Below are 72,089 nucleotides of genomic sequence, written 5' to 3'. Positions count from 1 at the left end.
AACACACGGAGGAGATTTAAATGCTGTAAAATGACGTGCCGGAATGTGTGTTGGTTTTGAAGCATATGTGCTGAAGCGTGTTTGTGAGTGTAGTGTACGCGATTCGTTTTAATGAAAACATGCCAATATGAATCATGGGGTGGGACTCTGCTGCGCCTATGAGGAACAGCACTCCTACCTAATTTGACGGAGACGAGAGTACTTCATCAGATCAGAAAAAAAAGGTTTGCTTTCGCTGAATTGTTGCGCTGAAAGCTTCCGGACACTTCGGAATCAAAAGTTTAACTTGGTTTCCACAAAACTGAAGCAAATTCAAGATATTATCTCTGCCTATCCTCCCACATAGCCAAGGCGCGGTTTTCACGTATATTCGACAGTAACATTCCATTCTCGGGTAGTATTATGTGGGAGGATTACTGGAGCAGCACCAGTGAAATGTATCTTCTCGCTACGCCGCCGCCCCAAAAGTTCAATGTACTCATTAGGTAAGTACTATAAATACCAATCTGGCTGTTTTTGCCAAATTACGGCTTGTTTTCTTTGGTTCTAAAATCGTTAGAACCAACCGCGCGATCGAGTGGGTGTGTTTATACGCGCAATCTGCATTTCAAGTTTGCTTTCATTTCATAAGAAAGTATACAAAATTTGAACAAAACGTAAACAAAATCATTCCATGTAGTTTCTCCTGAGAAATAATAATAATTTCATCGGCACTTCTTCAAATCATTTAAAAGCATCGAAATACTACTGGAACTTCTTCGGTGATCTTCTATTTGTTTCATTAATGTTTGGAAAATATCGGCCCTTCATTGTAGGGTAATTTGGAGTTATTTGGACACTCTAAGCAAAATAACTATTATTTCAGAACCAGTTCATTCTTACTCAGAAAAGTTACATCGTGCACTATAATTTGTTTTCTATCTGTTAACACTTTGACGGCCATGGTGTTTTGGCCAACAAATTCGTAATAATCTGGAGGGCCCAATAGTTGATTTGTACACTAGCTGGTGCCAGGAACCCATCTAGCTTAAAATTTCATCCCATCTGCCACATAAGGGTAAAAAAGGGGTAGGGTAAATGATCTTGGTTTGTCCGATTTGGGGTGTTTTTACGCAACTACATAGTAAATGCAAATCGATTTTTCTTCATGAAAATCGTATATAATCGATACGAGTTTGGATTTGTTGAAAAGCCCCAAGTCTCTAGTTGCTAATACTGCCATAAGGCGTTGAAATTATTCAAAATTTTATGTTTTTGAACGATTTTCCTTAAAGAGAAATTATGATCATGGTTTGACCACCTCTGATCATGGTTTGTCCCAAAAATGATGATGGTTTGTCCGGTTTTAGAAATGGTGATTTCTTTTTGAACGAAAACATTCGGATTCTCAAGTAGATGTTGCATTTACCATTGCTTGAGTTTACTGTCATCATATTTATCCATCCATAATTTAGGCTTTCTTCAGAATATTGCCTTTCCTTGGGCATTTTAAAAGTATTCACCTCAACACACTCAACACAGAGAAACTTTATTTCTGCTATGCGCGAAGGACACCATAAACAAACTTCAGCGCGCCAAGCGGTTGTCATAGAAATCATGTAGACAAAACACCATTATTGAATTGGACAACTCATGATCAGAATTGAGTTCATCAAAATGCGTGCAATTAAATGCTTTAGCTATGTAAATCTGATACAAATGGTGTGCAAGCATGTTTCCAATATTTGTAAGTGTTATAATCCAGAAAAGGTTTGAATACGTGCGAAATAATCATCTAGTGATCGATTAAAAGTTAGCTCGACTGAGGGGCGCATTGACACCAATAGAAGGTGTATTTTAGAATCGTTTAGAACATTCCGTGATTCCGTAAAAATATACTATAAAACTACTGTAAATCATGAAAAAGACAATTTCATTTATATGTTTTGAATCATTCGAATACCTGAATGTGCTGAATTGGAGCATTCAAAAAAGTGGACAAACCATGATCATATTTGCGACTGAACAAACCAAAATCATTTACCTTAATTCAGTATCCCATTTCAATTGAGGGACTCAGAATGCAAGGGGTGTAAGTGACTTGATCGATTTCTCTTCATCAACTTTTTATTTAGTAAATAACTCAACTGCAAAAACGTTCCAATTTATGTTTGCTATAGAATCTGATAGATGAGCTTCTGACCTAACTTCCACATTGTCAAATACAGCTGGGAATGTATTTGCAGCTAAGTTATGACCAAAAGAGAGAGTCGATGTAGAGAAATCAAACAAATCACTTATACCCCATTCATTCTAAGCCCCTCAATCATTAACATTATTCTAGGACCGATACCAGATGCCTCAACTGGAGGATCCAGCTCGAAAACTGAAAGCAATTGATTTTTTCAGCAACTAAATTAAGCAAGCTTCCGATACCTCGATGGATCGAAATCTCATTCAACGCCTAATCACATTCATTACAATTTCAGGAGGGTTCAGTTCCAGGTATCCTACGTTCGAATCATTCGGTGCTCACATTTTGTACAATTAGAGGTGCTTCGGAACTGTCACGAAGTTTAGCGGAGTTCTCGAGATGAAGCACCTGTACATTCACCCCATTGGTACGAATCATCCCAACCAGACTATCAAGATTGATTGTTTTGGGTATTTTGTTCATTTTGAATACATCATAATCGATCTGATTCCTGAAATCGCACTGGTTTCCTGTTTCTGTCATAAGCTCATGAGTTTTAATAATCTTTAGATGTCAGAAATACAACATCTGGACATCATGTAATTATGATAGCTAAGCGTGCTAAGGGGAATCCACTAGCCATTCAACCTCGAAAGACACTCTACTCATAACCTTTTGAAAAACGGAATCAAACTGCCGTATTGAATATTTCTGAACTAGTGGTCACTGTCTAACTTCATTCGATACTCTTACGCTCAGAATTCTAGAAATACATTAACTTTCCATCGCCAGTCAATCCGATGTAGAAATTCCTTCTCTACCAGCATTTTACGTGTGATTTCTTGGTTTACCTACTGTCTTTCGTTTAGCTTATGTGGAACCTCTTTTTCCAATCTTCTGAATCTTCCCATGGCATTCAACAAACGTATGGAAATATCTTCTAGAGTCACATTCAACGGATCCTCAAGTTGTTCTTTTGTTTTAGTGCCATCTTCATTCAAAAGTGTTCGAAGTCCACTGTCCTCGATCTTTTTCGGAGATTCTACACGATCTTCATTTCTCACATCAAAACAACAATTTTTAAATTTTTTGAACTCTTCAAAGCACTGCCATTTTCCAAGAGTATAGTCACCGTAAACTTCGACAAGCCAAACCATAGAAGATTTAATGGAAAACCTTTTTGTGTTTCTTTAGTTTCAACTCAATTGGAAGACGATATTGTTAAGATTCTTCACTAGTTTCCATGTCAAAGTTTACACCCATGTCTCATCAACAGCAATGTTTCAATGAACGTACAATACAGAGACACTGGTTTAGCATGTTTTCAACGATCTTTACGCAATTCTCCAGTAGATTTGATAGATTTTTCCTATTGTTTCCTGATAAAAAAAACAATTAGAAGGTCAATCAAGTTGTCAGCGTATTTTGCAGATTCAAAACACCATTTGGTGTGAGCTCTAACACGATTGAGACATTCTAGAACATCTAAACTATACGACAATTCATCGTACATTATGTTCTTAAACTCTATGAATCTATTGAGAAATATATTCCATATATCTTATTCTCCCACGTTTTTTTTCTGAATCATAAATCTCTGGGATTCTTGCTGAAGAAATATAATTTGCGACTCATTCGTCTCTAAGGAATTGAAAATATAATATACTTAAAATATTTGAGAAGTGTAGACGATGTGTTTTCTGCGATCAAAAAATCACGATTTCTACAACTATTGAGATGTATATTGGAAAATAGATGTGTTATGTAATTAAAAACTCGCAATTACATGTCGTTTCGGAGTGTAAACATTAGTAATTAAACGGATAGTACAGGATACCGGATATCCGGCAAACTTCGAGGCCGAATAGCCGGATATTCGACTCTATTTACGAATACTAAACTGGAAGAAACTGCATGTGTCCATGAACCAAATAAAGGATTCCATTTTAAGGTAAAATGAACACAGTTTTAAATAAAAATAATGAACGATGATAAAATTTTCTGTTTAAAATTCAATATTCTTCAAATAGAGAATAATGGTTTTCTGCAAAGAACCTTGAATATTTTTTTATGATAATGATTTTTTACTACAATGATGAGATTGTCGTGGATATATTGAAATATTATCAACACGCGTTCGGTCCCTAGGAGCCAACGTTGAGGTTTTTGGTAGGAAAGCGCTAACTTACTAGGTTACAGAATAAGAAAAAAAAATATATATAGCTGATTTTCGAATGTTTAACAAAAGGTGACTGTTTTCTAGTCGAATTCCTGAATATTTTCTATTTATTCAATAAGTATCTTTGGGAGCTGGTATCAACAATGATATTGTGCAAACGCTCTTGATGCGGGCTGAATAGAAAGTGCAGCAAGACAAATTCGGGGCTCAACCTCGTTAATATCGGAGGAGTAAGATTAAGGACTACGAATTTAAATATGCAAAGAACATCAATCAATTATTTGCATTCAAGACTAAAGAAACTAAGAACTGTGAGGGATGATAATCTTCATTGTAAATCAAAAATAAATAACAAAAATAACAAATTTCGGCCCCTTCTGTATATCCGAGGTAATTCCGTATAGTTAAAAATTATAATATGTGGCCAAGGTTACCACGACATCGAACACGTTGTTTCGTCGTGCGAGGTGTATCAGCCCAATGTGCCGGTGAGAGATGTGTTGGCTCGGTTCGACCTTGTTTACATGTCCCAAATATATGTCTTCCTAAAATTTATCGATCTTCGTGTGTGATTGTCCTTATATCCCCATATTCTCCTTTTCCTTTCCCTTCGCGAGAAATCAAATCCCTTCTTACTAACAATAGAATAAGGTGAAATGTAAATGCATATTAGATATAAGATAGGCTTAAGAATTGAGTGTGATGAATGTGAGTGTGAACATTGTCAACATATCCTTATATCCCTTCCTTTTCCTGAAGAAAATATGTCACCCTTCTAAACTCGAGCAAACCGCGAGTAATCGGTTCTCTACTTCATTAACATTAGAATTAATGAAAAATGTTTATATATACTTGTAACAATACAGATAGGAGTTAGGCTCCTTTAAACTTATGTAACTGAGCCTGTAAAAATAAACGATTTAATAAAAAAAAAATATAATAGAGGTATTTTCGATAAATTAGTGTTATAAATTAATATAAATGTAATTTTGAACAAAAAATTCAAACCTTTTTTCAATTATGTATTAATGATGTTATTAAGAAATTATTAATTTTTTTCTAATATCCGGTATCCGGCCGGATACAGGAGAAATCAGATATAACGTACATTTCTCTTTCAGGATTGTACGTTGTATCGAATTTTACGTCATATCGAAGCATAATAAAGAACCCAGGAACATAGCTTGTATTACTTTATAATTATATTATTGTTATTGTGTAAGATAAGTAAATAATGATGGAGAAGTTCAACTAGAAGATAAAACAACCTTCCCCATGACATTTCTCTTCATACTGTTGATTGAAGCTTGATTCATTAGGAATGCTAAATCATGTTTTGTTTTGTTGTTTTTACAAAATTACAAAAATGTTTTTTTATTTATCAAAATACAGATAATTTATTGGCCTTTTAGAAAAAATATTCCTCTACAGTTTTGATATATTTACGTACAAAAATCAAAGTTCCGACTCTCTGTTGGTCAACTCAGCGGCCATTTTATTCCATGATCTCTTCCTGTATGCAACATCCTGAGTCACTTTGGCACCCATTTTCAATTCCGCTTGACAATGGGCTAATATTTTTCGTTTGGCCGAAATTGGGGGCAATTCGGAGGATTGAGGTCTTTTTCAAGGTGGATCGATCGATGCCATTGTCACGGTACAACTAAAGCACCTCTGAACTATGGTGGCACCAAATCTGGCCAAAATTTCACCGGACGTTTCTGCAGGCACTCTTTTCTGTACTTTTTATGTACAGAACCTTGATTTTCTGTCCACAGCTGCCAGTCCCTTGGCAAATTAAGAACTTCCTGGCAAATTTATCAGCGGAAACGAACTTAAATTTGCTGGGAACGTTTCTTCTAGGAGTGGTCTTATAGAATTAAAGGCCTGGGAGCTGTCCAAAATCCATCTTCCCGAACGTTTTGTCGTCCATCAGCATACATCCTTAGTACTTCGTCAAAACCTTGTTGTGGCCACTGAATTTAAATTTTTGATTTCCCGCATGATTTTACGAAATTCCCAATTTAAAAAAATGAAAACAGTTTGGTTGTAGAATGTAGAATGTAGTTTGTTAAAAATTGATTTTTGAAACCCGAATTGCGAAATATTTTTACTTTATTGTTTTCAAGTTCCACATGTGACAAGAAAATTGGACAGTTCGTTACTCAGCAACATATTTCGGGTTGGATGTAGGGTTCAGGAGATACGGACGGAATTGAAAGTTACATTTATTAGAATAATTGACCAGCATGTACCCTCTATGATCAGTTCTTGAGTTGAACCCAAAATCCATAATGCGACTCTTCTATGCAATTGAAATTCTACACGCAAACTAGCATTGGCAAAAAACATACCATATTCGGCATAAACAAATAAAAGCACATTTTTCAAGAGTTTTAAAATGTTTGTATGTATTGGTGCGGACATCTCTTTCGCTCAGACTGATCGTCAGCTTGGAGCAGTACCATAGAAAAGTCCAAACGATGCCAAGCCGAACCAAGACCGACTGGAATGCAAGGCTGTTTCACACGACTACGCTATCCACATAACCACTGCTGTAGTTGCATAAATGCGTTATAATATTACAACACATTATAGAATTGAAGTTGGATCTTAAAAGTATACATGGAAAGAGTTTTCTAATAATAAGAAAGAGAGCATAAACGTGTACCTGTATCCTCTTCAGTCGGGTCCGTGCATGTGGCAAAGCACATTTTTTTATATTTTTTATATATTTTCTGACTGAATCTGACTCCTTTTTCTTAGAAATGCGTCATTTGATTTATTTTAGGAATTGTTCCGACCCGTATGCCGGATCTAAATTTCAACTATCAACTACTATTTTCCCATAGATACGACTGTTTCTATTGGATACCATAAAAAAACCATAACAGAAAAGAATGTGAGTTAATCGTATGATGTTTATCAAACGTTATTATAAATCCAATGCAACTTTCAACACTGTTTGAGGATTTCAATTTTCTCGTCCTTCAAGGCTGCATCTCTCTGGGCGTCATCCAGCATCGTCATTATTTTAGCCTCCAATTCCTTCACTTCAAATTTCGATGAAAACAAAACGAAAACAAAATTGTTGCATCTCGTACGACGTTTTAACGCGTAAAACACTTTCATTACGTTTTAGAACGCCGAACAAAAAAACTGGGCAAAAAAAACCAACTTCATGAAGCTATTCCCGACTTTTTCCCCCATTTCCCATTTCCCGAACGAATGGCCACCCTGAATTAGGCGTCTTTCGGCCACCAGATTTTGCTTCAGTGTCCGGTTTGGTTGCTTACAGACACAGAAATTACGATAACCTTTTCACATATGGATTCTCCGGATGGTACTTTGGTTGGAGTTGGGTTTGTGGCGATGTCGTAGTCTGAGAGTCCCGGGTTTGCGTTAGTTATTTCAATACCTTCAACCTAAGCTTCCGATTGTATGTTCCTCTAAGACTCTAAGTTCTCTGTTTTTCGAAACAACAGTTGCGCGTTTACGAAAATGTTTCAGCACATCGTACACGGACAATTTATCCACTTTTAGCGACTTCGCGACTTTAGTATCTGACCGCGCCGGATTTTTAATGGGGGTGTCAAGAATAAAATTTCTTTCCTCGGCATCGATCCTGCACAACTTTTTCAAAACAAAACGAATCAACTGTTTTTTCACCGTCGAAAGATACAATTCTTCCAAACAATTTACTATCAAAAGATATGAGGTACGCCTACAACGACCCTACTATAAAATGAACAGTGATTTCAGATTCTAACTGAATCGAACCTTGGGGGAAAATAAATAAAATGACAGCTTGCACCTTTATTCTTCAGCACAAGTGTTGAAGCCATATTTCAGAGCATGTAATGCAAAAATGCAATTTTCATGTAAAAGTTATGGTCTATGGTTTCAGACATCAGACTATAATCAGTAGTGATGAAACGGATAGTGGTTTAGCCGGATACCGGATATCCGGCAAGCTTCGAGGATAGCCGGATATATCTGGCGGCCGGATATTCTGCTCTTTATTTGCGAATACGAAACTGGAAGAAACTGCATGTGTACATGAATCTAATAAATGATTACATTTTAAAGGGTAATAAACACATCTTTACATTAAAATAATGAACTATTATTGAATTTTCCGTATATAATGAATATCTCTTAGTAGAGTATCAAGGAATATTCTGCAAGGAATATTGAACATATTTGTTTCTGTCAAGGATTTTCTATTGAATGATGAAATGTTTGGCAATGATAAAATATTTGTTGGAATGTTGAAAATTTTTTAATACTAGTCGAGTTAGAGTAAGTAGTACGAATGCAAACAAACAAAGAACATCAATAAATTATTTTCATTCAAGATTATAAAACTTGGAACTGTCTTCAGGGATAATAATCGGAGAGAGGGTACACTTACACTTCAAATGAAAGCAAATCAAATTAAACGGAGCAAAAGAGACGAAACTGAATTAAACCTGAGAGTCATCGTCGTGTTCAGGAAAAAATCTCATTGCTAACGTAATCGACTGTTATGCGAAAACAATTCGACTGGATCACGATCACGATCACGTTCCTTACATTTGATAGTAATTAAACTCTAAGCAATAACCCAATTGGCAAGATTTGCTGGAGTTTATCTTTCAGGTACTTACAGTAGTATGTACAAAGAAAGGCTGTTCTCTGAAGCTGGCCTGGTGTACGAAGCAAGGCGTAATCGGTCGGTTAAAAAATCTATATATATATATATATATATATATATATATATATATATATATATATATATATATGTATATATATATATATATATATATATATGTATATATATATATATATATATATATATATATATATATGTATATATATATATATATATATATATATATGTATATATATATATATGGAGGGTAAAATGAAAACCTAAACACAGAACATGCAGGAAAAAATGAAAGATTTCGAATGCTTATAGCTCGAACAATTCGTACTGGATAGGAGAGATGTTTGCATCACTTGATAGGGAATATTTCTACGCATCTATCGCAACTAACAAAATGTTGTTTTTCATTAGATATTAACAATTGAATAACTGTAAAATATTAGGCGTTATCTAAACGCCCTAACTGCATCGTTTTGATTGGCCCGATTTACGGTTTCACAGCCATCAAAACCAAGCAGCCTTGGGGAAATCGGCATTGCAAATACATGAAAAAGTCTAGAGGCGAGTGAACTGAAAAGTTTAAACCCTCTTAAAGCCAAAAAGAAGAAGAAGAACACACGAAAGTAGGGGGAGCTTCAAATTCATGCAAGTCGGGGGTATTTTTGTTCCGACTGGAATGTGTTTCCCTAACACAGACTTCAAATCCATGAAGCGTGGGGAAATCGGCATTGCGAATTCATACAAATCGGGGGTATTTTTGTTCCGATTGAAATGTGTTTCCCTAACACAGACTTCAAAACCGAGGTTTCTGGGGAAATCGGCTCTGCAAATAAATGCAAACTGCGAGTACTTTTGTCCTCGCTTGCCTTTGTGCAGAGTGGAATATGTCTGCCCTAACATGATCTTCTAAACTTAGGAACCTGGGAAAATCGTGCAGACACTAGAAGCGAATGAACTTCCCAGTTTCAAGCAAATTCGAGATTCGAGAAGTATGTACACTTTTGGGATGTAAGAGAAATGTAAAATAAAATAATAGTTTGATAATTTTTTTTTGTCTTTATTGGAAAGATTTTCAGCCTTAGGCTGGTTCATCAAACGTTTGATAATTCTTCCGTACATATATTTTGTTCTAGTCATCATACCAAACGTAAAAGGTCCGTCATTAAATTTACTTGTAACGAAGAACAATCAATCACAATAAATGAATTTACTTTACACGGCATTTGTTCATTTTTTTCACTCACAGAGCAAATATATTGAACTCAATTGAATTTGGAAACTGTTTCATTCAATCAAGAATTTAATCAATACAAACGAATGATTGCTAAGCTAAGGTAGTTCCACGTCAACCTTGCGGTTATATCATAGATATAACCCATTAATTTTATTTTGAATTTTCATTTGTTCATAAAATTAGTTACAATCATCTGTTTTAAGTCAAATATGCGCCGTTTTGTTCGATGACTTGTTCCCAACGAGATGCCAACTTCATAATACCCTTGTTATAGAAGCTCGCTTCCTTATTGGCAAAAAACTCGGATAGCCAATTTTCACAGGCCTCTTTTGTGGCTAACTTCTGACTACCTAGCTCGTTCGCCATGGACAAAAACAGGTGGTAGTCACTTAGTGCAAGGTCCGGACTATACGACGAATGCAAAAGAACCTCCCATCCGAGCTCCCGGAGCTTCTGGCGCGTCACCAAAGAAGTGTGTGGCCTGGCGTTGTCCTGATGAAAAACAATGCGGCCTCTGTTTATCAAAGATGGCCTCTTCTTCATGAGTGCTACCTTCAAGCGGTCCAGTTGTTGGCAGTACAGGTCCGAAATGAGCGTTTGGCCATAGGGAAGCAGCTCATATTAGATTATTCCTTGACAACCCCACCAAACACACAGCAGAATAAGTAAGGCTGTAAGGCTAATAAGTAATAGTGTTAATGAATTTATTTTATCAATTAATATCAATTTAATTTTGAAAATAAATATGGTTTATCTTGTGTTAATAAGAAGTTATTGATTTTTTGACGGATAGTTACCGGATATCCGTTTCATCTCTAAAAATCAGCTTATTCACAATGCACATTACACAGATAGGTTTTTTATGCAATGCTCTAATTGAAATTCGGAAAGCTATACCCAGGCCATTAAGTTACCTTTGTTGAACCTGTGAGATTGACATGAAACTCTCAGTACCTATTCCGAAAAAAAAAACCTATTGAAAATGTGTACGTTATATCGAGGGTACGTTATAACTGTAATCATAACAATAACAAGAAAGGATTACTGAACATCAAAAAGCAAAAAGAAGTGGAATTTGGGGATTGTGTAAACGGTAACTCGAAGTATGAAACAATCATTTCAACTGTAACGAAGCTGATACTGATATCGTATTCCTCAACACATTATCAATACTGGAATTTCGTGCAACACAGTTCCCCGGTTACCTATGTTGTAACGTCCACCCTCATGAAACTACTTATCAACGATTCCATCTCATTACCGGTTTTCGCAACGCAGTGAGGCGCGTTGATCCACACCGGTCCACACAGGTTTTGTAATCACATCCTCTGATCTTTTATTCGATCAAGTTTCACAGTGTCACATAACACATTTGGAGAAGATTGAAAACTATCAATAAATTAACTTCCGAACAATCCATATGAAGAAAACCGGAAATTCTTTCATGAGTTCCCCCTCCTGTTTCCCCTTGTTTTCTGTTTACCTTTTTGGCCTGAATAGCTGAGGTTTAGTTGATGCTCGTCATCGCGCGAAACCTGCGTTATGATGGATGTTGAGTCCATTTAAACATTAGTTTTTGGACGTTCCTCTCCGAAAGTATGTGTGTGGTCCTCCTATGCCAGTGATGGGTCACCGTGTTTTTGCTGATTCAAGCAGATCCTTTTACCGGAAAGTATCAGTCACCCTGTGTTTGTGTTTTGTTTGTTTGTATTTCTCCTCTGGATTCGGCTTTATCTTTTTCCCATAATCACATTATCAAACGCTTTCTCTTTTCGCTCACAATATACTAAACACAACTTAAGGGGAAAACAAACATCACTGTGGCTGGTAGCAACAGAAAAACTTTCAACGCACTGTTAAACCCTGAACACTAGAGCTACCGAATGCAGAAAAATAACGCCATTAGTAAAAATGAACACAAAACAAAATCGGGATCAAAGGTAGATAAAATTCCAATTACAAAAATGTGCCGATTGGAAAACCACGTAAAAGATCCACTTTTTCCTCGTTCGCACACACTCCGGTGTGTATATCATTCATTCTCTACGGAGCTTTGCTCATTCGCATTTTTTTTTCTTCTTCTTGTGGCACTTACACACGCTAATTTTCGCTTCCACACACAAATACCAATATCGGTCGGTTGAAAATATTTTTAAAAAAATACACACATTCGCCACAAAACTGGGAGCGATCACAGACGGTACGGTGAACGAATCCTTCCTTCAGAACATATCGCATTTTTTACCGGACCGCAAAAATTGACAGCTTAGCCTGAGAGCGAGTTTACACTTCCGCTTTTCTTAAGTCCGGGAGCACGCGAAAAACCACGCAATTTTTTCTCTAGGAAACACAAGGAAAACCCCGATTCGAGTGCTGATGATGGTCTCTGTCAATCAACACAGTCAGCGAGAGCAGCCCGAACCTGTCCGGCCAGTTGTCGTTCGTCGTTTGTAGTCGTCATCTATCGGCTTCAAAATTACGCTCTACTATCGGAAACTTGTTGGGAACTGTGAATGTGTGCGTGTGTTGTCGATTAGTTTCCAACTGGGATCCAGGGTTGCTAGCAGGCGGGTGTTATGTTGTGCAAAAAATATCCCACGAAAGCAGCTGATGCATTACACAAAAGGGCACAAAAAAGCATTTAAAAACCATTACGAGATAAATATCGTTTTGTCAAATAACATAACAGACAGATCGCATGGCAGCACTAGCGCTCCAGATTGTATTTATGCTGATTATCAAAGGCTAACGAAGTGGCAAAGCAGAAAAGAAATTAAACACAACCGTGTCACACACCGTTTACGGCGAAATAAACGGAGGAAGGTGATGCAAGTTTTGCGCACACACACACACACGCACGCAATCATTCAAGTGAGGACACTAGCGACGACGAGACACAACAAACGGAACGCTCGGCGCGGGTGCAGGTGTAGGCGCTATCTCGCCTTCCGGGCGAGCGGTGAGAGGTGAAGATATCGGCGAGTCGCGAAAATACACAAGAAAAAAAAACTTAATGTGTACACTAACACACACCGGACGTGTGGTGTGGACGAATCTCAATGGTTTTCCAATATGACCCCAGAACTACACACCACAGAATATTGTTATCCCACAGAGAAACCACATCCGGCCAGGGGAACGGCGGATGATGAATTTTGTATATCCACACACTATTTGAAGGAGAAACACAGCAGCAGCGCGCGCACACACACAGAACGCGAAACGCGAACGACGAAGAAGAAACGCTACAACCAAGTTCGAATTCCTGCTCTAAACTGATTGTTGAACCGACCAACGGCACATCGCGGAGCGGTACGTGGGTCAAAAAACATTGGGAGAGCTCTGTGAGAGTGGTCTCTCCCTTTCTCGCTCTCATCGTCGATTTCTATGATGTGAGCCGTCTTCAAAAACAATTGAGGGGCTTATAATATATATATATATATATATATATATATATATATATATAAAAAACGACCGGGACTTTCTTTTTAGAGTTTTTAAAAATGCGTCGATTCGATTCGGTCGTCTGATTGAAACTGATTTCTTTATTCAATTAAAAATGGAATGGTGCTCCTGATGTTCTGCTGCTTCCGCAAATTTGTTTGTTGTTGACCGGATGTGTTCTGCTTACTTCGGCGGTTGTGTGCACGCGTGGCTGAGTTGTTGACGCCGCGATAATATCCAGGTCGCCGCTGGAATTTGATGGTGCGTCGGACTGCGATGTTTCGCGGGCGATTTTGCTGACGGTGTTTATCGATTGGGTTGTCTCGATTTGTGTAGGGCCAGAATGGGCCGTAACTGCTCCCCCTTTAAGATCGAGCCGTCCCGGTTCGATGGATCTGGTTGAAGTGTTTGGTTTTGGTTTGCATGATGTGTAACGGGTTTTCATAAGTCCAACTGCTATTGCTAGGAATACTACGAAAGTCCATGTTCCAAAAGTGAGATGCAATTGTTGTTTATGCAAGACTTCGAGCTTCTTTCTTGTTAAAAAATGTGCTTCCTCCAGTTTTTCGAGGGTAATGGTTTCATTGGTTTCTAAATGGGATTCGACAATGTCTAATCCGTTTAGTGGAATCATTAGAAGTGGTTCCTTGCCGGATAATTCAATGTTATTGTATCTTGTGTTGTTGATAGTAATAGTACAGTTCTGGAAGAATATTAACGCAGTTCCAGTAATGTTCCTGCTTGTCATTCCACAATTTGTGCTCAATGGAATATTGATAGCTCTTTTGACGATGATATGATTATCATCAATTCTTTCGACTTGTGGTTCGTTAAGGGACTCGACGAAACTACATTGTCCTGAGAACCCTTTCAGTAGCTTTGAGAAGCAGTTGTCTGCAGAGACGTTTATCAGCTCGTTTGATCTGCAGATGGTTTCTTCTTCGACTTCGTAGCAATTTCCAGTTATGAAATAGGTATCTTGATCGGAGATGATGGCTCTCTTTGACGGCAGTTTCAGCATTTTACCATTCTTCGCAACAGGTTCCAGAAGCAGGCGGGTGTAACTTGAACTTTTAAAACTAGGAATCATAACAATGAATATAATTTTTGTATTTTGAATTATAGCTGCTAATTCCAAATATTCGTATGTTTTTTCAAAATTGTTGATTGTAATGTTATCTTTTCTCAAGATATGTGTTGCTTCCACAATTTCTTCTGTCGTCAGAATGTTTCTTGGTATAATTTTAACTCTAGCTAATTGAATGGCTTCCGCAATGTTCTCTATTTGGTCTTTGAGTAAGTCTAAACTGAGATTTAGGTTGAAAATTTCCTTCAGTACATTGATTTGGTATGTGTTATTTTTTTGTGTTAATTATTTCTTCTCTAGGCTTAATCAGGTTTTTTACAATTGCTTTATGCTGCTCATTTATTTGCTTAATTATAACATTTATTCGTTCTTGCACTTGTTTGTTAATGCGGACTTGTTCGTTATTCTCTGTTATGAGCTTATTACTTCCTTTGTATAGTGCATCAAGTTGTTCATTTATTTTAATTAAATCGTTGTTGTCCAAATTACCTGTAACTATTTTAATAGTGCTTCCTAACGCATCGAATAGTCCTCTTTTTTGTCTAGCTTTTGGTAATAAATTATCGTATGTTATTTGTATTCTAGAAAATTTCTGATTAAGCAATTCTGATAGATCTTTGTATTTGAAAATTTGTAAATCCTGAATTATTTTATTAACTTTTGAAAATGTTGGTTCGAATTCAAGCAGCTCTATTGAATGGAAGATTCTATGCGATCCGGTTCTAATTCGGGCTATACCTGATTGGATGGGGATGAGTCCTGGGTTATTTGTGAGGTCTTGAATTTGGAGAGATGAGCTATGGATGGATGGGGTACTATAAAGGAGGGTTACCAGCACTATCAGTTGAGTCCTCATTCTGTGAAAAGAGAAATTGGAGAGATTATTTTCTTTTCCTTTTTAGTTTGTTTTTGTGCAGTTTTCGTCCTTTGTGATCTATTATGGTTTTGATTCTGTTTTGTCGCACTACTGTTTTCTGAAATTTCGGTCTTGTCTTTGATTTAATACCTTGAGTAGTTTTGAAGATAGGTTCGTCTTCCTCGAAATGGGGTTCGTCTTCCTTATTTTTATTATTTGATTCCAAATTTTTCTTTGCTGTTTTATTGAGTGCTAAGGTAACTTCGTCTGCGATTTCCTGTCTGTTTTCAAATATTCTTTCAATTTCTACTGGTAGCCTTTCAAACTCTCTGTGCCCAAAGAGTATTTCGAATGGTTTCATATTGTGGCTTGTATGGACTGTTCGATTGTATAGATTCGTGGCTATCTTGTAAATTTCTTTTGTAGATAAGTCTTTATACTTTTCCCGAATGCATCGGAAGATTTCACTCAATGTTGAATGGAATCTTTCGACGATTCCATTGGTTTCGCTATGATCTGTGGGTGTGAAGTAGATGGTGGTTTCTAATCGTTCAAGGAGGGATCGGATTTCAATAGATTTGAAAGCAGGTTCATTATCACACACTATGTGTTTTGGTGTGCTGTATAGAGTCATTAATTTGACGAATCCTGCTCGCACATCTGGTATTGATCTGGATTTAATTGGAATTAAGGTAGCAAAACGGGAAAATTTATCTACGGCGGATAGGAATAGGTCGGGTTGTGAAATGAAAATATCTATGTGGACTATTTCAAACGGTTTGGTTGGGATGTCAGTTTTGGATAGTTTGATTTTGTATGGCCTTCTCTCGTACTTGTTTTCAAGACATGTTTCGCACATATTCACATAGCGTTGAATTTGTCGCTTCATGCCTGGAAAATAATACTGGCGTAAGATCTGGACTTGGTTTTCTTTAGCGCCGCGGTGGGCTCTATCGTGAGTTTTCCTGATGATCTCGTTCTGCTCTTCGGCGGTACGAAGATCTGTAAGGAGTTTTTGACTAATTTTTATCTTGAATGTTTTCGAGCGACTGAAATAATTTCTGTAGACTATTTGCAGAATATTTATCAGAGACTCGTCGCACATAATACAGTTAATCTTCTTTGGATTCATATATTCCTTGAATATATCTAAAACCCTGACTACTGTGAAATCCGTGCGAGTAATTGTTCGTCGATGTACTCTAGGGAATACTTCTTCGTATTCTGTAGAGTCATTCGTGCCTTTCTTCAGTATAATCTGATTACTAAAGAAATTGATCGGCGATTCGGTTGACGTAATAAATTCGCTATCATCGGTGTCTGCGGAATGACATGTTCCGGACTCTGATGATGTGTCGTTTACGTTTATTTCGTTGGTCTTGATTCTTGATAATCCGTCGGCAACAACATTTTGTTTGCCCGGACGATACTTCACTTCGTAGTCGAATTCCTCGAGACGGAGCCGCCATCTGACCATTTTGTCGTTCGGATCCTTCAAGCTAAACATATATGTTAACGGTTTGTGATCCGTGAATAAGGTAAATTTCTTTCCATACAGGTATGGGCGGAAATATTTGCATGCCCATGATATTGCTAGGAGCTCTTTTTCTATAACCGAGTAGTTTTCCTCGGTTTTAGTCAAAGTCCTCGAAGCAAATGCAACGGGTCTGTCTTGTCCGATTGGTCCTTGCGAAAGCACGGCCCCAATTGCAAACTTACTCGCATCCGTTGTGAGTACGAACGGCTTACTAAAATCGGGATATTGTAAAACGTGGCTACTAGTGAGCAATGTTTTACATTTGTTGAAGGCCTGAATAAAATCATCGGTGTGAGAAACGGTGATTTTTTTTGTATCTCCTTTGCGGAGTTGTTTAGTTAAGGGTTTTACTATTCTTGCAAAGTCCCTTATGAAGCGCCGATAATAACCAAGTATTCCCAGGAATCCTCGTAATTCTGTTTCGGTTTTTGGTATGGGCCAGTTTTTTATTGCCAGAATTTTATCCGGATTGGGTTTAACACCTTCCGGCGTAACGATATGACCAAGAAAACCTACTTCTTTACGTAAGAATTCTGACTTGTCCAGCTGAATCTTCAGATTGAACTTTTGCAAGGCATCAAACACCTTTGTCAAATTAGTTGTATGTTCTTGTAGTGACGTGGAAAACACTATTATGTCATCCATATACACCAGGCAAATTTTGCCTACTAGGTCACGTAGCACGTTGTCCATGACTCTTTGGAAAGTAGAAGGGGCATTCTTCAGTCCAAAGGGCATTTTTACGTATTCATATTTGCCATATTCTACGCTGAACGCAGTTTTAGGAACATCCTTTGGCTCTACCTCAATTTGGTGGAAACCGGATGCAAGGTCAAGTGTAGTGAAATAATTACATCGTCCAAGTCTATCAAGAACTTCGGTGATGTTCGGAATGGGATATTTGTCGTCTATTGTTTTGCTGTTAAGCTTCCTGTAATCGACGACTAATCTCCATTTCTTCTTCCCAGAGGCATCCATCTTCTTGGGCACAACCCAAATAGGAGACGACCAAGGGGAGTTTGAAGGTCGTATAATCCCTTGCTCCAATAGCTCTCTAATTTGCCTTTGGACCTCCTCCTTAAGATGGTAGGGGTACCTATAGCTTTTAGAGTGGATAGGGATATCGTCTTTTGTCTCGATGTTATGTTTTACCACATTGGTAAAACTAAGTTTTTCAGGTTTAAGGTGAAATATTGAATGATAGCGCTGAATCAATTGGAACAGCTTTTTCTTCTCTTCTTCGTTCAGGTGATCCGTCCGAAGCTGGGAAAATAATTCACTGCTTCTGGAGTTCTCGGTTGAATTGTTTTCGGAAGAAATAAATTCAAAATTATTCAGTTCCGCGTCAATATTTCGGGGAATTTTCACTTCCACCGCCTCCCTACTGTAATTAGTTATAATGACATTTGTTGAAAAGTCATGTGAACAGTAAAGTCCAGAATGAATTTTGACAAATGGATGAATTTCTACGTCGTTTTCCAGTAGAAAATCGCCTTCCTCAAAACTTGTTCCTATTTTTACTATTTTTGTTTCATTGGAATTCAAACAGACAGAAGAAGGTTCGGGATATTTCCTAAACATTTGGACAGTGGTAGAGGGGAATTTTAACTCGTTCGTTGTGGTTAATATATCGATTTTAAGTTCTTGGAGTGATTGGTAGCCAATCAGGCCGTCAAAAAAAGGATGGAACTCAAAAACGTGGAAGGTGAGAGGTTTTGTTTGTGGGATAAATGGGAATGGATTAAATTTTGTGTATCGATTTATAGTGTGGGTCCCGCTAACATTCCGAACCTTGTGTGGTTTACTATATCCGCAATATTCTATGTTGATGTGTCTGGGGCTAATATAATTTTGATTTGCTCCAGTGTCAATCAAAAATTTAAGGGGTCCCTTGGATGTATTTATTTTAATATATGGGATAAAATTACTCATCTGCCTATCTGAAAGCTTTGAGCTAGATGAAAATTTAGATCATCTGTAATTTCGTTTTCCTCTGTTTGTTCATGGTTGTCTTGTATTGCAGTTGTTTCATCCGTTTGCGTATGCGCGAAACGGTCGTAATACTGAGCATCTTCGTCGTAATTCTCGTTATACTGTTCTTGCTCGTATGTGCCCTCGTGATAATTAATCGGCCTCTGCTGTGGCCTGTTCATATAATTAACCCGCCTCGATTGGATGGAAGGATCCACTTCCATCGGTGTGGGTTTGGGCATGTGCATTGCTCTCGGCGCGAAAACGTTTTGGTAGGTCTGTTGATAAGTCCGCGGGGGAATCTGCGGTCTGTTAAAATTATTAGCATTCGGTGGGGGACGAAGAGGTTGCTGCAAATTTTGGTGTGGATAGTTTCTATGTTGAGGTTTAGGGTATGAGTTTATTTGTTTTGGTATGAATGGTGGTTGTGGTTTGGGTGGTCTGTGAAAATCTGGTTTCGTCAATCCGTGTCTCATTTGGAAATTTCTTTCCTGCACGCAGGCATCAAACGCCTCTTTCAACTTTCTAGGCTGACGGGCTCTCACGTTACCACCGATCGGTTCCCTGAGCCCTGCTAAAAATACTTGTAAAGCGTTTTCAGTGTGAGTGCGGATGCGATCTTCTTTCAAATCAGCATCTGTGGTTGAAATATTCGTGTGGTTCACGAGCAAAGATAATATTTGCTGAACCGACCCGAAGAACTCTTCAATCGTTCCAGTTTGCTGCAACTGGAACAGTTCTCTCGTTAATGTGACCGCATCACGTTTATCGTTGTAGTGTGCGATCAGATTATTTTTCATGTCACTCCATGTCAAAGGAGTACCGTTTATCTCTAAAATTTGGTCTGCATCACCCGTGATTTTCGCACGTATTGATTGCAGCCACACTTTCTCGAATGGGGTATTTATCATGGTATTAAGGAACGGCATTAGATTTTCAACCGCTCTAATGAACGCGTGTAGTTTGACGGGGTTACCGTCAAAACAAGGCAGTTCCTTTATGGCTTGAGGCGTTTGCATCGCCTTTAGCACTTTTTCAGCCCTGTTGAACATGTCAACGGTGGACTGAATTAATTCCTCTTCAGGAATGTTGGTATTGTTAGTTTCTGTGGGGTTCATTTTTTTTTTTTTTTTTTTTTTTTTTAAATAGTATTTGTTATTTTATTTATTTTAAAAGGGGATAATGTTTCTTTTAGTTTTAATAGTAGAATTGCCACTCACCTCAGCTCCGCTCGTAAACCGCAAGGGAGGATCTTCTCGGATGATGTGGGGGGGGATGCGCCTGGTTTCTTTTTTTTTTTTTTTTTCCGGTGAATTCGTTGTTAGCACTGTGTTTGTTCTATCACTTAGTTCGGTCCTAAATATGACAGTTCATGCACAGATTTTGATTATAATTCACTATGTTTGTTCTATCACTTAGTTTGGTCCTAAATATGATAGTTCATGCACAGATTCTGATTATACTTCACTATGTTTGTTCTATCACTTAGTTTAGTCCTAAATATGATAGTTCGCGCACAGGTTACTACGAGTATCTTGATCACTACGGAGAGAAAAAAAAAAAAAACACTTAGCGCATCCTACCGACTGCGCCAAAAACGACCGGGACTTTCTTTTTAGAGTTTTTAAAAATGCGTCGATTCGATTCGGTCGTCTGATTGAAACTGATTTCTTTATTCAATTAAAAATGGAATGGTGCTCCTGATGTTCTGCTGCTTCCGCAAATTTGTTTGTTGTTGACCGGATGTGTTCTGCTTACTTCGGCGGTTGTGTGCACGCGTGGCTGAGTTGTTGACGCCGCGATAATATCCAGGTCGCCGCTGGAATTTGATGGTGCGTCGGACTGCGATGTTTCGCGGGCGATTTTGCTGACGGTGTTTATCGATTGGGTTGTCTCGATTTGTGTAGGGCCAGAATGGGCCGTAACTTATATATATATATATATATATATATATATATATATATATATATATATATATATATATATATATATATATATATATATATATATAACTATAGTTATCACAGTAATCGCGATTAATGAAAAACGAAACTATTCTAAAGGCAAGGCGTTATACTATAGGTGGACCGCAATGTCAAAATTGCTGTTCGGCCATTGCTCGTGAAAAAACAAATTAGTTTACAAAGCAAATCATATCTTTTGTCACCAATGCATTCGTTGGCAAAATAGCTGCTCGAGCTTCACTGTAGGCAGGTAATTTTCTGGATTTTTTCGTATAACAATTTCTCATAATTGCTTCTACTTTTTCAGATATCTACAATCAGCGGTCGAATTAAAAACAGTGCAGAAGGATGTTTTGAGTATATTTTACCTTCTAGCCGCGCAATCAATGCTTTTATTTCCAAGCAAGCAGCGTTTTTCGTATGTGGTTTTATTGAGCATTTAAAAGAGATTGTTATTTTTTTTTTGTTTTATCACCAGGGCAAAAGCATGAAATAGAATCGTACGTGGTAGAATTTATCGACACAATCTGATCAAGGACGGAGGCATCATCAAACGGAAACTATGCGAAAAACTTTTCGAAGAGATAAAACTGCGCCGCAACACTCGTGTCAAAATGGACGAGTTGGGCTGGGTGCTGATGAACCACGATTTGATAACACGTAATGAGCCAATCCAACAGCATGCCAATGGTAATCGACCAAATCATTTTGAATTGAACATGGAGCGGTTGCGAAACCTACTGGAGCAGCATGAACAGAACAATCACGCTGGTAGGTCGGTTTGATATATTTATTCCGCTAAAGAATGATTATATTTGTTGATTTTTCAGAGTTGACTTCCAAAAAGCAAAACAAATTCCTGCGTATGCTGGATGCAATTTTAAAAACGACAAAGTTTTGAAGGAAATTAAAGAGATGGTAGCGGCGAATCGACTTCTATCGGAAATTCGTTATGTGACTACGGTGGAACGTATGCTGAAACACAATTTGGACCCCTCTTTGCGCTGCTGCTTTGTATGCCGAGAGTATCTCCGCACTGCCGATGAGTATACCAGTCATTTCGAAAAATTGCACGGTGAGAAATTTCTTATTGTTGCGGCGGTGGATCGATTTCAGACTTGTCAAAAGTTCAACGTTCTACATCACTACAATGCCCTTAATCCGGTGACAATATTCACGATTTGCAACGTATACCACACAGCCCTAATACAATAAAAACAAGAAAAGACGGGTCTAATATTTTATAATAAAGAACAAATCTACCACTTTCCACGAAAATCGGAGAACCACTATATCGGTTCGACATGGAATGGCTGATACATATAAGGCAGAAAAAAAGGTTTAACTTTCGAATTCAACATCCTATATTTCCTCGTACCATTAAGTTCATGGCGCATTTGATGTCGGTCATCGTAGCTGCTGCTATGGAAATGACGTGAGCATATACCTTGATTTTTATGAGGTTTCCAATCCTTCGATTGGCCACAGAAAGTATCCATTTATGAAGTCTATCTCCATCTCGGAGAAAAGTGTGGTAAACAATGTCCGGGTTATTTTTCGTTATGAGAACCTTGTTTCCACATCCTTTTACTGCACAATAATACGGCATCTGAAGTAAATAAAATATTCACAATATAATTTTGGCATGATAGAGAACCGCGAGATGAACGATTATCTGTGGAGGAGTTGGACAACAGATTTCTTAGACTTATAGCACTTTTATCACACTCACAAGCTCATCAAATCCTCACTGTCCCCCAAAAATATTGAATAATATATAATTTTTTTTTCCCAAAATATATATTTTATTAAGGCACATGTGGCGTTAGTCTGACGGGGCCGGGAGTCCAATATTTTGACAATTTTTGTCTTACAACTATGTTAGTAATATGTAACCGATTACTCGCGGTTGGCTCGAGGTTAGTATTACAAAGATCTCATAATTGGGATGTTGCAGTCTCCAGTACTATGTATGTGTGGCCGACACGGGATACTTCCTATTGGAGTCTAACTGACCATTGATCAGCGACGCCCCCCTAGTCTGTACCTCATATCAATCGTGGTGCGTCTCTCTTGACTCGAGGAATCCAGGGTAGAATGGTCACTGGACGGTACAATCTTCAGCTCGTGCAGAGTTGCCATGAGCGGTACAACCTTTGGCTCTTGTTGAATGATCAGTGGCCTTCGACCTGTGTATCTGTAAAGAGTATGTGTATGTTTAATTACATTACATGGAGCGGTTATAATATATAATATAAATACCTTATTGCAGCTATAGTACACTATTTTTCACGAATATATATTTGTTTATTTCTTCCTTCAGTTGTTTTCCTTAGCGAGTTGATATGAAACCATAACCACACAACCAAACAAAAAGTAAATAATTCAGAAAGCTACGTCTCGCTACTCGTCTCAGGTATTGTCATGAAAGTGTCAGGAACGAAACACCTATAGTTTAGCATCTTGTCTAAAGGTAAATACATTTTTAGGTCAAGAGTTAGGCTATGGGTTTTTTTTATCAATCATGAAATGGTAAATTTATCAATATACTAAAACATCATATCATTTAAAAACCGTGATTCTACTCCATGTTTATTTTACAATTATATTTCATGCAACTTTTAAAATTATAATATCATAATCTTTTTTATTATGCAATGTCTGTTCATTATTATTACAAGAAAAAAATATTCGCTCGATTAATCGAATACTGAAAGACAATTATTCGAATGAATCGAATATTTCGAAATGATCCGACGATTAATCGATAATCGAATAAACGAAAAATTTAGACATCTCTACTCCTCCCACTTCCGGGCCCACTCGGTTTCGTAGTAAACGAAACCGGCCTGTCTGTTGAGATGGGTCTGAAATAGAGATGGGCAAACTGTTCACGAACGGTACGAAAGAACTAGTTCGCCGAAAAGAGTGAACGAGCGGTCGTTCTTTTTCAAAGAACGGTAGTTCTCCCCACGAACTGATTGCGAGCGAACGGTTTGTGAACGAACTGATTCCATAAGAACGGTTTGCGAGTAAACTGTTTGGGAACTAACTGTTTGAGAACGAAGTGTTTGCGGGCGAACTGTTTACGAACGAACTAGTGCAGCTGAACTGATTTGTGCTGGACGGAATGGATAAATATAACGAGAACGCTTGTAAGGAAAATAAAACGATTTGTCATTTATGAGCAAAATGCATGTAACGCAGGGTTTATTTGTATACTCAATTTTGGGTTGAAAATTAAATTAGATTTTCCACGTATATTTTCAATTTCATGTCTTCTTTCAATTCCGCCTAACAATCATATACTTTCTGATTATCAGAAAAAATCTGGGGGAAGCTGGGGCGATTCATGGATTAGGTAAACATAAAATTTTATAGTGAGGACATGTTGAGAAAGAAGTTTTTTCGTTGCTTTCAATTCATTGTTTGGCCTATTGCATGTACGTGTTATCGTGTTTGTTTGTATGACTTTTAATGAATTAGCTTATCTTTCCCCACTAAATTTCAAAAATATGAATCCCTTACGTACACTATCCAATCCAACGATATCAATTAATAGCTGTCAATTGATGTTGGGTTCCAGCCAACATTCTATGTTGTTCTTAATACCGCTGAACGAAAGAGCGAAAGAACGGTTCAAAAGAACTGATTCACTTAGATGAACGGTTAGTGAGTGAACCGTTCATCAAGGTGAACTGTTTTGCCCATCTCTAGTCTGAAAAAATAATAATTATAAAATGAAAAGCAGAAAAAGATTTCATACTCACCAGTTATATGATCCGGTTGTTTTGGTGTGAGATGACAGTTCATCGTTGAAGAAAAAGTGATGCCGATTCGTTTTGTTAATCATTCCGTATTTTCGACCAACGAATTTTTGGATGTTACGTATTTGGGAAGTAGGCATGATAGTATGGATTTTCATAAGGTATGAACACACTTTTAAAATAAAAATTATGAATGAACATTATTTTTCACACATCAAATAAGTACTCAATGTAAATGAAAATCATTTTTGCCTGCAAGTGATAAAAAACGTCATACAAAAATTATGTCTAAAAATAATTTTATATTATAATGATAAGTTTTTGTGAGAATATCTGAAAATTTATAGAAAATAATTTAAATCAGGATCAGGACGACGTACTTTAAGTAGATAAATAACGCCACGAAACAATTTTCATACAAATTTTAGAAATTTAAAACTGCCTTCGGGCCGAGTAATTTGATAGAGAATAGTTTGCCTCATACAAACTATGTCGTATCCAGATGTCGATACCTAATCGTCGTCATCGTGAATAGGTAACAGCGTTTCGGTCGGTGTTAGGTCGATGTCTTTCGTCGATTGGATTGTGGGGTGTAAGTGATTTGATCGATTTCTCTACAACGACTCTCTCTTTGGGTCATAACTTAGCTGCAAATACATTCCCAGCTGTACTTACCAACGTGGAAAGTAGGCCAGAACTTCATCTATCGGATTCTATAGCAAACTTAAATTGGAACGTTTTTACAGTTGAGTTATTACTAAATAAAAAATTGATGAAGAGAAATCGATCAAGTCACTTACACCCCCTGCATTCTGAGCCCCTCAATTTAGAGAGCCTGGAGTCCGTCTAGTTTCGTTTTATTCCAATAGCAATAGGAGATTTCGAATTGAGGGGCTTAGAATGCAAGGGGTGTAAGTGACTTGATCGATTATACAGTATATCGCTATGACTTTAAACAAAATTAGGATAAGTTGTATTTTTTTTCAAAGAAATCATGAAAAAGTTGTTGTTCGAAAAACTTTTTCCCTGTAAAAGTGCCCATCTTCCGACGTATGGATGACTTGTTGGGAATTGTAAGGGCTATTCATATATATATATATATATATATATATATATATATATATATATATATATATATATATATATATATATATATATATATATATATATATATATATATATATATATTTATATATATATATGTATATATATATATATAAAGATTATCACCTCCAATCAGTGTAGATGATTTAATCCGCTCTCCTTCTATCTTTAGCTTCAGTTAGTTTTTTAAAAACCCTTTCGAGTTCATGTGAAAACGTCCATCTATCCAGCGGGTTGTATCCAAGGCGCTTTTATAAATGTATAATATATAGAGCCGCCTTGGTTGTATCTAGGTCACGACCGCATTTTCGACATAGAACCACGGAATTATATTGTTCAATCCGCTTGTTTTCCAGTTCGAATATTATTAATATAACTTTTTAGTTATTTCCGGTAGTAAAAAATTGCATTTAAAATTTGAACAATGAAGAGACTTGGCGAAAACTTTCAGCGCTTTTCAGTTATTTGGTTCCATATTCACTTTACGATTGAACTGCGCTGCCAATACGCACCAGATTTTCTCCTTATTTTACAATAATAACCAACAGGCTGGAATTATGCCCTAATGATATTTAAATTTGTTAAAATTATCTTAAAATTACGCCTCCCTACACAAGTTAAAATCAAAGCCCTCTGCAATTCTATTAAATAATCTAAGCAAACCAGATATGCTACCGTACGTCGCATAATTTGTACGCCGGACCGGTATGCGCAGGAAATTTTGGTTCCGCAGACTTCTTGGAGGCACTTGCAGGTAGAATGAGCTGAGCAATGCGGGACACTCAGTTCTCGCCGTCAGGACATCAGATACATCAGGAACAAACTTCCTTCCCACTCAGAAATCGATCACAAACTACAAACACCATTCCGCTTGAGCTGGAATCGAGCCCCAGAACATGCAACAGTAAGGTTTTCCTACACTCTTAGGAAACATTGGTATATATGACGATTTTTTTGGTAAATATTACCAATGATTAGTCAATTTTTGCAATACGAATTATTCGTACATATTACGCGATAACAATGGTAAACAAATGTCGAATCAGCCAGTATAACCCAGTATAAGATGTCGGTTCAACGTTGGTTCAACATAAGTTACAGTTCAGGGACTTCGGGGTGGCTTTTCAAAACGCTTATGGTAAACTTGAAGAGCCAAATGACACTTAAATATATTTATTTCTGTTTCAATTACAATGTCCTCGATACAAAGTTATGTTCCCTAGCTTAGTTAAAAATAAATAACGCCGGTTGCTGATGCTACATGTTGTCGATTCGCAGGCTTCGCTTCGCTGTTCGCTTATTCCGCTATGGATGGCATAAACATGCAGTTCCGTTGAATCTCCTGTAAAAAAAAGTTCGATATTATCATCTGAATCATACCAGTAGTCGGACTCACTGTTTCAATTGTTGGCAAATAAACATTAATTTTGGGACCGGAGGAACGTTGGAAGACAACTATTTGATACCATCGGTAGAAAAGTCAGGATTTCCGAAGAATCAACACCACAAAAGTTGATTCCAGTTACCGACAGCGACATTTTTATCGATGCTTGCATATGATCTCCATCAGCCGTCCAAACGTCGTAATATGTACGTAGATTTCCTGTAATAAATCTTCCATTAATACATGATTGAAAATAATTCAAAATCATTTACCTTCATGCTGTTGCTACCCGCACGGTGAAATTAAAAATGATGTCACTTCATTCTTTTCGCGGTTGCCAGAATGACAATCGTCAAATTTACGAGCACCGTGTAGTAAAATGTACCAATCGTTGGTAGTGATGTGTATTGCATCTGACATTAATTTTACACATGGTTAGTAATATGTACAGAAAATGTGTATATTCTACAAATATTTGCATTACTAAAGATTTGGTAGCTTATTTTCGTAATTGATTTTCTGGGTGTACTGGGATTTGAAAGCATACTTCCATGCAGTGTATGGCCGTATTCCAAAATTCTGGATACTCTTCCATATCCATATTAGCACAAAAATTTCCTGTATGCTGTTGACACCTTCTTTGTCGAAACACACTTTGATATGGAGGGCTTCCTCTTCTTCGAGGGTGTATAGTGGAAACGAACGAAATTTTTTCGCAACATAATTCATTCTTGTATCTAGCTGTGGTGGTTGTAATCCATTCCATCAGTGGAAAGAAACTCTATTCCATACCTCTCCTTTCCTTGTGTTTCCCACCAAACGGAAAGTGGTGTGGGTTCAAATAGTGGATGGCTTATTCATACCAAACGTGCAGAGACAAATGTATTAGGTGCTCGTAGGGTAGGGTTAGCACACAAATCGGCAGAACAAATTTATAGGAAAATAGGAATGCTTCCAGTTTTTATTAATTAAAACTGTTTAGGGATTGGGGAATTGTAATGTATGGCGTATCAATCAAATCTTAAAGAATTTCCGGTTCGATTGGTATGCAAATCATCAAAATCCGTTCGCTGTGAAAATAGTTATTAACATTAACTTTATTTCATGGAAACGTGACCTGTTTTCTGATTGGTACCCTTCCTGAATGACGTAGTTCTATTCCAAAAAATAAAAAATCCAAAAACATTTATAACTCCTCAGGAATGCTTTCTAAAAAAATGGATCTTCTACAAACTTGATCCGATGATCCCTGGTTATAACGGGTTGACAGTAGCTTAGTTAAAATCATCTTAAAAGCAACCCAGACTGCAGACTTTTATTGGCCGATAGTTTGGTCGGTCGACTTAATCAGTACGGAGCGATGTACATTTGCGCACACTACACCGATTCAGTATCGGCCAATGAAAAAGTTTTATGGGCTTCCCGATTGCATTCAAACTGTTCTGTCTGCCAACTACCCGTGACGTGCGAATCCCTGAGAATGGGATGCACCCAATGCTCATGGAATATTTTTTTAATTATTCTTCTCCGTTGTCAAACACAAATTAAATACACGTAGTTCGAGGATAGTCTGCCGACAGCCTTGATAAACCCGACTATCTGGTTGGCACGGTGGCCGCACTAGCAACCCAACCCTACTAAACTATAGACCCAAAACAGTTCGCAATGTGGAGGCTTTTAGAGGAGCGCTAATGTACATGTTTTAGGATACTTTGAAAAAATAAAAATAAAGTTTGAAATCCATAATTTGGGTAAATTTCTTCGCATTCAGACAGTGTTAAAAAAATTAAAATTATAAAAATAAATTGGAGGAATATTTTATGAGCAATTTATTTTTATTCACTGATAAAATGAATATAAAAACCAACAAGAGATTACTTCAAAAACTTCAATACTGATTCAGAAAATTCCTTCTTTGGCATTGTTGCCCTGTTTGTAGAGAATCGCAATCCCACTGAAAGCTTGAGATTTGTCTAAGTCAGATTATTTAGCATAGCATTCGAATAAAAAAAAACTTTGCAGCTTTACTTTTGCACTCACTTCAGTAACTTTGATGGAATCCGGAGACGGATATGCTTTCTCTTTAGCCTCAAAAGTTGTGTGATAAGAAGGAAAGAAGTCAGCACGATGATTTTTAATAATCGATCTCACCAACATATACCGAGCTTTGTTAAGATCCGCTTCAAAAATCAAAGACACACCTTCTTCAAGGTTTAGTTTTACAAAAAGAATGGGTTCTTCGTGTGTGTGTGCGCGCGTGTGTGTGTGTGTGTTTCCGTGGTCGAGTGGTTAGCGTCACACCTAACATGCCGGGGATTCGAGTTCGATTCCCGTTCTGGTCGGAGGATTTTCCGTCAAAGAAATTTCGTCCGACTTGAACTGAGGTCACGCGTATTCTAGAGCTTTGCCACTCCAGAATACATTCAAAGTGTGTTATTCGGCATAGAAATCTCAACTAAGTACTACTTATAAAAATTACGCAAGTAATATCTACGTTGAGAAGGCAAAAGTTCCACTGGGAACGTTAGTGTCATCCAAGAAGAAGAAGACGTTTATTAATCATAATTACTTGATTTGGTCACCAAATAAATGTTTCAGGTTTACATATTTCAAACACCATGACTTGTACTAAACGTAAACAAAGTAAAGAATACAGCTGTTGGACTTGAATCAGGCGCCAAGGCGCGCGATGCTTTGACTTGAACGGTGCATCAGGATGTAAAAAAATGGCCGGTGCGGATGTGTGTCATAGCATTTTTTCTTCTTTTTATCGTATCATCGTTTATGCGAAAATTGCTCAGAATTTTTGACGTAGGGCTATTTCTGGACTAGGGGTTTTTCATTTCTTTCTTTGCATAATAACAATTGATAACAGCTTTTACAACCTTCCTCCTTAGGGGCTTTGGACTCTCTGCTCTGGTTCCCAATAGTTTCCGGTTCTTTTTCGGACATGCTACTATACAGATCCGTCACTCGCAGGCAAAGTTCAATATTCAGTTTTTCAATTTGTACCTGAAAGTCCTATGTGAAAAATTTTTAACATCTGTCAACCAAACATTGTTTACAAGTCTTGGAGTTTTGCATAACAAGTTCAGTTTTAACTCCGTTTAAAATGTTGGCTTTCTTTGCAATTAAGAGCGATTTGCGGGACGTTTTGATTTTCTATTTCCATTGAAACCAAAGTGCAGCTGAAGCGCATCGAATGATTGTGCACTTAACATTTGGCGAGAAATAAAACCTTATTAAGTTTATATATGTTTAGAAGTCAATTATACTGAAGTTTCAGTATCTGGCAAAATGTCAGTTGGGCCCTTATGATTTAAATCGCTATTGATGAAAAAATGTAGTTCGTTCATTTTTATTAATTCGATCATTTTCTCTTTTAATAACAATACTTTTCTTCTCTTTCTCTTTCTCTCTGTATTATAAGAAAAGTAACGGATTATGCGAAGACACGAATCGATAATATTCCATCATTCCAACGCTCGGCCTCATGTCGATGTTCGAGATAAAAACTATTTGGAACATAGCGGATGGGAAATTCCGGTTTATTCGCCTTGTAGCCAACCTTCCCCCTTCCGACCACCATTTGTTTTGATCGATGTAGAACGCTTTGTGTGAAATGCGCTTTACTTCAGAATATGGCGTCAAAACTAGGCTGGATTCATTCTTTTCTTCAAAAAGTTTGACGCTACTTTTGCAACGGAAACCGTAGTTTGGCAGAAAGAAAGGAAAAAGTGGCGGCTAGCGATGGCCAATACTTCGAATTGCAATTTTTATTGCAATTCATTTTATTATTCAAATAAATTTATTTCTCAAGCAAAACAGAACGAGTTACGAGCTGTACGGACACTATTAATTGGCTATTTGTTATTTGCTTGTTATTTTCATCAGTCTGATATTCATATTTCTATAGAATGTATATACACTGAAAACAACTGAGAGTACAGATTGCTTGTACCAATCGACCAATCAAATGGCGTGATTTTTGTTTAGATAATTCTTTACATTTTTCAATTGTTCGATAGTTGATTTCATAAATTGTATAATTTTTTTTATTACAGTAAATTGTTAGGGAGTGTCAAAATCGATTGATGTGAAAATCTCGTAAATCAAATGACTGAGCAATAAGCATTCAAAATTTAACGATTTTCACGATGCAAAAATGTATCTGATTTTCAATTTACACTCCCTATATGTATTAGAAGCAATTGTGACATGTAATTGTACATATCAACAAACACAACACAATGTGAAAAACAAGTTAAAACTGGAAAATCATTCAAAATCTAACTAATAACGATAAGAAAAGTCTGTAAAACACATAATCCAGCTTGAAAACAATCCTTAAAATTTATCGTGTTGTAGAAACTTGCACAAAAGATGTTTACAAAAATTGCCAATCACAGCCGAAAATTTCCAATAATAATTGGAAATGTCACATTACAGATCTGTCCAATTAGCTAAATGTTGAATAAGAGGCGAATCCCTGTACTTTGAAATATCTTGGATCTTCATATTAGTCAAATATTTTCACATCTGGCATCCCTCTACAGTATGTAGTTTACAATGTCTATTCACATCTCGTTCATACTGATTTCGTCGAACTTCATCCAGGCAAATCTAAACGTCAAAATCGGCATTTGTGAAACAGCAGAAATTGAATGATCATCATTCCGCCGTTGTTTCTCTTCTAAATAATAAAAATAGTGCATAAAACTGTTGTATCGAGAGATAATTTGCCAAAATGACTACCGACATTGCTCGTAATTTGGAAGCACCCGGATTCAGCTTCGAAAATTGTCGCAGGTGAGAGTTGTCTATAGTTTATTTTGCCGAGTCACTGTTTCTGTAACCTCGATTCGCTTCCAGAAATGCTCAACTGGTGAAGCAGGGCTTCGTTCCACCGAAGATGATCAAAACTGGCACGACCATTGTTGGAATCATCTACAAGGATGGTGTGATTCTGGGGGCTGATACACGAGCCACCGAAGGACCCATAGTGGCGGATAAGAATTGCGAGAAAATCCACTTTTTGGCGAAGAATATGTACTGCTGCGGAGCGGGAACGGCTGCAGACACGGAGATGACCACTCAGATGATTGCTTCCAATCTGGAGTTGCATCGATTGAACACGGGAAGAACGGTTCCCGTCGTGGCCGCGAATACTCTGTTGAAACAATTTTTGTTCCGCTACCAGGGATATATTAGCGCAGCACTGGTGCTGGGCGGTGTGGACAACACTGGTTCTTATATCTACTGTATTTACCCGCACGGGTCGACGGATAAGTTGCCGTACGCCACGATGGGATCAGGAAGTCTTGCCGCAATGTCTGTGTTTGAATCGCGTTGGAAGCCGGACATGGAAGAGGAGGAGGGTAAAAAGTTGGTCCGAGATGCGATTGCCGCCGGTGTATTCAACGATTTGGGTTCTGGTTCGAATATTGATCTCTGTGTGATCCGTAAGGATGGTGCGCAGTATTTGAGAACGTTCGAGGAGGCGAATAAAAAGGGAACCCGTACCCTGAACTACGATTATAAAGCGGGAACGACCGCTGTGCTGCAGAGTAAATCTTTTAAAATCGATGTCACCGAGGAATGTGTGCGCTCCTTGATCCCTGAAGCTGGAGTCGAGAGTATGGATACAGCTTAATAGGGAGGATGTATTTTGTTTCTCTATATTACTATATCAATAAATAACTATACGTACGAGGATGACGCTTTGGTTTCCATTTATTAGATTGAGGTAAATTGTGGCTGTAGGAAATTGTAGCAATCTGTTTATGCTAGATTAATATCAAATCAATTCTATATTAGAACCGTGATACAAGGTAGTCAAAATATTTACCCCGATTCTGCATTCCGCCAGATTTGCATTTCGTTCAAGTTTTAATTTCGAATTTCCTATTTCGAACGTTTTGCCCATTCGAAAGTTCGAAGAGAAACAGATCGGACGAAACGTAAAAACAACTCGAACGGAATACAGAATGGAATTTTATCGAGTGGTTCGAAATATTACGAATCGATCGAAATACAGAACAGGGGTGATTATCACATGCATTTCAAAAATGTTTTGAGTAATACAGTAGTTTACATTTAATGCGACATACCGAGGCACCACTCAGTGTCGCATTAGAGGCGTATTTGACCTGTAATCGGACATTGGTGATAATGGTACAGTGTCGGCGTCTGGTGGCGGCTTTTACAAAAATGTCCAATTAGAGGTTAAAATGTCCAATTAAACGTGTCGCATTACAGGTCTGTCCAATAAGCAAAATGTCGCAATAAATGTAAATTACTGTAGTAACAATATAATATGTATTACACTGAGAGAAATCTTTAGTAAATATGACCAATTTTTTGGTACATGTTACCAATTATTTAGTGATTTTCGACCCTACTAATCATTGGTACATTTTACGAAAAACAATTGGTAGGCAAATATGTCAAGCAAAAATTACGATTTGTTATACCGATATTGGATCAATATTGGTCGAACAAAAGCGATTCGTCGGTTTAATAATGACAGATTTATTGGTCCACGGATTCAAATTTATATTTAATGAAAACAAAATACTTACCTCCGAATTCCAAATTGCACATAAGCAATTATACTGTTGTCCAGCTGTTGTCTAGCAAATCTCCTCGGAGTCAGATTTCTCCATCCCAGCTGTACGCCGCTTCCTGAGGGGTTAAAATAGTGAAAGAATTTTGTCTTTCGGTACTCCCTTGTGTGGTGTTTTCGCTAGAATACTTCTGTAGAAATGAAGAAGTGGCGGATTTTAGCAAAAGAGGCTTGTTTATAATTGTATCATGAACCTGTTTACCTGAAAAATTCGATCGCGAGGAAGTGCTGTTGGTGAAATCCTTACGAACAAGCGGAGCACGGACTTTATTTTTGTTGATTAATTTTAGTTTTTCCACTCGTTGATTTTCGTTACTGTTACGCCTCTCCAACGTGCCATATAATATGTAAATAAATTGTTATCTACGCTTAGAAGCTGAAAAAAGATATTTAGATATAGTGAATCAGAGCAAAAACAAAACGTTTACCTCCAAATCGCTTCGCTTCTAGTAGAAAAAAGGCGACTGCACACACATTTGCTAGGCATAAAAACACACAAGGTTACAAATGCTATGTAGTAAAATATACGAATCTTTGGTAGGAATGTACTTTGCATCTGACATCAGTTTTACCGAAGATTGGTAATATGTACAAAAAATGTGTACATTTTACCAATGTTTCAACTACTAAAGATTTGGTAGCTACATTTACTAAAGTTTTTCTCCAGTGTAGGGATGGGCAAACCGTTCATGAACTCTCGCGTAACTTTTGAAAAGGTCCTATGTAAAAATGTAAACAAATCGAGTTAATGGATGCACGCTATTAGTTTTCAATCATTGAATGTATTACAAAAACAATCGTTAACGTATCTATCTTCTTCATCTTTTTGTCGCCGATACAAAACATATCCAATTTAGAGGCGAATGAACTGCAAAGTTTAAAGCCTCTTAAAAACAAAGAAAGAAAGAAGATATCCAATGTACAGATTCGAATTTTAAGCACCCGGCTGTTACTTCGGACGCCACTTTCCTCCGACGGCCGAAACGTCCGAAGTAACAAAGCAGTCAAAACAACTCGCAGTCGTACTTCGGTCGTTTTGGAATTTGTTTCTTACAGGTGTTGTTATCGATTTCCGTGCAATTCAACGAGTGATAACAATAATAATCAGTCTTTAGAACGAAATGCTGATATTTGGATTGTTGTTTATTAGTTAGTTTCAAATTTTTATAGTGCAACGTAATATGTCCAATGTGCAAACGCGGGCAGTCAAAACGTCTAATGTAACATTTTTCGCTCCGAGGCTTCAACCTTAATCTCAAATCACGGAACAATAGTTACGATTGGTTTTACGAAGTTATTCTTGACAGCTAGTGGTGAAAACAGTGATAAAGATTGATAGCTTTTAAGACAATTCGCGAAATAATGTTCGGGTCTTCATCTACGTTTTTCTCGAGTTGGCGAAAATGTTACATTGGACCTTTTCAAAAGTTACGCGAGAACTGTTCAAAAGAACTAGTTCACCACAAAGAGTGAATGAACGTTCGTTCTTTTTTATTGCGGATGCCCAATACACTCATAAGAAAAAAAATGGTATATACACTGCGTTTCACAATTGTAGAACCACTCATTTTTTCTGAGTTTCCAGAGATATGTAAGAAGTCGGATGAATTGAAGCATATAGTGTAGGACATAACAACTATCTTCGTTTAAAGGACTGGCCGTTTGAACTCTATTGTTGTGTTGAGGCGCGAAACATTCAAAAATCAAAAATTCCAGTGTTTCACAACTATAGAACCAGATGGGAAAACTCTCACTCCTTTACAAAATTAACGTCAATTTCACATAAATTATAATAAGTTCCTGATTCGTAGGTCACCTTTAGTTCTCAATCAGTTTAAATAACCCATTCGGGGTGGTTTTGACCAAGCTGCGCCATGTTGTAGTGTGTATCTCGTTCTACGCAGAAGATACTGCTCGTTTAAGCTCTTTAAATCACTCATACTGCTTGTAAGCTGCATCTACTATTCGTACGATCACTTCTCATAAGTTCATGATTGAGTTTTGATCAGGTAAACAAACTAACCAGTCCAGAATCTGAAGCCCCTATTCAATAAACCATGCCTTGATTTTCCGGATGCTACGAATTGATGCCAAATTACCTCACGGTGTTTTTGATCTAAAAACAGAAGTAAACGATTCTGAAGTACCTCATTGCACTTCTGTACATTGATGTTGATGAAAGCTATCTGATATTTTCCTAAAAACCATCAAACTGCCGCCTGCAAAGTTACGAGTTGAAAAATTTTAAATTCCCAGAGGAACTGGCAGATTATTTTCAGTAACGATAAGATATTCCCACATTTTCCTCGATACTGGAAGCCCACCAGTGGTTAATGCTAACTCGATAACCATCTGTTAATAGTATTTGATTGAAAAATATTTGGTCACAGTGTTACATGGATAGAAAACATCAAAATAAACTCTTTCACATGAATGTAATTTTAAATTCCCAGAGGACCTGGCAGATTATTTTCCGGATCTTTCTCGATGCTGAACGGCATCCAAACGGAAAGAATTCCGTACGTGTATGTGTATGTGTAGCGGCTGCTTCGATGGTCACCTTCTCTTCTCCTGAAGGATCGGCTTCTCTGTGCTCCCTCACAGTTTCAAACAAACTGCTTGCGTTTCAGGGCAGATCTCGATCCTTCGCCGTCCAGCATCTTCAGCAACGATGTTGTCTTGTCGATGTCCTCATCTCTCTGAACTCTCTGAGCTCGGAACTTTCGGCGAGTGAGCAATAATCGATTGCGGGCGCATACAATATTGGATACGGAAATATCCTACTGATGGAGAAGAATAATCTTCAGAAGCTATCCTGTTAATTGCGATTGATTGAAAAATCACAAAACCAAATGTATTTGGTCACAGTGTTACATGGATAGAAAACATTCAAAAAAACTCATTCACATGAATGTATTTTTAAATTCGCAGAGGAACTGGCAGATTATTTTCCGGATGTTTCTCGATGCTGAATGGCATCCAAACGGAAATAATTCCGCGCGTGTATGTGTGTGTGTGTGTGTGTGTGTGTGTAGCGGCTGCTTCGAGATCTTCCCGGGGAACCGTTTGTGGCATCACTCTCCTCCTGATGGATTCCCTTCTGGCCTAAGGTGCACAAACAGGCTCTTGGTGACACCGTTCATCCGCGCTTTCATGATAAATGAAGCGCTTCACCACAACAGCGACAACATGCTCCAATCGCTGTTCAATTATAACTGAGTGGATTTCCGAGCGGCGCTCGCTTATATACCGATTGGTGATTTCAATAGCCTGTTTTGAAAGCAAATTTAAGACTATTGAAACAAGTTTTTGGATCAGAAAGTAACAAGTATAGAACGCTTAGACATTTTATCTTTCGAATGAAGTGTTTATCATTCCATTTCGTTCAGTTGTTTAGGAACTATTAACACTCTAACATCTCGGTCTCCGGCGTAACGCTTTCGTTTTCGAAACTTTGATTTTACACCCCGGTATAGAAATGAAAGACGTAGTCCTACGTCAAAAAAAAAACAAAACTGGAGCGCTAGCCACCCAGGAAGTTTTCGAATGCATCGAACAATTTGTGGGAAAAGTGAGCGAATCACATCCTTGAGCTACTGGGAGAGGTGCGTTCAAAACTAATGACGGAAGCTCCACCGGATGTTGAGCTGTGCCCCTCTCGAAAGGGAACCAACTCCAAGCAACACGTCATGGTCTGTAGCTTATAATATCAACGAGAATATTTCGTCATCTATAGATATTAACCACAAGCAGTATAACTGCATTTTGAAAACACTATACCAGCTTGTCCTAAAAAGCGGAGGGGCGAAAGTATTGGCTTTTGGCAACTTCTGTTCTATAATTCCGTATCCTCCATATGCATGTCTATTTTACTAATTGACAATGCACTGATTGAGACTCCAGAATGCAGAGCGAACTGTTGAGAAACTTCGTCGATATAGGATTTTTCCGGTACAGCTTGATCAACCAGGTTGGTCTGTCTGCATCTATCTTTCGTAAAGTGCTCTATCGTGCGCTAAGAGCTATTATTCTTCTCGTTCATAATATACGATTCAGAACTGATGGTTGATTTGGACTTCTTGTAGATTTTACCTAATTGTGATCGTGATAATCCCAGGAATTAGTAATTGTACAAACACCTATATTTTGTGTGAGCCCGATGATGCTGAATGTTATCAATAATTGGATATTTCATGCTGCTATTAAACTTTAAAATTTTACGAAAACGCTCGAATAACACGAATAGCTAGCAATGACGATAATAAGATTTGTCACGATCGTTTTAAGTGCGACTATTTTGAACCGTTGTGTTCAGTTAGGGAATGAACGCACAATAAATTGAAAGTCTGTGGCGTAATATCGTAAACAAGTAAAATTAGAATGAAGTTAAATATTTGTTCGAACAGAACGAAAATAATAATCGAATAACTCAATTTTTATTCTCGTTCGATTAGTTCTATTGTGAAGACATTAATGGTCATCTGGCAACCATAAATCGAAACATTTAAAGTTTCCGTAAACAAAAAAAGAAACGTTTCGTTTCGAATTCGTTTTCTTGAATACCTTTTTTGTTTTAAAATAAAAAAAAACTAATTTGAAATTGAATATCGGCACAATATAATTTTTTCCTTGTTTTATTTTCAATTAAACATGAGGGGCTTACAATGAATTAGAATGAAAGGGGTGTAAGTGATTTGATCGATTTCTCTACATCGAGTCTTTCTTTTGGTCATAACTCAGCTGCAAACTCATTCCCAGCTGTATTTTACAATGTGAAAGGCAGGTCAGAACCTCATCTATCGGATTCTATAGCAAACTCAAATTGGATCGTGTTTGCAGTTGAGTCATTAATCAAAGAAAAAGTTAACGAAGAGAAATCGATCAAGTCACTTACACCCCTTGCATTCTAAGCGCCTCACATATATGTGAGAATGTCCACGTTGACGACAGGGGAGGGATATCAATCTCATGTATAAATGTGATTGCAATAGAGATTATTTGACAAATTAGGTTAATAAAGGGTGTGTCACATCAAATTGCATCACGGAAAAAACGCTGTAGAAATTCGCCCAGTAGACCGATCCTTTTGAAAATTTTAGACAGTAAAATAAAAACTATTAAACAACTTTTGGCCTTTTCTTTTTATTCATACTTCGAGCCCAAGCCCGTATGCTCGCACCTTCCTCTTTATCCCGTCCATAAGGTTCTGTACAACGTCAGGTTGTAGTTTTTTTTTGAACAGAAATCCATTTTCTCTTGAAGTCCGCCTCCGATTTGACAACTTTTGGGTTCTTCCGGAGGGCCTGCTTCATAATCGCCCAATATTTCTCTATTGGGCAAAGCTCCGGCGCGTTGGGCGGGTTCATTTCCTTTGGCACGAAGGTGACCCCGTTGGCTTCGTACCACTCCAACACGTCCTTTGAATAGTGGCACGAAGCAAGATCCGGCCAGAAGATGGTCGGGCCCTCGTGCTGCTTCAATAGTGGTAGTAAGCGCTTCTGTAGGCACTCCTTAAGGTAAACCTGCCCGTTTATCGTGCCGGTCATCACGAAGGGGGCGCTCCGCTTTCCGCAAGAGCAGATCGCTTGCCACACCATGTACTTTTTGGCAAACTTGGATAGTTTCTGCTTGCGAATCTCCTCCGGAACGCTAAATTTGTCCTCTGCGGAGAAGAACAACAGGCCCGGCAGCTGACGAAAGTCCGCTTTGACGTAGGTTTCGTCGTCCATTACCAGGCAATGCGGCTTCGTCAGCATTTCGGAGTACAGCTTCCGGGCTCGCGTCTTCCCCACCATGTTTTGCCTTTCGTCGCGGTTAGGAGCCTTCTGAACCTTGTATGTACGCAGGCCCTCCCGCTGCTTGGTCCGCTGGACGAATGAACTTGACAAATTCAGCTTATTGGCGACATCCCGGACCGAACTTCTCGGATCACGTCTAAACTGCTTAACTACGCGCTTGTGATCTTTTTCACTGACGGAGCATCCATTTTTGCCGTTCTTCACCTTCCGGTCGATGGTTAGGTTCTCGAAGTATCGTTTTAGTACTCTGCTGACCGTGGATTGGACGATTCCCAGTATCTTACCGATGTCCCGATGTGACAACTCTGGATTCTCGAAATGAGTGCACAGGATTTATTCACGACGCTCTTTTTCGTTCGACGACATTTTTCCAAATTTACGAAAAATTGACAGTGAAGCATGGCCAACGTGATCTATACACTCTCATCTGATTATAAGCGAAAGCTGAAGATATAATTCCTAAAAATTACATTTCTACAGCGTTTTTTCCGTGATGCAATTTGATGTGACACACCCTTTATTTAATAATAAAATTAGTACATTAAACTGTTTAAAAGTTTTTTTACTCATTTTATTTTCTAGTTTTTAATAAATTATCTGTATCATTAGTATACTTCTCTACAATAAAACCATTCAACTTTTTTTTATTTTTTTATTTTTTAACTAACTTTCTTCGGAATATTTTGATGATGTACTGTATTCTATTAGTTAAATCATTTCATTTGATACTAATATTGAAAGGGTTGCGAAAAATACATTGTCGACCATTTATAAGCGGCGATCTTTTCGAATTTATGTTGTTCATAACGTGTTTTTAGCGGCAGCCAAATTGAATGTTTTAAGTTTTATAATGACAGTAGAATTTAAGGTATATTCCAAATTTCAGATCAGTGATCAGGAACGGGGTCAAATTCCAATTAATGTGGGACAACCCTACAAACACTCAAATATACATACAAACAGGGCAAGCTGAATGAAACCATTAAAAAGTAATTGTTTATTTGGGAACTGCGGCCATCTTGGACTTCAATTTTTATGACCTACTGTGTTCTACCAGTCGAGCACTTTCATTTGATACCCATATTGATGGAGCTTTGAAAACAATATATGGCGCCATTTTGTGGTGGCGGCCATTTTGCATTTGCATTTTTCATAAATAACTGTGATGTACTAGTCAATCCCTGTCATTTGATATCCATATTTATGGAGTTCTGAAAAAAATGTAATCTGCCATTTTGTATTGATCGCCATCTTGGATTTGCATTTCTCATAAATAACTGTATTCTACTAGCCAAGCCCTTTATTTCATACCCATATTGATTGTTATACAAATTATTCAAAATTTCCGATCTAAAAATAAGAAAAAATCAAAAATAAAATACTCCGGATAATCGAGTCTAAAATTCCAGATAATCAAGTCTCCGGATAATCGAGTCCGATCTGTACTAACCACTTGGCCACGAGAGTCGCTAAATGATGAAATTGAATTGCTGAATTGAATATATGTGCCGAATGAATCAAGCAGAAATTGATCTTTGGTTGCATCGTGAAAAAAGATCCCAATTAAACTATTTAGTTTTTTAGTGTACCAGAAACCGAAAATGATTTTGAATTAGAGGTCTTTCTTCTTCCTTTGTTTTTAAGAAGCTTTAAACTTTGAAGTTCATTCGCCTCAAGAATATTAGAGGTCCCTCGTTGATTTGTTTATGAAGGAAGTGCGCCAAATGAGCCCCTACCTACCTGACAACGGCTGTCAAGAATGACAGGTAACAATCTGTCAAAGCAAAAATTTAGTTCAGCGCCCTCGTTTCTACTTCCTTTCTTTTCTAGTTTGTTGTGTACGGAGTTAAACATGCCAAAAGTGAGTCTCCCGGATTTAAACGAATATTCTGTTTAGAAATCAGTGAAAATATGTATTTACCATGGCTTGTTTTCTTTTCAGGCACGCAAGGAACCCGTTAACGCCGTTCAAGTCTTCGGACGCAAGGTAAGTAGTTGAATTGCAGTATAATTTGTGCCACATGTAGGCAATTTTACGTACTGGGTTGTGTTGAATAGATCAATTTCGAGATTATGATGGCTGGAAAGCAGTTCTCCCATAAATAGTGATGTTTGTTGAATCTTTACAAACTTTAAATTATTACCGAAGGATTCTATCCTAAATATTTGTGTTATATAGGTTATCCAACCGGCTACAACTTGACTTGCAGAAAAGAGTTGTATTTTAATTGAAAATCTTACCGCTTTTCAGAAAACAGCAACTGCTGTTGCATACTGCAAGCGCGGCCGTGGTCTGCTGCGTGTGAATGGCCGCCCGCTGGATCAGATTGAACCCAAGGTCCTCCAATACAAGCTGCAGGAGCCGCTGCTGCTGCTGGGCAAGGAAAAATTCGCCGGTGTTGATATTCGCATTCGTGTGTCCGGTGGTGGACATGTTGCCCAGATCTACGCTATCCGACAGGCCATTTCCAAGGCGCTGGTTTCGTTCTACCAGAAGTATGTGGATGAAGCGTCCCGCAAGGAGCTGAAGGACATCCTGACCCAGTACGACCGAACGCTGCTGGTCGCCGATCCTCGTCGCTGCGAACCGAAGAAATTCGGTGGTCCAGGTGCCCGTGCTCGCTACCAGAAATCGTACCGTTAAAACGGTTCGCTTTCTGTTTCTGCTCCCTTTCATCGGGGTGCTCGATCAGTGTTTTCCGCTATGGCTGCAGTTGTCAGTTTTGCTTCTATGCCTGTTTTCATGGCATAGCAAGTTTCGCGGCCCGGTTGTGATGCTGATTATGTATACATTCTAAGAATTATTCGCTTAAGAAAACTCGGAATACATGAGTTGTGTTGGAGGAAAGATGAATACTTTTATTTTTTGGGGACATGAATCCGAACTCAGACGACCTATTTGCATCGTATGGTAAGTATTTTTTGTGTTTGAAAACAGCAAGGTAAACTGTAGATAACAAAATCATGTTTGTCTTTGATCCAAGGATTGATGTAAGTTAGAGAATTTAGTACCCAAGACTACTAAAGTTAACAAACGTTATATTCTACTTAATTTTCGCCTGTTTATATGAACAAAAATGATTTGGTGTTCGTACGTTTCGATTTAGCTCGAGAACGAATCAAGGATTTCCTAATGAACATTTTTAATCTCGTATTACGAAGAACGTCGTATGGTGGCCAGTAATATCTATTTCGATTTTTACTGGAATTAATTCTGAGCCTAGAGCCACAGACGGAAATTTGTCGTAAGACATTGATGACGATTGCTCTTGAATTGTGTTTTTGTAGCTACATATTCAGAAACACGTAAATTCAACTAATTCAACAAAAATGGTTCTGGGCCTAGAAAACCCGAAATTTGTATTGAACTGAACTTTAAATGGGTTATAAGAGTTGTAGCTGTAAAAAGAAGCCTGACCGTTAATTATGGGTCCTATTCCAGAAAACGAGACGAGCAATTCGTGAGAAGAATATGTTTTTGGTTGTGTTGTTTGGAAGAAGCCCATTTGAAAATCTGTAAAATCTTGCAATTACTGAATTGAATTTGATGGTTGCAGTTGAAAACATACATTGCTTATGCAATACTCGTTTAGCCGTGAAACAAATTTTAAAGATAAAGGCGTAGCAGAAGAATTCCGACGCTTTCAATCAACAAGGTGAACAAACACATCAAACAAACTAGATGATTCGGCTGATTCATCGGCGAGCGCGGCCAAACGGTCGTCGAGTCAGACGAACTTCTCGTCTGTTTTTAGTCGAGCTCGGCTTCTGGAATATGAAAACAAACGAGACGAGTGCTCGTCTGCTCTTCTTGTCTTCTGGAATAGGGCCTTATGATTACTTTCTATTTTTAATAGGAAACTGTTGAAGAACTGTATATATCCCAACATTAACTCGAAAAACTCGTCACTCCCTGGTTTTCTTGTATCTGATGTTCATAAATGTACATTAAAAAAAATTAATAGGGGGTCAGTTACCCCACGTCGAAAGGTAGGTTGGCATGTATCCAAATAATCCTACATTATCGACAGCCCTACCACTGTAAATGATAAATGATAAAAACAGGAAGTGGGTTATATCTATGGTATAACCGTAGGACTATCGTTGATTTAGAGATCATTTGTTTGAAGTTGAATCTGAATTCATTCTGAATGAATGAATATTTGGGGGACTTCGAAAACGAGAGCGTTACGTTGGAGGCAAAAGGTTTTATGCATCCAATATTGGATACGGAAATATCCTACTGATGGGGAAGAATAATCTTCAGAAGCTATCCTGTTAATTGCGATTGATTTAAAAATCACAAAACCAAATGTATTTGGTCACAGTGTTACATGGATAGAAAACAATAAAATAAACTCTTTCACATGAATGTAATTTTAAATTCCCAGAGGAACTGGCAGATTATGTTCAGTAACGATTAGATATTTCCACATTTTCCTCGATACTGGAAGCCCACCAGTGGTTAATGCTAACTCGATAACCATCTGTTAATAGCACTTGATTGAAAAATATTTGGTCACAGTGTTACATGGATAGAAAACATTCAAATAAACTCTTTCACATGAATGTATTTTTAAATTCCCAGAGGAACTGGCAGATTATTTTCCGGATCTTTCTCGATGCTGAATGGCATCCAAACGGAAAGAATCCCGCGCGTGTATGTGTGTGTGTAGCAGCTGCTTCGATGGCCACCTTCTCTTCTCCTGAAGGACAGGCTTCTCTGTGCTCCCTCTCAGTTTCAAACAAACTGCTTGCGTTTTAGGGCAGATCTCGATCCTTCGCCGACCAGCACCCTCAGCAACGATGTTGTCTTGTCGATGTCCTCACGAAAAATGAATGCGTCTCACCACCAGAATATCGCTTAAGTATGCTTTTTGTGCGTGATTGAATCGAGAGAAGACGTGGTTTACGATGGCAATTTGGAAGGCAAACTAGAGGGGAATGAACTCTCTGAGCTCGGAACTTTCGGCGACTGAGAAATAATCGATTGCGAGCGCATACAATATTGGATACGAAAATATCTTACTGATGGGGAAGAATAATCTTCAGAAGCTATCCTGTTAATTGCGATTGATTGAAAAATCACAAAACCAAATGTATTTGGTCACAGTGTTACATGGATAGAAAACATTATAATAAACTCTTTCACATGAATGTAATTTTAAATTCCCAGAGGAACTGGCAGATTATTTTCCGGATCTTTCTTGATGCTAAATGACATCCAAACGGAAAGAATCCCGCGCGTGTATGTGTGTGTGTGTGTGTGTAGCGGCTGCTTCGAGATCTTCCCGGGGAACCGTTTGTGGCAGAGGAGAGTGTCCTGATGGATTCCCTTCTGGCCTAAGGTGCACAAACAGGCTCTTGGTGACACCGTTCATCAGCGCTTTCATGATAAACGAAGAGCTTCACTACAACAGCGACAACATGCTCCAATCGCTGTTCAATTATAAGTGAGTGGGTTTACGAGCGGCGCTCGCTTATATACCGATTGGTGATTTCAATAGCCTGTTTTGAAAGCAATTTTAAGACTATTGAAACAAGTTTTTGGATCAGAAAGTAACAAGTATAGAACGCGTAGACATTTTATCTTTCGAATGAAGTGTTTATCATACCATTTCGTTCAGTTGTTTAGGAGCTATTAACGCTCAAAATCTCGGTCTCCGGCGTAACGCTTTCGTTTTCGAAACATTGATTTTACACCCCGGTATAGAAATGAAAGACATAGTCCTACGTCAAAACTTTTCTGAACTCTAATCCATCAAATTTGGAGCCCTGAAAAGGGCTGTTGATTATATGCTAAGCTTATATAGCACGCTCTCCTCGGATACGATGGGCCAGCTGAATGTCCTTGGGCATGATGTGACGCGTTTTGCATGGATAGCACACAAATTGGTATCTTCGAATAAGCCTCCTGCAGCGTCATAACCGCGGAACTTTGGAAGCGCAAGTCGGTTTTGAAGTCCTGAGCTATTCCACGAACCAAATGCTGCAAAGGTAGCTTGCGGATCAGCAATTCGGTCGTCTTCCGATAGCGATGAATTTCACGCAAAGTTCCCGGTCGATAGCGATGTGGCTTCTCCACCTATCCTGCTACTGGTGCGCTTATCCGAGCTGACTTCGTGTGCCTTACCACCGAATGACTAACGAGCTGTCTGCGAAAGACTAACGAGCTCGAGTCCTCACGGTGCGAGAGTAGAGTAAGAAATGAACGAAAGCAAGGGAAGTGTCATTATATAAAACATCGTTACCGTTAGGTGCCATGGATATGGATTTCATAATGAAGAATATGAAATATATGACATGATGTAGTGAATATATCCGAAGAAATCACTTTGGTGAAACTGCATTATAAAATTATTTGTGTACGAATGCCGCAATCGATAGTCGACTCTAATTTGCGCTGGGTAATTTCCTCGGAGGACTCGATTCCTCCTTTGAGCATTAATAATCTCTTTCTGGCAAAATGATGTGGTATGAATCACATTATTTGAATGATAGAATGAAGAAGTTTTCTGCCAATTTCCTTCAACCTCCAAAATCTTTCTCCCGTTTGTCGTTTTCGCGTTCGCTAATCCTTTCTCACAACACCCATTTCTAGTTTGAGAAATTGTTGAGTAAACATTGTTTGCCAGTGCGCGTAGAGCGGGAATTCCTAAAGATTCATTGCACCTCTAATAAATTGCCGAAAGACGTGGTCTTACGTTGATCGCACTTGATTGAAAAAATCCAAAACGAAATGTGTTTGATCGCAGCATTATATGAGTAGAAAGCAAATAATCGCTCGAAAATGACATGATTTTCGCGATGTGAAACATTTTCCGTTTTTCATGTTATGCATGCAATATTGGATACGAAAATTTCCACTGATGGGGAAAAAAATATTCAGAAGCTTTCCTGTTAATTGCGATTGATTGAAAAATAACAAAACCAAATGTATTTGGTTGCAGTGTTATATGGATAGAAAACATTAAAATAAACTATTTCGCATGAATGTATTTTTCAATTCCCAGTGGAACTGGCAGATTATTTTTCAGCAACGATGATAGCAACGAGAATTCCGCGCGTGTATGTGTGTGTGTGTGTGGCGGCTGCTCCGATGTTTCAAGCGGAACCGTGGCATCACTCTCCTCCTGACGGATTCCCTTTTGGCCTTAGGTGCACAAACAGGCTCTTGGTGACACCGTTCATCAGCGCTTTCATGATAAACGAAATTAGCTTCACAACAACAGCGTCAACATGCTCCAATCGCTGTTCAATCATAACTGAGTGGGTTTACGAGCGGCGCTCGCTTATATACCGATTGGTGATTTCAATAGCCTGTTTTGAAAGCAATTTTAAGACTATTGAAACAAGTTTTTGGATGAAAAAGTAACAAGTATATGACGCGTAGACATTTTATCTTTCAAATGAAGTGTTTATCATACCATTTCGTTCAGTTGTTTAAGAGCTATTAACGCTCAAAATCTCGGTCTCCGGCGTAACGCTTTCGTTCTCGAAACATTGGTTTTACACCCCGGAATAGAAATGAAAGACGTAGTCCTACGTCAAAAAATATGAAGGTTGAACAATAAACAAAGAAAAACAATGTAACATTGAAGGCGAATTGAAATCTATCCTAAATAATACTTAATCAGTTCTGAAACTAGTGAACGTATGCTAAAAAATTCTATAGTGTATGTTCTTAATTGCTACTACTGAGAACTTAAAATGACATTTATGATATAAAATATGAAACTTGAATTGATGAATTGGATTAAAATTAAAACCAATCTGCTGCAACATTCCTGCTGCTTGAAAACAAGAGGTGAGCGAAGTGAATGAGAGCTAAATGGACAGGCCTTTTCTGTATTTCGACGGATTTCCATTTCGTTCGGAACCGTTTTTTCGTTCGAGTTATAATTTTGCGTTCCTTATTTCGAACGTTTTGCTCATTTAATGTTCGAAGAGAAACAGATCGAACGAAATGCAGAAACTACTCGAACGGAATACAGAATGTAATTTTATCAACTCGTTCGAAATATTTCGAATCGATCGAAATACAGGGCCCTATTATAGAAATCGAATCGAGGATTCGATACAATCACTATCACTATCACACCGAGTAAAATCTGGAATTATAGAAATCGAGGAAAACTGCTCGATTCGTTAGCAAGCTCGAATGTCAGCGGTTGTGATGAAATATTTTGAAACAAGTTTGAAATGTTTCATGAAGCACTATAAAAAGGATGCCAAATCTTTTTTTGGGGCATCTGCTATGAAAATGTATTCCCAAAAGTGTTAATGTTTTGGAGTAAATTGATATTCCCTCAAAGAATAAAGCTTAATAGGCGTAAGGCACGCATGCATGTGTTATAAAAACGACAGCGTGGAACAATTTGCTGTACAAAAAATATAATTATTAGAAAATCTATGAAATTCCGTAAAGAGTCATGCACGAATTTCACTTTTGTTTAGCAGAACAATTTTTGTTATTCATGTAATGCAACATGTAATTCTCTTTCAACGTCGATTTCTTGTTGTAGCGGCGTCGATAGCTTTATTGTATTGGGGACACCACCTGTTGCTCTGAATTCTCGCTTGTTGTGTGCTAGTGTTTTCTTTACCTTTCCCCTCATGTCAATCCAAACCTGTAATTTAACTTAAATCATTATTGTTTTGCAGGATAGCTTTAGCATATGGTATAGAGCAGTAAACCACTCCGACCATTAGTTTGATCTATTGCAGTTAAAGTAGTATAGTTTGGCATAGTATAGCAAAAAAAAAAGAAAATTGCTGCCAAAAATAACGTTCTAATGTATAATAGTAGAAGTAAGCAATTTTAGGTAGGAAATTCGGTTGAAAGAAATTCAAAGAGTATGATAAAATTTACCTATGAAAGTTATGTGTATCGTAAAAGAAATACTTACTTTCTGCCATTCTGAACCTAGATGCATTAGTGGTCCCAGTGCATTAAGCTCCTCTTTGAATTCCTCCAACTTTTCCTACACCGGGATTATATTAGAAATGCCTCCACAAAAACCTCGAGCAATGTCTACATTCGCTTCCATTGCTTCAAGGAGCCGTTCAAACTGGTGGTGATTTGTTTTTTTTTCTTCCGCCACTCATTTTCAGCCACTGAAATATGCGCTGCAAGTAAATTCTGCATTATAAGTTATAACATGATTAATATAAATAATGTTGGATTGAACACTTAGGCCGATTACACATTATCCGGTTTCTGCCGGACCGGTCTGAAACCCAAATGGCAAATTTCGACCGTACCAACCTCTTTACGGCGCCGAGATGCAGCCGTCTACTGCGACTACAATGTCCGGTGACCGGACAAGCATTATAAGCGATCACAGTAGTATTGTATCGACGTCTGGTGGAGACATCGGTTTGGGAAGGCAAATCATTCTCTATAAGATTATCACACCTCAAGACAGTTTTAAGTTGTTAAAATTTTGAATGAAAATTTTTACTTCATGTTATTTGATTGATTAAAACTCGAGGTACTGATTCTTCCTTAACCATTTTTTCACTAAAACTCATCATTGTAATATACAATCAATATCAAACACAATTATTGTTCGGAAGGTTTCCCAACTTGCAAAAGAACGTATTACTCTATTACACAAAGAACACATTTTAGAAGAAGAAGTTAATTTTCATTCATAATTTTTATTTTAAGATATGTGTTTAATACACCTGAAAATCCATTATCACTATCATTTCCCAAAAGCGGAGCACGAAGCTCCATGCCATGAAAGCGAATTGACAGTTTTTTATCATGTCTGTTAGTATTAGTACAATTCAGGCAATTTTTCGCCCCATGTATTAATATGTGAGTACTATTGACGTTTGTTTGTTGATTTTGAAATCATTCAGAATTTGCAGGTGATATGGATACCGAAATTTTTATTTCGCTTCTTTATTCAGCTGCTGTGGAACAAGTTCAGTGATAAAAGTTTCTGCAAAGGCGCACGAGGGCATTATGGAGCATATTGTCGTGGACTGTGGGTGAACGGTGGGTGGTGTTTCGACAAATTGACCGGGTTTTTAACTAACTTCTGTTTTTGTTTTGTTCATAGATAAGCTCCCTTATTTGAAATTGCTACTAAATGAGTTCGATGATGTCAATCAAATCTCCAACTGGTTCATCAAGGGATAAATTTTGAGAGACTTTATCGAGCTGAATGTGAAGGTCAGTTTTTGTTAATTTGAACACATTAAAAATAGCTCTCCCTCATAATATTCTTATTCTATATTCCACACAGTTCACCCGGAACGCGATCAACGAAGAGGTAGTCAAGGCTCGGCTCGAGGAATTCAAGACCAAACTGTTCGGTTCGGTACTCGGTGGTCAAGATGTTCCGCTGCCCAACGGGGCAGATTTTGAGCAACTATATCGAGCTGAATGTGAAGGTCAGATTATGTTATTTTGAACAAAAATAGCTCTCTCCTAATATTCTTATTCAGTATTCCACACAGTTCGACCTGACCCGGGACGCTATCGACTACGGGGTGGTGGAGGCTCAGCTCGAGGAACTCAAGTACAAACTGTCCGATCTGTGCCCAGTGATCAAGAATTCCCCTGTCCGACGCCGAAGCACCGGCACCGGCTCTTCGACACCCAGCGGTTGGCATATCAGATTCGGTATTCTTCGCTCAGGATCCGCGTATTAACAGCTGTGCGTTGATACGAAAGGCGCTTGACAAGCTGCTCTGCTGCGGATTATGCTAATCGCGTTTCTGAACAAGGATCTGCGGAAGCATAAATGAGATAGTGTTTGAAGGAAAACTACGATGTTATTTTAATCGTAAAAATTATTACTGCAACAGTGAAATACACACAGTCTTAGGAATAAATTCCAACTCATTTTCAACGTCGTAATCAATTCAACAAGGAAAATGATGAAAACAGTTTTTCTGGAATTTTAGTAGCATCTTCAGTTGCAGACAGCGTTCATTCTGACACAAACGTAACTAACCATGTATTTTAATTTAATAAATCTATAATACAATTTATAATGAGTTTGTTTTCGTTATTTTTTTTATATTTTTTATAATAAGTTACATGAGTTACAAGTTACATAAGAGAACGCATTATTATTAAAGGCAAAAAAAAAACGAATGAATCAGAATAAACGAACTAATTTTTTTTTATTCAAATAATGCTAGCGTTAAAAATGATAAGGACTCGACTGACATTTTAACAGAACTGAAATTTCAGTATTATTGAGATGTTCTAAACCTTATTACAATTAAATTTTCTGGCGTTTTAAAGAGTCCGGCGTGCATGTAATGGTCGATATTTGAGTTGTTATTGGCTAGTGATAGTTTGTGTTAGTGTTTTTCAATGTTTCTAAAAAAAGAGTTTTCTTCCGTTTTCGGTTCTATCCAGGATATTGATATCAATCACAAGTGAAACTGCTACAAAATTATTACGTCGATGGTAGATGCGGCATTTCGTTTCTCGATTTTAAGCTTTATCGCTTTTTGTATCGCAGAACCCCAAAAAAGTACAGCAAGACCATCTAGAAGGTTCCACACTCCATCACTTGGCCGTATGTATTCTCCAAGGGACGCAAACTTGAGAAGGCTCGTGGTTGCCGCAGCAGCTGTGGTTACTTTCTGTCTGGAGCTCATCTTTCGAATACAGATCACTTTGCTGGAACATAGAAAGAAGCCCATATAAATGTTTGCAACGGACCATTTTCAAAGACTTTTTATACTTTTACCACTCCTCAATCAAGCCTCGCAAGTGTTTGTCCAGAACAAAACCAGTGAAGAGTTCCTCATCGCCAATTCTTGTTATTTTTTGAAGCATCTTTGGCGCTGTAAAAAACAAAGGTATTCCTCTCGGTTTTTCAATTCTATCCAAAATCTTTCTACATCTCGAAGGCAAACCACCTTTCCAAACACAGAAACCCACGATATCCTTATCCCGATCGTCTACCAAATCAATTCACATGATTTCGACGTACATATACGGTGACACCGCTCCTTGATTCAGATTAATTATCCTACATTCATTCGAGGCCTTGTATTTTGTTCATTCGCTCATCGATTTGATACGTTTCGTCTTCCGTTATCTAGCTTTTCCAATCGATTTGAACCATGGTACCACTCCACCATCACTGTTACCACTGCCGCCAGGAGGGGAACTCACTTCGCTACGGATGCTATTCTGTCAAATCCACATATAAATAAATGCGTGTATGTGTTTATGAGAGATGTACGGTTTTGTGTAGCGCGAGGTCTCTTTCACATTGTTGTCCGGTTTTCCGTCCAAACCCAGCGGCGCTTTTTGAAACCGGTCCGGCAGAAACCGGATAATGTGTAATCGCCCTTACCTTGTATAGACTATTCTGGCAGCACAGTAAAACAAATGTTGATCAAAACAAACGAACATGTGTTGCAAATTGCATATATTGAAGCGTTTCTGAAATGTTTCCCAAAGGGATTCAAGCCAAAACAAAATAATTCTCTGAAGATAAGCAACAAGTGAACCAAACAACTCGAAAAGTTCTGACACTTGCATCGATAGTTATCTCTCGCTCGGTGCTATCGAATTGCTCGATTTCTATAATAGTAAAATAAAGCTAACGAGCAAAATTCTTATCGCCTCGATTTCTATAATAGGGCCCACAGAATAGGGGTGAGAATCTTACATACAAATTAAACTAATGCAATACTATAATATAGAACGAACAGAATCTGTTGTGTCGCTCTCGCTAATTTAAAGTAAAATTTCAGCCAGAATTACTAAAAGTAATAAAACTCAAACTTTAATTTACGAAGGTGCCTAATCCTTGTTTATTTGTATTTTAGTAATTTTATAACTTCGTATCAAATAAATTGTAACCTGATTGGAGTAGATAAAATTTGAATACGTTTTTGCTGAAAGCAACAACCGACACTCTAAGCATTTCTACATACAGTCAAAGCTCTCTATAACGACAATCTTTATAGCGACAAATCTCTCTATAATAAAGTGACCAGTTGGTCAAAGGTCTAACGCGGGACACAAAAAAGACGGGTGGGTAATGTCGGGGACATAACCGGAGTGACGTAGGACTATACAAAGGGGACAGCTTTTGTTAAATATATATTTTAAATATATTGTTTTATTTTCTTCTCCTACGTGAATACCTACCTATCTACCTGAAAAATGGATTAGTTTACTGTTTACTCTTTATGAATATGTTGATGGTTCTGAAAAGAACCTTTGGTGTTGTGTTTTTGTTATCACTCGATATTCCCATCTTGTTCGGTTAAACCTTCCTGTTTAGCTATTGCGTTTGCCACTCGCCACAGCTTTCACAGTTGGAAAATTTCATCCCATCCAGCTTGTGACATATTTTACAGTAAATTACATTCAATGGCACGTCGCATTACCACCACTCAGTATCGGATTGGAGGTAATTTTAACCTGTAATTGAACATTTGCGATGACAGTGGTACAGTGTCGACTTTCAATGTGGGGTTATAATTTGGACCCCGAACTCTATGTTTACAAAAATGTCCAACTAAATATGTCGCATTGCAAGTCCGTCCAATTAGCTAAATGTCGAGATAAGTGTAAATTACTGTACTTTCAATCTAGAAGCAATTTAAGAATTGGTGAAAATCAATAAGCTCAGAACACTGCCAAATTCACATACTCATCATATCCTGGCAAACAAATTATGAAAAAATCAATTTGTGTTTTATTATTATTTTGGATATTGTTTTAGAAAGCATTGAACTGTATTTCCTAAACTCTTTTTTGGAAGGTTTAATGGCCCTGAAAAGCGCCTTGTTCTATGGAATGGTTCCAATTTAGAAAACTTAGTACTCGTGGTTTTGAAAAAAACCATTTCGAACGCCCTCGATGCCGCCTAGTTCTGGATTTGCCACCAAAGCAGTTTGTATAAAGAACAAACTTTTTTCTTCTGCTACCTGATGCCGTTTTGCGATTGCGTTTGCCACTCGCTACTCGCTGCAACTGCCTGTTGTCTTGATGTCCACCGAACCGAATGTGTTCTGTTCCGAATGCAGGTTTTCTTATCGTCGCGAGCAGCTTTGCCAGCTAACTCGACCACTTCGGCGGCCGAAACTATATAACGCCGGCTAGGTGGACTGGTGCACTGGTACTAACGCGCTCGGCCTAGCTACCCTTGCGGGGAACTCCAGATCAACACGGTTCGCGCGGGATTTTGCCTTTCCCTTCACTTTTCCTCCTTTGCCATGCCCAGACATGGCTGCTTGGGTTGGTTTGTTGATGTGTTGTGATGCGAACCGATGTGGTGTACGGTTTGAATGAGAATGATCGTTACGGCAGCGGAGCGGGGATTTTTAAGCTGACTGGCTGGCTCGAGAATTACGCATGTGTGAGACTGCGACCAATGTTTCGTTCATTTTTTTCTTTTTCCTTTCCAATCGTGCTTCATTCTATTTCGCTGCTGCTCTGGTTGCCCGTTTTTGTCGGTACGATTTGAGGAGCACAAAATGGACCAATCAAAAATGGGCACATAGTGCATTTGGACAATGCTTGATATTTCACAATTATTCAATCATTTATCTCAAGAAAAATGAAATGTTATTCGTTATGATAAATGCGTAGATATATTTCCTATCAATTGATGCAAAAACCTTTGTGATCTATTGAGAAATGCTCGAGTTATAAGCGTTCCAAATCTTGCATTTTTTCCTACTTGTTCAGTGCCTAGATTTTTATTTCACCCCCTAGATCTTCCGGTTAGACGTAGTCCTACGTCAAAACAAACGTTATGTATATACGTTATGTGAAAATAAACCATAGTTTAGCGAGTCTCATTTATTCGTGAAACACTTAACATGTGTCCTTGCAATTAAATCTGATCTGTATTATTTCTTTCTATGTATCGTCATTCAGTTGTGATTTTTCGGTGGTTTAGATTTTGTTTACGCCTGAAAATCACTCGCTCAGTTGGAACATTAAAGGCTGGCAAGCACGATTCAAATTCAACAATTTTCTTCAAATTACTGAATGGAATGCTCGAAAATATCAATCCATTTTTCATCCAATTTAATGTTAACGTATGCATTAAAAAAATGGACTATTTTCGTGCTCATAATGGAAGACGAGACGTGCTTGATGCTAGAATTCAACGAATGGCCGGGGACCGGGTAGTATACGTTCCCCAGGTAAGCGATGACGTCGAATATATCATCCACATCAAGTTCTCGAAGAAGGTCCTTCACTGACAGACGAGAAGGGAATGCCCAAGCCGCTCTTCTTTCGAGTCATATGGTGAACGGGAAACGAGTACGAAGTGCTTGCCGAAACTGGCGAAGGTGACGTGGTCTTTATGCCGAAACGGGGATCAGCCTATTATGCCAAAAGATCACTGGAGATTTGATAATGGATCGGCTGGAGATAAACATTGTCGCGTAGACCGCCAACCTTCCCAACATACCCCAGCTGCGGCCTATAGAAAACTTTTCAGCGAATGGCCAAAATGGAGAGATAGCTGACTACCAAAGCCACGGAAAGGTAAAAGAACATGTCGACATTCATCTTTTCATCAGCCATGATTGAGGTTCCGGCCAACATTTGCTTCATTTGCGATACTTCATCAAACAACCCTGCCTCTTCCTGTCCAGCATACACTTATTTATTTTTAACACGTTAAGCCCTGACCGAGCTAGAGGACCAAAGATGAACTTTTCGTTTGACTCATGTTGGTCCCTGCGGATCAATAGGGGACTTTTATAAAAATCATTATAAATCTTTATAAAAATCAAATCTTTATAAAAATCAATTTTACGATTTTTTTGCTGTCGTTTCCTGTTGACACTCTCTAAACAAGAAGTCCACTGTCGGTGCGATGAAACCAGCTCAACGTATTAATCGTTAAATGCATTGGAAGCGCTCTTGAACAGTCTGACAAATAAACGTTTTATTTTGAGGTTCATCCATTTAAGAAAATCAACATGATCAAATTGTAATACCGAAATATATTGATATCGCGGGACATTTTCGTTCCTTTTGCCAAATGCGGGACGTAATCCTAGACGGGATATTTTGTAGAAATGCGGGACTGTCCCGCGTAACGCGGGACGTCTGGTCAGTTTACTCTATAACGACATATTTGAAGGCTCCTTCAAAATCGCATAGACATTCTTTTCTTTATTGCGACATTTCTCTATAACGACCTTCCCTATAACGACACATTATCGAATCTATTTACTAAAACATAACATCCTCTATTGCGGCAATTTTCAATTTCACTCCACTCATAGTGTGTTAGTACCTACGAACGTAAATAGTCTATGTAGTGTATTATAAAGTTTAATCAACATTTGTTCACGCCCAACTGATTTAAATTTTCGTATACTTACAAAAATAGAAATTCAAGCCATAAAAGATAGGGAAAGCTTATTGAAACAAATTAATCGAAGCATTGTTGAACAAGAACCACGCCCTAGAGCAAAAGAATAAATTGCATTTTCAATACATTTAAAAATGAATGTATTGTTTACGCAATTGTTTTATGGATAAAGCTTTTAGTATAGAAATTAGGCAATAACTTGAAGTATCGTTTGTTTCACTTCGAAAACATTCACTGCCCAAAATGAGTTGAAATACACGAAATTCGTTAACGCTAAAAATAAATTGGACATAGCTCAAAGGTTCGAAAAGCGTACTAAAAAGATAACATTGTCTAATGAATTCAATGTGCCGCGCAATTCGAAAAAAATAAATGTGCCGCGCATCGTCAAAAATATGGACTAGAGTCATGAAAAGGGTAAGAATAATGGCTTGAATTATGTTCAATTTCTTTTATTTTGTCTGACGATGAGATAAGGAAATCAATCATTTATTAAATCAGTGACTGATGGTGCATTCAACAATGAAACTATGAGCCCACCCTCTCAAAACTAGCAAGCAGGTGATTTCCAGATTATCTATACCGGTTTTATTAACAGAAAAAAATACAATTAAAAATTACCGGACGAATAAGCTGAATTTCATGTTCATTGTTTAATGCTTTTAGTTCCAAGATGGTTAGACATCAATTACTTTTGTTCCTGATATGATTTGATTGTTTTGCGTGAGCACGATTCAAATTCAACAATTTTCTTCAAATTACTGAATGGAATGCTCGAAAATATCAATCCATTTTTCATCCAATTTAATGTTAACGTATGCATTAAAAAAATGGACTATTTTCGTGCTCATAATGGAAGACGAGACGTGCTTGATGCTAGAATTCAACGAATGGCCGGGGACCGGGTAGTATACGTTCCCCAGGTAAGCGATGACGTCGAATATATCATCCACATCAAGTTCTCGAAGAAGGTCCTTCACTGACAGACGAGAAGGGAATGCCCAAGCCGCTCTTCTTTCGAGTCATATGGTGAACGGGAAACGAGTACGAAGTGCTTGCCGAAACTGGCGAAGGTGACGTGGTCTTTATGCCGAAACGGGGATCAGCCTATTATGCCAAAAGATCACTGGAGATTTGATAATGGATCGGCTGGAGATAAACATTGTCGCGTAGACCGCCAACCTTCCCAACATACCCCAGCTGCGGCCTATAGAAAACTTTTCAGCGAATGGCCAAAATGGAGAGATAGCTGACTACCAAAGCCACGGAAAGGTAAAAGAACATGTCGACATTCATCTTTTCATCAGCCATGATTGAGGTTCCGGCCAACATTTGCTTCATTTGCGATACTTCATCAAACAACCCTGCCTCTTCCTGTCCAGCATACACTTATTTATTTTTAACACGTTAAGCCCTGACCGAGCTAGAGGACCAAAGATGAACTTTTCGTTTGACTCATGTTGGTCCCTGCGGATCAATAGGGGACTTTTATAAAAATCATTATAAATCTTTATAAAAATCAAATCTTTATAAAAATCAATTTTACGATTTTTTTGCTGTCGTTTCCTGTTGACACTCTCTAAACAAGAAGTCCACTGTCGGTGCGATGAAACCAGCTCAACGTATTAATCGTTAAATGCATTGGAAGCGCTCTTGAACAGTCTGACAAATAAACGTTTTATTTTGAGGTTCATCCATTTAAGAAAATCAACATGATCAAATTGTAATACCGAAATATATTGATATCGCGGGACATTTTCGTTCCTTTTGCCAAATGCGGGACGTAATCCTAGACGGGATATTTTGTAGAAATGCGGGACTGTCCCGCGTAACGCGGGACGTCTGGTCAGTTTACTCTATAACGACATATTTGAAGGCTCCTTCAAAATCGCATAGACATTCTTTTCTTTATTGCGACATTTCTCTATAACGACCTTCCCTATAACGACACATTATCGAATCTATTTACTAAAACATAACATCCTCTATTGCGGCAATTTTCAATTTCACTCCACTCATAGTGTGTTAGTACCTACGAACGTAAATAGTCTATGTAGTGTATTATAAAGTTTAATCAACATTTGTTCACGCCCAACTGATTTAAATTTTCGTATACTTACAAAAATAGAAATTCAAGCCATAAAAGATAGGGAAAGCTTATTGAAACAAATTAATCGAAGCATTGTTGAACAAGAACCACGCCCTAGAGCAAAAGAATAAATTGCATTTTCAATACATTTAAAAATGAATGTATTGTTTACGCAATTGTTTTATGGATAAAGCTTTTAGTATAGAAATTAGGCAATAACTTGAAGTATCGTTTGTTTCACTTCGAAAACATTCACTGCCCAAAATGAGTTGAAATACACGAAATTCGTTAACGCTAAAAATAAATTGGACATAGCTCAAAGGTTCGAAAAGCGTACTAAAAAGATAACATTGTCTAATGAATTCAATGTGCCGCGCAATTCGAAAAAAATAAATGTGCCGCGCATCGTCAAAAATATGGACTAGAGTCATGAAAAGGGTAAGAATAATGGCTTGAATTATGTTCAATTTCTTTTATTTTGTCTGACGATGAGATAAGGAAATCAATCATTTATTAAATCAGTGACTGATGGTGCATTCAACAATGAAACTATGAGCCCACCCTCTCAAAACTAGCAAGCAGGTGATTTCCAGATTATCTATACCGGTTTTATTAACAGAAAAAAATACAATTAAAAATTACCGGACGAATAAGCTGAATTTCATGTTCATTGTTTAATGCTTTTAGTTCCAAGATGGTTAGACATCAATTACTTTTGTTCCTGATATGATTTGATTGTTTTGCGTGAGCTTGGGCGTTTCTCTCCTTATAGCGACATTTGAGCTCTCTATAACGACGGACCCTTGCGATGTCGCTATAGAGAGCTTCCACTGTACTTCCAAGATCTACCATGTTTCTTCGACTTCAAATAGCTATAGAAACTTTCTTCAACTATTCATGAACCATTCTACAGTATCTGTTGATCATTTTTTGAGTAGAACTCGAATTTTGATGGAATACAAAAATTGATGTTTCCAGGTGAAATAAATGGGAGTGCGGATGAGATCGACACCCTATCGAGTAAAACCGACACCTTTGAAGAAACGAATGTAAACTTGTTAAAATAATTATAGTATTAAGAGGCTATCCATATACTATGTGGACACTTTAAGAGGGTAAAGAGGTGTAATTGCAGACTTTGAATGATAGAAAAGCAAAGAAATTCATGTATTTCAACTGTAAGAAAAGGATGTTCACTGCGGGACTAGTGGTTTCGGATTCCGGTCTAAAAATCTCATGTTTTTCGTATTGAAAGGATGTTTGTCATTGTTTTTGGTTTTTCAAAAACCAGACGGTTTTCAAGATCAAGTAAGCGATGGATAGATTTCTGCTCCTGGTCCGGAGTACACACGAGAGGTCCTCGTGAAATCTGGCGATGCGCGTTGAACGAAGGGATACCATGAGCTCTACCAGGCTTTTTTGCACGATTCAACGTTGGTTTTGACTGTTCTATCAGTTCAGCTCTGCCGTTTTGTCTTTTGAATATAAACACAAAGCATCTACACAAAAGTAAGAACGCGTTTTTCCTGTCTGTAAAATTTATTCAAAGACTCGTGTCAGTGAAGCGCCACACAGTCTGATAAGAGAATTGATCTATTTACGTTCCAAAATCAAAACAAAACGGTGTGCTTTGCTCTTCTCTTACAATCACTATTACCCCATGAATACAAGTGATTTTATCTATACTACCACAATGGCTTCGTTCCACCTTCGCCTTAAGGTGAAGGTGGAAGCTAGCCATTGTAGTAGTATAGGTAAACCCACGTGTAAAAATGGGGTAATAGTGTTTGAGAGAGAAGAGCAAAGCACACGTAATAGATCAATTCACTTATCAGACTGTGTGGCGCTACATTGACACGAGTCTTTGAATAAATTTGAAAAAAATAAAAATTCAATTCTAAAGTAAAATGTATGAACGATATGTTCCGATGAACAATTTCAAATATAAATATATATAGAAGGTGCATTTGCATATGAAGTAAAATTCCGATTATACGCGAGCGTAACATGAGCAAAATTGGGGCCCTTTTGGTATTAACAAGTTTTTCCGCATAGTAACTCGATGTTGATAATCCCTTATGTTCTCCTTCGTTGTTCGTATTGTTTTAACATATTCACGTTGGAGAGCCTTAACGCTCTTCGTTGGCCGAGGCATTTTGATTGAATGTAACACTTTTCCGTTTACTGTTTTTGAAAGCATAGACAGCCGTGGCAGTGTTCCGAGCTCTTCAATACAATTTTCTTGCCCAATATTAAAGTTGCTAAAACATAAATTATAGACACATTAAACGTAGAAATAATAATTGTATTGATATCAACACAATTTTATTCTATTGATTTTAATGACATGAAACGCTATGACTCAGGAATAACATTTTATTGAGTGGTTTTTATAGCTGTTTCGATGATGTTGTCTGGCATCAGTGTCGAAAAAATAACGATGCTTTCACCAATACAATTACAACATACAAATTGCCGAAGATTGAAAAATGAAAATTTATCATTCAGAGCACTAGCTCGAGTTTTCCGACGTTTTTCACTATACAGTGCGACAGCAGATGAAAATTTAATATCTTGTGAGTAATCGATTAGAGTTTGGTTGATATTACTTGGTGAGAAGTGTGCGAAAACGATCATTTTCTTCACACTGTTTCGCAAAATTATTGATTTTCGGGTGAGGGGTGAGGGAGGGAGTTGAAAGAAATGAGCGCCATTGTGGCAGCCATTTGTGGCTAGCTTCCACCTTCACCTTAAGCTCTTCAAATCACTCATACTGCTTGTGAGCTGCATCTACTATTCGTTGGATCACTCCTCATAAGTTCTTGTGAGGGTTTTGATTTGGCGAACAAGCTAATCAGTCCAGAATCTGAAGCCTCTATTCATTAAACCATGCCATGACCTTCCGGATTTTATGAATTGATGCCGAATTACCCAATTACCACATTGTTTTTGATGCAAAAACAGAAGTAAATAATTCTGAAGTACTTCATTGCACTTCTGACTGTGCATTCATGTATCGTGTATCCTACACTATAGAGCAATTCCAAATGAAATCGACAAATGACAAAACATGAGTATTTTTGATTCTAATGAAAGTTTGTATTCCGTTTCGGTTGGAGGAAATATGAGTTTTCCACAGCATTTGGAACTTTTTTGACTTAAGTGTAACTTTTGAAAAGGGCGTATCGATTTTAGTAAAACAAATCTTTGATAAATTATATCTTAAAAACTATGAGTCCTACTGAAATAGTGTCTTAGAAAGAGTCATAGAATATTGATGTTAAAACGTGAAAAAAATATAAACTGAGCAAAAAAATTAGTACTCTTTCTTTTATTTACAAAAAAAAGGGGTGGGTTATATCTATGATATAACCGCAAGGTTGACGTGGGACTACCTTAGCTTAGTAATAGTTTGTTTGAATTGATTGTATTTTTGATTCAATGAAACAATTTCCGAATTCAATTGAATTCAAAATATTTGCGTTGTGAGACCGTGTTAGAGAAACACACTCTAGTCTGCACAAAGGCAAGCGAGTACAAAAGTATTCGCAGTTTGCATGTATTTGCAATGCCGATTTCCCCAGACACCTTGGTTTAGAAGTCTTTATAGGTAAACAGATTTCAGTCGGAGTAAAAATACTCCCGACCTGCATGAATTTGCAATCCCAATTTCCCTAGAAACCTTGGTTCTGAAGCCTGTGTTGAGGAAACATTTTAGTCGGCACAAAAATGCTCCCTACTTGCATGAATTCGCAATGCCAATTTTCCCAAGCTCCTTGGATTTGAAGTCTGTGTTAAGGAAACACATTTCAGTTGGAACAAAAATGTACCGCCTTGCATGTATTTGCAATGCAACTTCCCCACGCTCCTTGGATTCGAAGTCTGTGTTAGGGAAACACATTTCGGTGGGAACAAAAGCTCCCCCTACTTTCATGTATTTGCAATATTGATTCCTCCAACGCTGCTTGGTTTTTTTAAGACTGTGTTTGGGAAACCGTAAAGCGGGCCAATCAAAACGAGGCAGTTAGGGCGTTTAGATAACGCTTAACATTTAAGAGTTATTCAATTATTTATCTAATGAAAAATAAGATTTCATTAATTGTGATAGATGCGTAGAAATATTCCCTACCAATTGATGCAAACATCTTTCCGATCCAGTAGAAAATGTTCGGGTTATAAGCATTCGAAATCTTGCATTTTTTGCCTGCATGTTCAGTGTTTTTGTTTTCATTTTACCCCCCAGATATTCCGGTTAGACGTAGTCCCACGTCAAAACCCTTAATTTGTAATATCTAAAATACATATTTTTACTTTATATTTTATTTTTTCATATAAAATAGAAGTCATAGAAAAATCGAATTTTTATGATTTTTTGAAACTTGTAATTTTTGTATGTTAACATCATTTTTAGGCACAAATTATAAATCTTGATGTGATTTAAAACAAAAAAGCTCTTCATGAATCTCCTTCTAAATGCAAACATTCTCGAGATATTTAAAAAATATTTCTAATTTATTGTCTTTTCCAATTTTATTTATTTTTAAATTTACATATGTATTTTTAATTTTTTTTTCAATTTTTGTTATATAGAATAGAAGTCATGTAGAAAATTCAAAAAATGTGTACAAGATGGTAAAACTATTTCTGACGAACTTTGTGGAACATCGATTTTTTATGAATTTTCGAAACTTGGAATTTTTGTATGTTAACATTCATTTTTAGGCACAAATTATGAATCCTGTGATTTAAAACAAAAAATCTCTTTATCAATCTCCTTCTAAATGCGATTCTCGAGATATTTGAAAAAACAGTTCTAATTTATTGTCTTTTTTATAGTAAATAGGTTCTTTTAATATGTTTGTCGTGTTATACCGCCATGTTCATGAAATTTTATGAATTTGTTCATGATTTTCAACAATTTTTCCAAATACAATTATGGTAAAAATATATGTTTAGGAGTTACGTTGAAAAAGATTTGAAGACATGTGGGTTAATACAAAACGTAGCGATAGCAGAATTTTACTCGAGAAAGTGGTCAGTTTGAGTGGTCAGGCTGTTCAGTGAAAAACTGTCCGAATACGAGTAAAAATACCGCTATATTCATAACTAAACGGTTTTCATCCGGAAAGATCCTAATCCATGAACTGGTGACAACATCGCATAATTTGAGTGTGGAATTCCGAAAATTTTCTAGATCTTTGCGAAACTCTACCCATTGGTCCGGGGAAAAGTTGAAACTCCAAAATGTTTTGCCAAATATCAAAGGTAGTTTTTCTGTTTGTTTGTATGACATTCAGATTATTCTAATTACAAATTGCACAAAACGTGGCGACAGAAAGCTCAGTATTGGAATTCGAAATTCAATCACCTGAGCAAGCAGTTCGAAGTTCCACAGCGCCTTAGTGCCTCAGCAAAGTGTTCAATGAAGACCATATTCAGGCGGCACGATAACAGAAGTATGGGTCCTATTCCAGAAAACGAGATGAGCAATTTGTCTCTTCTCGTCTCGGCTGCAGTCACTGTCGAGACGAGCAATATATCCCATTCCAGTACACGAGTTTCATTGAAATGTTTTATTTGGTAGACTGGAGAGACTTCAGTCAGTTTTTCTCGGTATGATCAGTGATGTCAGATGAGAAGACATGTTTTGGTTTGAGATAAACAACACACAGTTTTAAAATTGATCAATCGATACTCTTTTCTAATTGCCAAAATATTTAAAAAAACATAAAAAAAAGGAATAAGTTTCATATATCTTTTGGTTTCATTGATATTTTTCCTCGAGCATATGGTTTCACCACTCAGACGTTTTGTTATTATGGATTTATTGGGAGCACTGTTTGTTTACCTAATCAACGATTTATGAAGAATAGTTTTAAATCTATATATATATATATATATATATATATATATATATATATATATATATATATATATATATATATATATATATATATATATATATATATATATATATATATATATATATATATATATATATATATACAGTCAAAGCTCTCTATAGCGACAACTTTTATAGCGACAAATCTCTCTATAACGACATTTCCAAAGGTCCCTTCAAAATCGCATAGAAATTCTTTTCTTTATAGCGACATTTCTCTATAACGACCATTCCCTGTAGCGACACATTACCGCTCATACATATCATTCTCTATTGCGACAATTCTCAAGGTCACGCCAACAGTGCAATAATAATGAACTTGATTGAACTTAGTATATGACTATGAACGAAAATAGTCTATATTATGTTTTGTGAACGATTAAATGTTCGTGCGCAACTAATATTAATATTCGGATACTTTACAAAAACAGAGAAATTTAAATTTGAAACATCACTCAACTTGAACATATATTCAGACGCGATTCTGCTGACGGTACATTTTCATATATGTATTCAAAACTCTGCTGCACATAATTTTAAGCTGTACCATATCGTAAAGCGAAAGAGCAATGCAAAAAATAACTCTCGAAAGAGACGTGATCGCTTTGAAGCTCTTGTGATGCGCAATAGGAAACTAACTAAACGATACCGTGTGGGTAAAAAGGAATACAAAACAGATTAGCTGTTGTGGATCACGTGTACTCAAAATGATTCTGGCGCAAATAAAATCCATTCCGCCCAAACAGTGCTAGGGCGAGGCAAAAAAAGAGTGCTGTCAGTTTCCTTATCTTTGTTCAGTTTCGAGACATCTGAATTCAACACGAATTCAGCTCAGCTATCACAATACACACACATAGGAAACCTGTAAGCTGATAAAAGATAGGTAAAGCTTATTGAAACAAATCAATTGAAGCATTGTTGTACAAGAATCCCGTGCTTGAGGAAATAAAGTATTCGAATTGAACTTAAAACGAAAAGTATAGTCCGCGTAACTGTTACATGGTAAGCTTTTAAATTCATACTCACGCAACAGTTTGAAGTATAGTTTGTTTTAATATAAATTTCCAGTCCAAAATGAATTCAAAGACAAGAAAATCTTTGACGCTAAAAAATAAATTGGTTATAATTGAAAAATTTGAAAAAGGCATTAAAAACAAAACATTATCCAGTGAATTTAATGTGCCGCACAACACGATTTCATCCATAATCAAAAATAAGATCCAAATTCGTGAAAAGGTAAGAATAAAGGTTTTAACTGCTGATGTTCAATATACCAAAATGTAAAAAATTTACAGGCTCGTCGGTTTTCGCTAGAATTCAAAAAAACTCGCTCGGTTCAGTATGATGCCGTAGAAAAAGCTGTTATGCTTTTTTGCCAGCAGGCGATTTCGTATAATATCCCCCTATCTGGCGTGATCATAAAAGAAAAAGCCAATGAGCTCGCAGCGAAACTAGAGAAAAAATCATTTAAAGCCAGCGACGGATGGTTCCAAAAATTCGTCAAAAGGAATGGGCTTTCGTTTAAAACTGCAAGTGGTGAAAGTGCAGCTGTTGATGTCGGAGCTGCTGAGCAGTTCAAATCCGATGCGTTACCGCTATTGATTGCTGACTATAGCCCACAAGATATTTTTAATATGGATGAAACGGGTTTATTTTTCAAATGCTTACCCAATAAGACATATTGCTTCAAAAGCGATAAATGTCACGGAGGCAAAAATTCCAAAGAGCGAATCACAGTTGTTGTGGCAACAAATATGGACGGATCGGAAAAGTTAGAACTTTTGGTCATTGGTAAGAGTGCCAAACCTAGATGTTTTAAAAACATTAAGAACCTTCCAGTGATCTACAAAAGCAACAAAAATGCGTGGATGGTGAGCGCGTTGTTTGAAGAATGGATTTTAAACCTGGATGAGAGAATGGTGTCTGAAGGAAGACGTATCATTTTGTTCATCGATAATTGTCCTAGCCATCCAAATATTCAACAAAAATTAAGAAATTGCAGACTGCAATATTTTCCTCCAAACATGACTTCTGTGCTCCAACCACTTGATCTTGGAATAATTAAAGCTTTGAAAGTGTACTACCGCAACAAATTAGTAAGAGACCAACTGAATGCGATAGAAAAAGACGAATTGTTGAATGTCAACCTCCTACAGTGTGTTTGTATGCTAGCTGATGCGTGGCAAAATCATGTCAAACAATCCACAATTGTTAATTGCTTCGTCAAAGCTGGCTTTGTGAAATCAGATAATTTGATTTGCATCAATGAAAACAGCATTGATAACGACCCACTAGAGGAAAATGTATTCCGATCGAATTTTGAAGCACTCGCTGAGCAAGGTTTTGATTCTTTTGAAGGTTTGGTTATAAATGGATATTATTTTCAAATATCATATAAGGTATAATCGACATTTGCCATTTTCAGACTACGTGACTTTTGACGACAATTTATGCGAAGGAGCAATTTTGTCTGACGAAGACATCATAAAAACAGTGCAAGAGCAATCATCTATTGATAACGATGATGATGAAATTCATTCAGTACCTGACGATGTAGTTGACAATGAAACTATAAGCACACCCTCTCAAAACCAGCTAGAAGATGCTTTCCAAACGATTTATGCTGGTTTATTAACTAGCAAAAAATTACCAAAGGACAGCTTTTCAAAATTTTTTGATTTAAAGAAAACTTTGTTGGGGGACAAATAAGCTGAATTTTGTGTCTTGTTTAATGTTTTGTTTCAATTTTTTCTGTTAATTCCTTCGTTAATAATATAATTGATTTGTTTCGCATGGACTTGAGCGTTTCTCTCTTTATAACGACATCCGGATTCTCTATAGCGACAGTTTTTATAGCGACATTTCTCTATAACGACGGTCCCTTGCGATGTCGCTATAGAGAGCTTTCACTGTATATATATATATGTACAGGGTTTTCCATTTCGGGCAAAGTATACAGCCCTGCGCTGACAACCGTTTGACATAGCTGTCAACCAAAGCGTCATATCGTTAGTTGAATGTCTGCCATTTTACAATATGGATCGTTTTAGCATCGCACAACGTGTTAATTTTGTTAAATTATACTATTAAAATGATGAAAAACCGACAAATGTTTTTCGAGCATTACGGACGGATTTTGGTCGTCATGCACGGCCTACAGAGCACACAATCGCTAATGTAGTGCGTAAATTCGAACAAACTGGATCCGTAGCGGATATTGTGAAACCTGTGCATCATCGTAATGTGCGTTCGGCCGAAAATATTGCTGCTGTTGCTGCCAGTGTGGAGGATGACCTGAATGTTTCGATTCTACGGCGTGCTCAGCAATTGGGCTTGTCAAACACATCATTGTGGTGAATTTTGCATTTGGACTTGCACCTACATCCATCCATCCATCATCCATCTACAAAGTCAAACTGGTACAAAAATTAGAGCGTGGTGACCATGGAATGCGTCGGGCATACGTCGATTAGGTGAACGAACAACAGCAGCAAAATGCTGAATTTTCGCATCAAATTTTCTTCAGCGATGAGGCACATTTCGAGCTCGGTGGCTATGTGAACACCCAAAATTTCCGTATATGGGGCTCAGAAAATCCACACGTGATTGTTGAGAGGCCATTGCATCCGCCAAAAGTCACTGTTTGGTGCGCATTATGGTCTGGTTGAGTCATCGGGCCGTATTTCTTTAAAAATGAGGACGGTGAGACGGTAACTGTGAATGGTGAGCGCTATGGCCGCATGTTAACCGATTTTTTTCCCCACAAATTGAAGATATGGATACGGATGACATGTGGTTTCAGCAGGACGGCGCCACGTGCCAAATAACACGACCGAACATGGCCATATTGCGAACAAAATTTGAGGGACGCATAATTTCTCGTTTTGGTGATGCCAATTGGCCATCCAGATCATGCGATTTGAACCCGCTAGACTTTTGACGTAGGACTACGTCTTTCATTTCTATACCGGGGTGTAAAATCAAAGTTTCGAAAACGAAAGCGTTACGCCGGAGACCGAGATTTTGAGTGTTAATAGCTCCTAAACAACTGAACGAAATGGTATGATAAACACTTCATTCGAAAGATAAAATGTCTACGCGTTCTATACTTGTTACTTTCTGATCCAAAAATTTGTTTCAATAGTCTTAAATTTGCTTTCAAAACAGGCTATTGAAATCACCAATCGGTATATAAGCGAGCGCCGCTCGGAAATCCACTCAGTTCTAATTGAACAGCGATTGGAGCATGTTGTCGCTGTTGTGGTGAAGCTCTTCATTTATCATGAAAGCGCGGATGAACGGTGTCACCAAGAGCCTGTTTGTGTACCTTAGGCCAGAAGGGAATCCATCAGGAGGAGAGTGATGCCACAAACGGTTCCCCGGGAAGATCTCGAAGCAATCCGCTACACACACACACATACACGCGCGGAATTCTTTCCGTTTGGATGCCATTCAGCATCTAGAAAGATCCGGAAAATAATCTGCCAGTTCCTCTGGGAATTTAGAAATACATTCATGTGAAAGAGTTTATTTTAATGTTGTCTATCCATGTAACACTGTGACCAAATACATTTGGTTTTGTGATTTTTCAATCAATCGCAATTAACAGGATAGCTTCTGAAGATTATTCTTCCCCATCAGTAGGATATTTCCGTATCCAATATTGTATGCGCTCGCAATCGATTATTTCTCAGTCGCCGAAAGTTCCGAGCTCAGAGAGTTCATTCCCCTCTAGTTTGCCTTCCAAATTGCCATCGTAAACCACGCCTTCTCTCGATTTAATCACGCACAAAAAGCATACTTAAGCGATATTCTGGTGGTAAGATGCATTCATTTTTCGTGAGGACATCGACAAGACAACATAGTTGCTGATGGTGCTGGACGGCGAAGGATTGAGATCTGCCCTGAAACGTAAGCAGTTTGTTTGAAACTGTGAGGGAGCACAGAGAAGCCGATCCTTCAGGAGAAGAGAAGGTGACAATCGAAGCAGCCGCTGCACACATACATACACGCACGGAATTCTTTCCGTTTGGATGCCGTTCAGCATCGAGAAAGATCCGGAAAATAATCTGCCAGTTCCTCTAGGAATTTAAAAATACATTCATGTGAAAGAGTTTATTTGAATGTTTTCTATCCATGTAACACTGTGACCAAATATGTTTCAATCAAGTGCTATTAACAGATGGTTATCGAGTTAGCATTAACCACTGGTGGGCTTTCAGTATCGAATCGAGGAAAATGTGGAAATATCTAATCGTTACTAAAAATAATCTGCCAGTTCCTCTGGAAATTTAAAATTACATTTATGTGAAAGAGTTTATTTTAATGTTTTCTATCCATGTAACACTGTGACCAAATACATTTGGTTTTGTGATTTTTAAATCAATCGCAATTAACAGGATAGCTTCTGAAGATTATTCTTTCCTATCAGTAGGATATTTCCGTATCCAATATTGGATACATAAAACCTTGTGCCTCCAACGTAACGCTCTCGTTTTCGAAGTTCTCCAAATATTCTTTCATTCAGAATGAATTCAGATTGAACTTCAAACAAATGATCTCTAAATCAACGATAGTCCTACGTCACCCTTGCGGTTATACCATAGATATAACCCACTTCCTGTTTTTTGTAGGGTTATGCGAAAGACCGTGTCTATGCCAACTCTCCGAAAACTCTTGAACATTTGAAAGACAACATTCATGAAGTTATGATTACCTGTTCCGGATCAAGGTGTGCGAGGAAGCCCTAGGTGGACATTTGAATGATGTTGTATTTCACACATAATGGCATAAACCAAACTTTAATTTGAAATAAAAGTTTCATCGAAATTCGAATTCTAAGTGTGTTTTATTTCAATTTACTTTCGGAATTTAAAGTTGGAAAACCCTGTATTTCCAATAAAGTAGTTGTTTTGAATTACTCATTTTCTTTCAATATGTGAAGACCTTTTTCGTGCCGTGTTATTATATCCAAAACAGTCATCTGGCATCCCTGGATATGAGTTCAATGTTTACATTTGGTTGTGTTGTTTGGAAGAGGCCCATTTGAAAATCTGTAAAATCTTGCAATTACTGAATTGAATTTGATGGTTGCAGTTGAAAACATACATTGCTTATGCAATACTCGTTTAGCCGTGAAACAAATTCTAAAGATAAAGGCGTAGCAGAAGAATACCGATGCTTTCAATCAACAAGGTGAACAAACACATCAAACAAACTAGATGATTCGACTGATTCATCAGCGAGCGCGGCCAAACGATCGTCGAACCAGACGAGCTACTCGTCTGTTTTTAGTCGAGCTCGGCTTCTGGAATATCAAAACAAACGATGAACTTGTATGAACTCAAATCGAATAAATGTTGTAATTCGTGTAATTTGTTTTTGTTTTAGTGAAAAAATGTTTTTATAATGTCCGAATACACATAAAAAATAATAAATTTTAACGGGAAGTACAATTGAATTATAATTAGTATAAATTATCTCAATACATAATAATGGAAATTCAGTTCATGCCAAAATATCAACTAGGGGGTCTCCGTAGCCACATTGGTTGCGCGTTCGCTTAGTAAGCGATCGATCGTGAGTTCAAAACTCAGGACCCTCATTGACCATCTTTGTGTTGTTACAGAATAGCTACGTCCACGCAACAATCATCAGCGATGGAGATCGATCCACGGTCGAAATAAGATCGATTCATCCATACAACTGCTCTGCTCTGCAAGACACATCGGGCTGCGGTTCTATAAATAACTCAACAATGATCATTCAACTGTCTCCGCTGTCCGGTGGTCCAACTGGATAATGGAAGAACAGAAAGAATACTCTTACGCCTAAATGGCAACTGTGTGAATGTACCATATGTAATGGTATAGAAGGAATACTGGCGAATGACAACTGTGTAATGTGCTAATTATAGATATTTGATAACCATGTGACATGTACACGATTAAAATTCGGCTCTGTTACAGCTAAAATGCTAGTGAGCCTTAAATAAATAAATGGGATAAAAAAAATATCAACTAGATCTTTCTGATTCTAAACACTAGCATTGTTTGATGCAAAAAGGTAGTTCGTTCATTTTTATTACTTTTGATTTTTTTTTGTCTTTGATAACAATACTTTCTCTACTTAGTGGATCATTATAAGAAAAGTAACACCTATTTCCCCTCCTGATTATTGGATCTTTCTTGACATTTCTATTGGATTCTTTTCGACAACCAATTTGATTATATCCGCTAGACATGTGATAATGATGTCAGTGGCGATATGAATGCTTATTGCTGCTGCTCAAAGAGTTCACCAAGTGCTGCGTAACCAACTAGGGTCGCTTAAAGGGCGTTACGATCAAATCTTGGTCGAGTTAAGGTGAAGGTGGAAGCTAGCCATTGTAGTAGTATAGGTAAACCCTCGTGTAAAAATGGGGTAATAGTGTTTGTGAGAGAAGAGCAAAGCACACGTAAATAGATCAATTCACTTATCAGACTGTGTGGCGCTTCATTGACACGAGTCTTTGAATACATTTGAAAAAAAAAAACAAATAACAATTCAATACTAAAGTAAAATGTATGAACGATATGTTCCGATGAACAATTGCAAATATAAATATATATAGAAGGTGCATTTGCATATGATTCTGATTATACGCGAGCGTAACATGAGCAAATTTATAACACATGCGAATTGGGGCACTTTTGGTATTAATAAGTTCTTCCGCACAGTAACTCGATGTTGATAATTCCTTAATATTTTCCTTCGTTGATCGTATTGTTTTCACATATTCACGTTGGAAAGCCTTAACCCTTCTCTTCGTTGGCCGAGGCATTTAGATTGAATTTAATACTTTTCCGTTTACTGTTTTTGAAAGCATAGGCAGCCGTGGCAGTGTTCCGGGCTCTGCAATACAATTTTCTTACCCAATGTTAAAGTTGCTAAAACTTACATTATAGACCCATTAAACGTAAAAATAATAATTGTATTGATATCA

At 37.6% G+C, this 72,089-nt stretch overlaps 4 protein-coding genes and 4 long non-coding RNA genes across 12 annotated transcripts in view; 5 read left to right on the top strand and 3 right to left on the bottom strand.

Annotated features, from left to right (window-relative positions):
- Positions 1–13,529, bottom strand: part of LOC129771151 (phosphatase Herzog) — a 178,004-nt gene extending 164,475 nt beyond the window's left edge. Inside the window, exons 1-2 of one of the 5 annotated variants that reach the window (XM_055774561.1) lie at positions 13,330–13,529; positions 11,721–12,113 (exon numbers count right to left, since the gene is read on the bottom strand). Coding sequence is in view for 4 of the 5 variants with exons in the window: in XM_055774556.1 (XP_055630531.1) it covers positions 11,721–11,799 (79 nt within the window). In the remaining variant the exon portion in view is untranslated. Of the gene's footprint in view, positions 1–11,720; positions 12,114–12,332; positions 12,928–13,329 lie in introns of those variants that run through there. The other 4 variants (XM_055774556.1, XM_055774560.1, XM_055774558.1 and 1 more) reach the window with 4 other exon arrangements.
- A 7,755-nt stretch (positions 13,530–21,284) lies between these two features.
- Positions 21,285–22,243, top strand: LOC129771155 (uncharacterized). Its single transcript, XR_008742296.1, has 4 exons — positions 21,285–21,346; positions 21,404–21,514; positions 21,575–21,867; positions 21,927–22,243. It is a non-coding gene; the product is annotated as an uncharacterized LOC129771155 (long non-coding RNA).
- A 4,863-nt stretch (positions 22,244–27,106) lies between these two features.
- On the bottom strand, positions 27,107–27,757 carry LOC129771154 (uncharacterized). The gene is made up of 3 exons (XR_008742295.1): positions 27,624–27,757; positions 27,364–27,570; positions 27,107–27,309 (listed from the first exon to the last, which is right to left on the bottom strand). It is a non-coding gene; the product is annotated as an uncharacterized LOC129771154 (long non-coding RNA).
- Positions 27,758–31,975: 4,218 nt separating this feature from the next.
- LOC129771152 (proteasome subunit beta type-7) lies at positions 31,976–33,069 on the top strand. Its single transcript, XM_055774562.1, has 2 exons — positions 31,976–32,160; positions 32,224–33,069. The coding sequence occupies exons 1-2, from the start codon at positions 32,099–32,101 to the stop codon at positions 33,002–33,004; spliced, it is 843 nt and encodes a 280-aa protein (XP_055630537.1). The 5' UTR covers positions 31,976–32,098; the 3' UTR covers positions 33,005–33,069.
- Positions 33,070–41,545: 8,476 nt separating this feature from the next.
- Positions 41,546–42,622, top strand: LOC129771153 (40S ribosomal protein S16). Its single transcript, XM_055774563.1, has 3 exons — positions 41,546–41,635; positions 41,717–41,761; positions 42,026–42,622. Exons 1-3 carry the CDS (start codon positions 41,627–41,629, stop codon positions 42,416–42,418), a joined length of 447 nt encoding a protein of 148 aa, XP_055630538.1. The 5' UTR covers positions 41,546–41,626; the 3' UTR covers positions 42,419–42,622.
- A 7,046-nt stretch (positions 42,623–49,668) lies between these two features.
- LOC129770470 (uncharacterized) lies at positions 49,669–50,736 on the top strand. The gene is made up of 3 exons (XR_008742124.1): positions 49,669–49,783; positions 49,848–49,960; positions 50,034–50,736. It is a non-coding gene; the product is annotated as an uncharacterized LOC129770470 (long non-coding RNA).
- A 203-nt stretch (positions 50,737–50,939) lies between these two features.
- On the bottom strand, positions 50,940–51,846 carry LOC129764436 (uncharacterized). The gene is made up of 3 exons (XR_008741148.1): positions 51,670–51,846; positions 51,492–51,594; positions 50,940–51,427 (listed from the first exon to the last, which is right to left on the bottom strand). It is a non-coding gene; the product is annotated as an uncharacterized LOC129764436 (long non-coding RNA).
- Positions 51,847–64,231: 12,385 nt separating this feature from the next.
- On the top strand, positions 64,232–66,994 carry LOC129768603 (tigger transposable element-derived protein 4-like). The gene is made up of 2 exons (XM_055770354.1): positions 64,232–66,463; positions 66,531–66,994. Exons 1-2 carry the CDS (start codon positions 65,470–65,472, stop codon positions 66,812–66,814), a joined length of 1,278 nt encoding a protein of 425 aa, XP_055626329.1. The 5' UTR covers positions 64,232–65,469; the 3' UTR covers positions 66,815–66,994.
- Positions 66,995–72,089: the final 5,095 nt, after the last annotated feature.

Source organism: Toxorhynchites rutilus, chromosome 2, assembly GCF_029784135.1.
Source record: "Toxorhynchites rutilus septentrionalis strain SRP chromosome 2, ASM2978413v1, whole genome shotgun sequence".
Lineage (NCBI taxonomy): Eukaryota > Metazoa > Arthropoda > Insecta > Diptera > Culicidae > Toxorhynchites > Toxorhynchites rutilus.
The sequence above is the reverse complement of the archived record's forward strand: the minus strand, read 5'-3'. Positions and strand labels throughout refer to the sequence as shown.

Coding starts and splice junctions, on each gene's coding strand:
- LOC129768603 (XM_055770354.1), top strand. CDS start 65,470: ATGCTTTTTTGCCAGCAGGCGATTTCGTATAATATCCCCCTATCTGGC. Junction 66,464..66,530: donor AGGTTTTGATTCTTTTGAAG/GTTTGGTTATAA, acceptor TGCCATTTTCAG/ACTACGTGACTTTTGACGAC.
- LOC129771152 (XM_055774562.1), top strand. CDS start 32,099: ATGACTACCGACATTGCTCGTAATTTGGAAGCACCCGGATTCAGCTTC. Junction 32,161..32,223: donor AGCTTCGAAAATTGTCGCAG/GTGAGAGTTGTC, acceptor ATTCGCTTCCAG/AAATGCTCAACTGGTGAAGC.
- LOC129771153 (XM_055774563.1), top strand. Junction 41,762..42,025: donor TTCAAGTCTTCGGACGCAAG/GTAAGTAGTTGA, acceptor ACCGCTTTTCAG/AAAACAGCAACTGCTGTTGC.